Source organism: Gymnogyps californianus, unplaced genomic scaffold (assembly GCF_018139145.2).
Source record: "Gymnogyps californianus isolate 813 unplaced genomic scaffold, ASM1813914v2 HiC_scaffold_134, whole genome shotgun sequence".
Classification (NCBI taxonomy): Eukaryota; Metazoa; Chordata; class Aves; order Accipitriformes; family Cathartidae; genus Gymnogyps; species Gymnogyps californianus.
The window spans coordinates 60,945-133,033 of NW_026114015.1; the positions used below are offsets into that span (position 1 = coordinate 60,945).

General features: G+C 44.4%; 1 protein-coding gene across 1 annotated transcript; it reads right to left on the reverse strand.

Moving 5' to 3' along the window:
• Positions 1-29,845: 29,845 nt before the first annotated feature.
• On the reverse strand, positions 29,846-36,953 carry LOC127028013 (uncharacterized). Its single transcript, XM_050913844.1, has 2 exons — positions 36,813-36,953; positions 29,846-31,311 (listed from the first exon to the last, which is right to left on the reverse strand). The coding sequence occupies exon 2, from the start codon at positions 31,130-31,132 to the stop codon at positions 30,221-30,223; it is 912 nt and encodes a 303-aa protein (XP_050769801.1). The 5' UTR covers positions 31,133-31,311; positions 36,813-36,953; the 3' UTR covers positions 29,846-30,220.
• Positions 36,954-72,089: the final 35,136 nt, after the last annotated feature.

A 72,089-nucleotide genomic window follows, 5' to 3' on the forward strand; every position in this document is an offset into this window, starting at 1 on the left:
TTTCTTGTCATTGTCTCCATGTTTGCTTTGTCAGCTCCGTGTCTCTGTATATTTTGTTTCTGGTTTACCCCTTTTTCCCTTAGTTTCCCAACTGACAATGTCAGATAACCTTGCTGGAATAAACATTCTCATATTCCCACATGCCCTAATCAATTAGTGTGACTGACCAGAATTGGTTCTCATCACTGCCTCCCTTATCATTTGTCAGTCAGGTTTGTGTCCCTGTATGTTCTTGTTTATGGCTTCCTCCTTTTCTTATTATCCATTGTGGCAATGAAAAAAGTCCTTGAGCAGATACCCTTAAAGGAGCAGACACTCTCCTTCCACATACCCTTACAAAGAAAATATGGAACTAATCCAAGAAATCAGAAAAAATACATTCCATTTTAAAATCATTGGGCTAATTTTACATTGGCATGACTTCATAAATTTGGGTTGTTGTATGTTGAAGAATTAAAAGTCTCTAAATGCAAAAAAAAAAAAAAAAAAGCATTTTACCGATGTATGCTTTGTGTTGTTGTAATACATAAGCTGTCACATGTAAAGTAATCTTATCTTGTATGTATATAGAGGATTACAAAAGGACAACTGATCACTTCAGGATGTTCTGGAGGCCGGTATATCTGGTGCATCTTGAAGGAGAATACAAACAGACAGTAGTTAATCAACATTACTTAGATAACTTTGAAACAGACTCAGCAGTATTGTGGAGTTAAGTTACCCTTTAACGAACTGTCTCATTAGAATACTTAGAATCACACCCACGAACCTAGAAGCCCCTTACTCACAGAAGCCCCTTACTCACAGAAGCCCCTTCCTCTCTGAGCATGCGTGGTAGAAAAAGGAAACTCTGTACCTTTAAATGAAACCGAGGACTACCGGGACCAATAAGAATCTTGAAAGATTACATGTAAACAGTATTGTCCTGATAACGAATGGTCAAACAGTATAAAAATGTCCACCGTGTGTTAACCAGGGGTGCTAGCTTTGTGGAGTTACCACCTAGCACCCATCTCTGTGCAGACATGAAATAAACAAATATCTCGACTCTGTGTGTTAATCAGCTTTTTTGCACACCGGGTGAAAGAATCCTGATTTTTGGGACAACATTTTGGCGACCCAGATGGGACAGCCATAAGGCCTTGCCCGGATCGTCTTGCCGTCCCCGACAGCGGACCAGACTGGACCGAGCTCCAGCGTGCACCGACCTATTGATCGGGGACTCCTCCGGATTCCCTCTGAAGTCGGGGAGACAAGCGACTCAAAGGTGCAACGCCGACCAGAGATATTTGTGTCAGGGTGAAAGGGGAATGAATCCTTGGATTGGTGAGTATAAAATTTAATTACAAATTCAATGACTCCCATGGAAGGTTAAAGGGTAAAGTCGCACCTAGATGCTCAGCAAAGGGTGCCGTAATTGACCAGGGGGGTCAGAGCCGAGTGCGCATCAAGTCGCCGGTGGGGCGTATCAAGTCGCACATAGACGCTTGGCAAAGGGTGCCATAATTGACCAGGGGGGTCAGAGCCGAGTGTGCATAAAGTTGCCAGGGGGGCGCATAAAGTCGCACGTAGACGTTCAGCAAGGGTTGCCTTAATTGACCAGTGGGGTCAGAACTGAGTGCGCATACTGACCAAGGGGGGTCAGAGGGGTAATTACTGACCAAGGGAGTCAAAGCTGGCAAATAGGTAATTCAGTTAAAATGGGATCAAGCCAATCCATGATTCCTCCCTGTAGCCCTTTGGGGTGTATTTTGAAAAATTGGAATAAGTTTGGGGGAAATCTGATGACTAAAGATAAAATGAAAAGATACTGTAATCAATGGTGGCTGAATTATAAAATTGGGTGACGATGAGGTCTGGCCAGAAAATGGATCGGTAAACTATAATGCTATATGACAATTGATGTCGTTTTGCCGTTGGATGGGGAAATGGGACGAAGTACCTTATGTTGATGCCTTTATGACTTTGTACAGAAAATCTGATATGCGGGGAAAAATGCAAGCTAAAGACTGACCTAGTGATGTATACAGCTTCTGAGAAAAAAAAAGGAGAGTGCTTGTTGCATAGGCTGTGATGATAGAAAGACTGCAGGGGGAGAAGAGCAGGAGGATGTGCAACTGTTAGTCCCGACAGCCCCACCTCTATACAAAAGTAGTGCTGGACAATCGCCAATCGATCCTAATTTACAGTCGGGCAATGAGAATTTTAGCCCCATTTCCAGTCAGACTAGAGGGCACGCTCAACCAGTTGTACAGGCTCCCTGAGACAGGCGGTGGGAGCGTAAGGACTGCTGGTTTTTGTACATGTTCCGTTCACTACCTCCGACCTGTTAAATTGGAAACAATCTGTTGGATCCTATAAGGGAAACCCTGAGGGAGTACATCAACTATTAGAAGCTATAATGTTAACACATAATCCCAACTGGGGAGATATACAGGCTCTGCTAAATACGTTCTTTATGGCAGAGGAAAACAGAACAGTGATCGAAAGGGCCAGGGAAGAAGGGGGAAGGAGAAACAGGCAAGAAGATTCTGAGGAGTTCCTACCTACTAAAAGGGACCCAGAATGGAATCCTAATAGGGGGGGAAACGAGGGCTCAACTCAAGCAGTATCAGCAGCTGATACTATATGGGGTTCAGCATGGAGTGCCTAAACCAAAGAATGTGTCTAAGCTTTATGAGGTAAGGCAGGGTCCAGAGGAAAATCCATCAGCCTTTTACGAAAGGCTATGTGAGGTAGCTAGAAAATGGACGGACTTGAATCCGGATGATGAGGCAAATCAGAGGATGTTCAATATATGTTGTTTATTGGGTAGTCGACTCAGGATATAAGGAGAGAGTTGCAGAAAGTTGATGGAGCTGGGGGAATGTCAATCTCACAATTGATAGAGATAGCATATAAGGTTTATAACAATCGAGATGAGAGGGAAAGAAAAGAAAAACAGAACAGAATGAAGCTGCAAGCATCTTTGCTGGCAGCGGCAATAAATGGAAATGATGTTGAAGGGAAGGGTAGAGGAAGAGGTAAAGGAAGAGGAGGATGCGGTGGAATAATGCAGGGAAGAGGTCCGCAAAACTGAACCCCTTTAGGGCTAAATCAGTGTGCGATCTGTAAACAGGAGGGACACTGGAAGAATGAATGCCTGAAACGAAAGGGGCCAAAGGAACGGGATCATGCAGAAAATGCTAATCTTATTATGTTAGAAGATTCAGACAATGAATGAAGGGGACCAGGGGAGAACATTAAAATCTCCCCAGCTGATCCCCTGGTTCCAGTTAAGCTGGGGAACAAGACCATAGATTTTTTTTTTTTAATTGACAGTGGGGCTACTCATTCAGTAGTCACCAGTTGTAAAGGACCTCTAAGTAAAGTAACTATACCTATTTGTCGTGGTTTAACCCCAGTCAGCAACTAAGCACCACGCAGCCGCTTCCCTCTTCCCCCTCCCAGTGGGGTGAGGAGGAGGAAAGGAAGAAAAAAGTAAAACTCGTGGGTTGAGATAAGAACAGTTTAATAACTAAAGTAAAATATAATACTAACAATAGTAATAATGAAATATAATAATACTAATACTACTACTACTAATAGCAATGAAAAGGAATATAGCAAAAAAAAGGGGGGGGGAAGGAAAAAAAAACCCAGTGACGCACAAGGCAATTGCTCACCACCCGCTGACTGATGCCAGAGCCGCGATCCGTGCCTCCTGGCCAACTCCCCCCTGTTTATATACTGGGCATGACGTTCCATGGTATGGAATACCCCTTTGGCTAGTTCAGGTCAGCTGCCCTGGCCATGCTCCCTCCCAGCTTCTTGCACACCTGCTTGCTGGCAGAGCATGGGAAACTGAAAAGTCCTTGGCTTAAGATAAGCGCTACTTAGCAACAACTAAAACATCAGAGTGTTATCAACAGTATTCTCACACTAAATCCAAAACACAGCACTGTACCAGCTACTAAGAGGAGAGTTAACTCTGTCCCAGCCGAAACCAGGACACTGTTGTTGGGGCAACAGGAAAAAGAACATTAAGGCCATTTTTACAACCAATGGAATGCACAACTGGGGGAGCTAAATCAATTCATGAGTTTCTATACATGCCAGAATGCCCCCTACCTTTGTTGGGATGAGATTTACTATGCAAACTAAATGCACAAGTAACCTTTTCTAAGAATGCTGTACAGCTCCATACAGCTCCATACAGCTTGAAACTGCCTGGAGAGCTCAGATCTGCTTGCTGACAGAGGAAACACCGGAAGAAATTGAAGAGAATATTCCAGATGCTGTATTAAATGTGGTAATTCCCCTGGTATCGGCTTCAAAAAACCCAGGTAAAGCAAAAAAGTGAGTCTGATTAAAGTAGAACTAAAAGAGGGGGCCAAACCAGTAAGGGTGCATCAACATCCTATTAGGCTGGAAGCTCACGAGGGCCTCGAAGCCCTAATAAATACCTCTATTCAATATGGACTGCTCAGAGAATGTCAATCTGAATACAATACACTGATTTTACTGGTGAGAAAGCCTCACTCCAGGATTACCGATTAGTGCAGGACTTGAGAGCTATAAATCAGATAACCAAAGCCATACATCCTACGGTGTCTAACCCTTATACTTTGTTAGCGTCTGTACCTGAAAACAATGCCTATTTTACAGTGTTGGACCTAAAAGACGCCTTCTTCTGCATTCCAGTGGATGAACAGAGTCAAACACTCTTTGCTTTTGAATGGGAGAATCCGACTACTGGAAGGAAAGGACAACTGTGTTGGACTGTTCTTCCCCAGGGATTTAAAAATAGTCCCACTTTGTTCGGTGAAGTATTGGCCAAAGAATTAGAACAATGGCGAACTAATAATGATAATGTTACTCTCTTACAGTATGTGGATGACATCTTAATTGGAGCAGATATGGAAGAGACTTGTACTGAAGCTACAGTAAGTCTGCTAAACTTTCTGGGACTGGCTAGATACAGGGTCTCAAAGAAGAAGGCCCAAATTGCGAAGGAGGAAGTCCGGTATCTTGGTTTTAATATATCAAAAGGACAACGAGCGTTGGGGGAAGAAAGGAAGGAGGCTATATGCCAAATAGCAGTACCAAAACCAAAAAAAGCAGTTAAGGGGGTTTCTGGGAATGGCTGGATTCTGATATATATGGATCCCCAATTTTGGACTTATAGCCAAACCCTTATATGCAGCCACAAAGGGCCCGGGGGAGTTGTTAGAATGGACTCCAGAGTGTCGGAGTAGTTTTGATGAAATTAAAAGAAAATTGATGGAAGCCCCAGCCTTGGGCCTCCCTGATCTGACAAAACCTTTTTAGTTATATGTGCATGAGAGACAGCAAGTGGCCTCTGGGGTCATGACTCAGATGCTTGGAAGCTGGAAAAGGCCAGTAGCCTATTTTTCGAAACAATTGGATGAAGTGAGTAAAGGATGTCTGGCTTGTCTTCGAGCTGTAGCCGCCACTGCTCTGTTAATCCAGGAAGCCCAGAAGCTCACCTTGGGACAACCAATAACAGTATTAGTCCCGCATGCAGTGGTGGCTATTTTAAACTAAAAAGGACACCATTGGATTTCTCCAAACAGACTGGCCAAATACCAAGCTGTGCTAATAGATCATGAAGATGTCACTCTAAGTGTAGTATCAACTCTAAACCCTGCCACCTTGTTGCCGATAGCAGAACAAGAACCTTTACAACATGATTGTCTGGCAACTATTGAACAGGTCTATGCCAGCAGGCCCGATCTGAGAGACGAGCCACTAAAAAATGCGGATTTGGAACTATTTACAGATGGCAGCAGCTTTACACAGAATGGAGAAAGAAAAGCTGGATATGCAGTGGTTACCTTATGGGAAGAAATAGAGGCCAAACCTTTACCCCCGAATACCTCGGCACAGAAAGCTGAAATAGTTGCTCTTACAAGAGCACTTAAAATTGGAAAAGATTGAAAGATCAATATATATACAGACTCCAGGTACGCCTTTGGAGTTGCACACGCTCATGGAGCTATTTGGAAGGAACGTGGGCTATTGAATTCCCAGGGAAGCAGTATTAAATATGGACAAGAGATTCTAAATTTGCTTCAGGCTGTACTAGAACCAAAGGAGGTGGCAATAATCCACTGCAGAGCCCATCAAAAGGGACAGGGAGAAATAACTCAAGGTAACAGGTTGGCTGACCAGGCTGCAAAAAGAGCTGCTTTGTATGAACCGATAATAGGAGCCCTCATACCTAATAGGAAACCTGATATGAAACCTCCACAATATTCAGAAAAAGAAAATCAGTTGGCAGAAAAATTGAAGTGTACGAAAAGTGAAGAAGGATGGTGGGTAACCCCGAATCAGCAAGTTCTCACCACAGCCAAAATGATGGAAGCTCTCCTCAAGAAACTACATGAAGAAACTCACATGGGAGCCGATGCTATGATAAGCAGCGTTAAGAGATACGCTGTAGGGCCAAAAATGCAGACAAATGCAGATATAATAGTAAAGAGATGAAACTTGTGTAAATAATCCCAAAACACAAAGAAAGCCGCCAGCAGGTGATGTAAAAAGAGGAATAACCCCTGGGGAATACTGGCAAATAGATTTCTCTGAATTACCAAAATGCGGACAGTATAAGTATCTACTTGTTCTACTGGATACGTTTTCTGGATGGCCTGAGGCTTTCCCTTGTCGCAACAATGGGGCTAGGGAAGTAATTAGGATATTATTAAAAGAAATAATCCCCAGATTTGGAGTACCTGAGGGTGTATCCTCAGACAAAGGACCTCACTTTATTTCAGAAATAATCCAGGGGGTATCTAAATTCCTCGGGATGAAGTGGGATCTGCATACCCCTTGGAGACCACAGTCCAGTGGGAAGGTAGAAAGGATAAATCAGACTCTTAAAAGACAAATCTCTAAATTATGTCAAGAAACCCAACTGAAATGGGTAGATATTCTACCAATTGCCTTGATGAGAATTAGGATTACTCCTCGAGTGAGGGAAAGGATAAGCCCCTTTGAAATATTGTATGGAAAACCATATCCTGTCACTGAGGTGGGTAGCCGGAGTGATCAGATACACATTAAAGGTGAAGAAATTTTGAAAGATTATTTGCTATCTCTCTCGCGGGTATTATCCTCTTTACACAGATATCTCAACCAGTGGGCTCTGCTTCCTTTGGACTCTCCGGTACATAACTTTAAGCCCGGAGATCTGGTTTACATCCGGACCTGGAAAGATGAACCACTAAAAGAAGAATGGAAGGGACCTTACCTCATGCTCTTGACCACATACACCGCAGTAAAAGTAGAAGGGATCAGCTCCTGGATCCACTATACGAGGGTGAAGGGAGCTCCCCCAGAGGAATCGTGGACATCTATATCAATGGGAGCACTAAAGCTAAGACTTTCTAAAAACTCTACAGGCTAATGAACTATCTATAGTTATAATATTGATCACAGTAACACTGATGATTGTTTCACTAATAGAGTTGCAGGAAAGGACCATTGAATACAACGCTCACATGCAAAACGGATTAATAACGACTATGGATCATCTGACAAAAATTAACCTGAAATTACTAGCGTTGGTGCTCTTGGGTACCTGTGCGAACACGTCACGATGGCCATGGACGCAAGTGCATTTCAGATACACTGGTAGTATGGGGCAGAAATCAAAGATAAACGGGTTAAACTTATCCACGGTATTTATACACGGTAATGAAATGTTTTTGGAAAACGAGTGGGGTTGGGACCAGGAGGGAACCACTCATAGGACCCCCCAACTTAGGGCAAAACAAGGGAAAGAGATTAAGGTAGGATGCCAAATGACTAACGGAACGAGTTATAAAAAAGCCTCTCAAATTACTGTAAGAGATATCTATAATGGCCCAAGTCGAATGAGAGTGACATGTTCAAATCAGAACCAAGAGAGAGAATGTTGGTACAATTTCACCTTGACCCAACCAATGTTTGTAATATGTCGGTGGGCCGATAAAAGGGCAGGAAAAAACCAAACTGCATTGTCATTTAAGTTTAAGTTAGAAATTACAACTACAAAAAAGACCCCCACCCCCACAAGACAAGAAGGTCCGTTGGCTAATTCAGAAAAAGAAATAACTCTAACCCCCCAGATAACTAGAGTTGGACCATATGTCATTAAAAGGGTTGGACAACAACGACTCTTGTTTAATCCATCATGGTCCCTCAAACGGGTAGAACTTTCAAAGCAGATTAATATCTCTGCAGTTAAACCAGCCTGTTCACCATTCATAAGTACGTCCTATACAGGATGGTTAGCATGGTTACATGGGCAGTCTCTTACCCTTCCAAATCGAGTAAAAAGAAATGTTAACTGGTATCCTAGGGATAGGATTGGGAGTCTTAAACAGCATAGATGCTGAAGTACTTGCAAACAAACTTAGTACAGCCACACATGATCTAAAAATATTAGAACATCCTTTGCGATCCTCCCTGTCAGCTTTAGGAACTCATCAATGGCTGTTATCTGATATATTGCCTCAGCGGGAAAGGGTTAATGAAAAGGACCACCAATTAATCATAGATGCACTTGGTATAGCCCCAAATAATATTTCTCTAGCTCTTAGTTGTATCCAGGCTCAACTGTGGGTGCAATATACAATAGCAGCAATTGTAAGAGAAGGTGAAGATGGCACCTTACCTACTGAAATTCAGGAAATAATCTGGGAAAAGGCAACTGCATTTGAAAGAGAATTCCAATCATGGTGGTATCTGGGCAATTTCACTCACAATCCTATCCATAACAAAGCCACGGCCTTTGTCGTAACCATACAGAATGCATCAGTAAAAACCATCTACCCGATCATCGCGTTAGGATTAAATCACAACAGGACTGTACTCTATCCATTAGAGCACAGAGTATGGGCCCAACGAGACAATAACAGATGGCAGACTGCTGAAGTTGATGCATGTGTGGTACGGGGACAACAGGGATTTATTTGCGAAAGTAATACCATCAAACCTCAAGACATTTGTCTTGACACTGGGCAAAATGTTTGTCACTTTGAGATACATCCGAAAGAAATCCCTGGAACTGTGCTTATATATATAATGGGAAAGGATGTGTGTGTATAAGAACTCTATGTAATTTTATAGTTGTAGATAATATTACAGTCGGGATAAATAATCACTCAAATACTTGCATTTGTAACTTTACTAACATTATAGGATGTGATTTCAACTATTCAGCTCCGGTTACGACTTATCAGCTGTTACAATCCAATTATACTTTAGTTAAAGATCTATTGCTTATTCCCATTGGGATGAATCTCACGCTGGTGAAAAAATTTTTACAACATAATGATCTACACCGGTTGCTGGAACGTGCCCGAGAAGAGGGACAAAGGACTTTAATCACCGTTCACCATGACACAGAAGAGATACATCATGTTTTGGACCGGGTGAAGAAAGATGGAGAACATAGGTGGTGGGAAGCCCTCCTCGGATGGTCACCCAAGGCAACAGGCATTCTTAATCTCATGCTACACCCTGTTGTGATCTTGTTATCACTAACATGTTTATGTTTACTGCTTATAATCATACTATATTTTAAGGTTTGGCTCATGATGAAGCAAATTGCTCTAATGCAATCGCCCAGGGTATGCACGCTCACAACAGAGGGAGATAAATCCCTCAAACTTGAAAACTTCCCTATAAAGGACAGGGAAAAATTCCAATAAGACATATGTCAATGGGAAGGAACCTATGAGCAGTTTTGGAAAATTTTGAAATCTCCCAGAGACTGAAGTTTTAGAATGAAAATATCTAAGTGAGACTTATTTTAAATACAAACTATTTATCTAAGTCTCAAAGGGGGGATTTGTTGGAGATATGCAAGGGGGGAAAAAAAAAACCAACAAAGGATGCTACTTAGTTAACAAGGCGCGACCTTGAGAAGAGAAACAAGATGACACCATGTCAGCCGCATAAAGAAATACTAAGATAAGCACAGGGGCAACCAAAGAGCTACTTGAACTGCGAGTGAACTATCCTAATTAACATACTAGAAAACCCGCCCTCAGGCAGGGAGAGCCCCCTACCAACAGAAGCCCCTTCCTCACAGAACATGCGCAGTAAAAAAGCAGGACGCTGCGACTTTAAGTGGAGATGAGACTTGCGAGAACCAATAGGAACGAGGGTAACTAAGCGAAACTGTAAAAATACTGATAACTGTTGCTCGAAAGGTATAAAATGCTTTACCGTGTGTTAACCAGGGGTGCTAGCTTTGTGGAGTTACCACCTAGCACCCATCTCTGCGCAGACATGAAATAAACAAATATCTCGGCTCTGTGTGTTAATCGGCATTTTTTGCACACCGGGTGAAAGAATCCTGATTTTTGGGACAACAATGTTGTCCCAAAATTGGGGTTCTTTTACCCAGTGTGTAATAATCCAATCTCACACACAGAGCCGAGATATTTATTTCATGTTTGCGCAAAGATGGGTGCTAGGTGGCAATTCCACAAAGCTAGCACACCCGGTTAACACACGGTGGACATTTTTATACTGTTTGACCATTCGTTATCAGGACAATACTGTTTATATGTAATCTTTTGTCGTGGTTTAACCCCAGTCAGCAACTAAGCACCACGCAGCCGCTTCCCCCTCCCCCTCCCAGTGGGGTGAGGAGGAGGAAAGCAAAGGAAAAAAAAAAAGTAAAACTCGTGGGTTGAGATAAGAACAGTTTAATAACTAAAGTAAAATATAATACTAACAATAGTAATAATGAAATATAATAATAATAGTAATGAAAAGGAATGCAACAAAAGAAGGGGGGGGAAAGGAAAAAAAAACCAGTGATGCACAATGCAATTGCTCACCACCCGCTGACCAATGCCCAGTTAGTTCCCAAACCGCGATCCGCGCCTCCCGGCCAGCTTCCCCCTGTTTATATACTGGGCATGACGTTCCATGGTATGGAATACCCCTTTGGCTAGTTCAGGTCAGCTGCCCCGGCTCTGCTCCCTCCCAGCTCCTTGCACACCTGCTTGCTGGCAGAGCATGGGAAACTGAAAAGTCCTTGGCTTAAGATAAGCGCTACTTAGCAACAACTAAAACATCAGAGTGTTATCAACACTATTCTCACACTAAATCCAAAACACAGCACTGTACCAGCTACTAAAAAGAAAGTTAACTCTGTCCCAGCCGAAACCAGGACATCTTTCAAGATTCTTATTGGTCCCGGTAGTCCTCGGTTTCATTTAAAGGTACAGAGTTTCCTTTTTCTACCACGCATGCTCAGAGAGGAAGGGGCTTCTGTGAGTAAGGGGCTTCTGTGAGTAAGGGGCTTCTAGGTTCGTGGGTGTGATTCTAAGTATTCTAATGAGACAGTTCGTTAAAGGGTAACTTAACTCCACAATACTGCTGAGTCTGTTTCAAAGTTATCTAAGTAATGTTGATTAACTACTGTCTGTTTGTATTCTCCTTCAAGATGCACCAGATATACCGGCCTCCAGAACATCCTGAAGTGATCAGTTGTCCTTTTGTAATCCTCTATATACATACAAGATAAGATTACTTTACATGTGACAGCTTACGCATTACATTTTCCCCCCTTTGAGACTTATAGAGGAGAGACTTTTTATGTTTTTCCTCTGTCGGTCTCACACAATCCTTTCATATATTTGCCTTCCCAGTAAAAAACAACATTTCCTAATACATTGGGCAACTACATAAATACACATGAAAGTTAGCAATCCTATGATTACTGTGATAATCAATTTTTTAACCCACAGACTTAAGTCTGGAAACCAGGAAGTTAGCCATCTCCAGGTTTCTTTGAACCCCAGGGAGGTGTTATCCTTTTGAATCTCATGTAATATTCTCGTTTGTTTCCAAATTTCTTTTTAATTCGTTTGTAATTCTTTTTTTTTGATCAACATAGACACAACAACTGGTGTTTAGGACTGTATACACCCCTCCTTTGGAAGTTAACAGCATATCTAATGCCATCCTATCCTGTAAAGTAATTTCTGCTAACTGGTTAACTTCTTCCTGTAAAGCAGATATTGCATCCATTGTTTCATTCCCTATCTTTTCAATGACTGCTGAAATATTTACTATTGCTTTTTCTAATTCACTAACTCCTAACCAAGGTAAAAACCATCTGGCAAATGAATGAAATGCCGTTGGTCTGTCTATTAAAGGATTACGGCCTCGCTTATGTCTTTGTAAATAAGTTCGCACCCAGCCTGAATCGATTCGATCAACCACTGTTATATTCGGGACCACTGCTCCCAGGGTACAAATCCCTGATCATCTTTTGGGGAGAACCTTTTTTTCCCTCTTTCCGCAAATCCAGAACCATCCTTGACCTTCTGGGATTGGCCAAGAGGAAACTTCTCCTTTTACAACAGGGGCTAATACATCGATAGTACGGTTACACCGAGTATAGTTTCCTACAAGCATACTTTTCAATTTACAATCTATTTTATTGGTCCCTTTTGGTGGATTACACCGCTGTATACAAGTACAATATTTTTCTTGTGTGTCTGGGAGATCAATTTCCCATTCTTGTTCTTCCAATTCTCTACTGACACTAAAGGTAGTATTTTTCCATAGATTTGCCCAGCTTATATTAGCAGGTATAGGAACTCCAATTAACAGTATTCCTTTTTTTGTATGCTCTGGGAAGTGTGTACAGATCCAACAATTTGATTTATTTGCAATTTGGACCGTTTTCGTAATAATTATTCTTTTCCCATGGGTTTTCCAATTCCGCGGGAAGTACCTTAGCGCTGTTTAGTTTTATCCACAGACAACAGAGGAGCATCACCTCCTTTAGTTCCTCCATTTCTTATCCTAAAAAGGTCAACGAATCTGCACAGATAAATAAAAAAGGAATATGCTCGCTACAAATATAATGCAATACAGGAGTATGAAACCCTGTGTACAATCTATTTCGATGTACGATTTCCCAGAGTCCCAAGTACAGTTCATTAAGATCTAGAAATTTTCAGTTTCAAAGGTCCCGTTTCTGCAGAAGTCCATTCCTTTTCCTTCAGTGGGGCCTTTTTTACACACGTATAATGAATCCACGAGTCGATACTCTTCACCTTCATGGCAGTATAGGTAGTGAGTAGGAATAAATAAGGTCCTTTCCACTTTTCTTTTAACAGCTCGTCTTTCCAAGTGTGAAGATACAGTTCATCGCCAGGAGGAAATTCATGTACAGGTGTATCTAAAGGCAAAGGAGCTCGTAGATTAAGGTACCTATGCAAGGAGGATAAGGTTTGCGATAGTGACAGCAAGTGATCAACCAACATTCCTTCCCCTTTTACATGCATTTGATCTCCTTTCCCTGTCATTGAGTTCACCGGGTATGGTCTCCCATACAATATTTCAAAAGGACTTACACCTTCCCCTGCCCTAGGGGTAATTCTAATTCTCATTAGTGCTATCGGTAACACGTCGACCCATTTCATCTGAGTTTCCTGGCAAAGTTTTGCAAGTTGTCTCTTCAAAGTTTGATTCATTCTTTCTATTTTCCCACTAGATTGGGGTCTCCATGGAGTATGTCGGTCCCATTGTATCTGTAGGAACCTAGCTATTCCTTGTACTACCTCAGTGATAAAATGAGGCCCGTTATCGGATGATATTCTTTCTGGGACACCGAACCTAGGAATAATTTCTTTAAGCAAAATCTTAACTACTTCCCTAGATTTATTGGTATGACACGGGAAAGCTTCAGGCCATCCGGAAAAGGTATCTACTAAAACCAAAAGGTACTTAAATTGGTTACTCTTTGGTAACTCTGTGAAGTCTATTTGCCAATATTCTCCTGGGGTCCGACCTCGTCTCACTTCCCCCAGCGGAGGTTTCCTTCTAATTTTTTGATTGTTTCAGCAACAGTACTGGCATTGCCGAACGATCACATCAGCTAATTTCTGCATCCCTGGCCCTGTTGCATATCTTTTAACGCTAGCAACTAGAGCATCCGCCCCCATATGGGACTCATTATGTGTTTTCCTTAGGATTTCTCTCACCATTGGAGCGGTGATCAGTACCTGGTTGTCTTTAGTTACCCACCAACCTTCTTGGGACTTAGTACACTGTAGCTGGTTAGCCAAGCGGTCATCCTCTTCAGAATATCTTGGGAGTTTCAACTGAACCTCTTTTAATGGTACCAGTGCCCCAACTACCAATTTCTTTTTGGCTGCTCTCTTTGCCGCTTCGTCTGCCCTTCGATTACCTTTAATTACTTCAGTTGACCCCTTTTGATGAGCTTTACAGTGAATGATGGCAACTTCTTTTGGTTGCAACACGGCTTGTAATAGTTTCAGAATCTCTGATCCATATTTAATGGGAGTTCCTTGGGAAGATAATAGCCCATGTTCTTTCCAAATGGCTCCATGAGCATGAACTACTCCGAACGCATATTTAGAGTCCGTATATATATTTACTCTTTTCCCTTCTGGCAGCTGTAAGGCACAGGTCAGTGCTACAATTTCAGCCTTTTGGGTGGAAGTATTGGGCGGCAACATTTGGGCCTCGATTTCATCCCATGGAGTTACCACTGCGTAACCAGCCCTTCGCTCCCCGTTTATCATAAAACTGCTCCCATCTGTGTAAAGTTCGAGTTCGGGGTTAGTTAAAGGTTCATCTTTCAGATCGGGTTGGCTGGAATACACTTGTTCTATAACATGTAAACAATCATGTTCTAGTATTCCTTCTTCATTTGCTGATAATAGGGTAGCTGGGTTTAAAGTTGTGGTCACTTTGAGGGTAACATCATCTTGTTTGATTAATGTCACCTGATACTGGGCTAATCTGCTAGGAGAGATCCAATGATGTCCCTTTTGTTCAAGCACAGCCATCACTGCGTGTGGTACCAATACTGTGGCTGGCTGCCCTAAAGTCAGCTTTCGGGCTTCTTTCACCAGCAACACTACTGCTGTTATTGCCCTCAGGCACGCAAGCCATCCTTTGCTTACTTCATCTAGCTGTTTAGAGAAGTATGCCACTGGTCTTTTCCAATTTCACAAAGTTTGGATCAGAACTCCTAGTGCCACTTGTTTTCTCTCATGCATGTACAAAGCAAAGGGTTTGCTCAGATTGGGCAAACCTAAAGCTGGAGCTCTCATCAATTCCTCCTTTATAGCATCAAATCCTGTGCAGCATTCTGGGGTCCATTCCAGGATTTCCCCAGGTCCTTTAATGGCCGCATGTAACGGTTTAGCAAGTAAACTGAAATTTGGTATCCAAAGTCTACACCAGCCGGCCATTCCTAAGAACCCTCGTAGTTCTCTTTCGGATTTCGGTGGAGCTATCCAACAAATAGCTTCTTTTCTTTCCATCCCCAGTTTTCTAGTCCCTTGAGATATCTCAAATCCCAGGTACGTTACTGCAGTTTGCACTAATTGTGCTTTCTTCTTTGATACTCGGTATCCAGATAATCCTAAAAATTCAGTAAATCTATAGTCGAGGAATTTCATCCTTCTTCAGTCTCTGCCCCAAGTAAAATGTCATCTACATATTGAAGCAAAGTAATGGAAGGGTTCTTACCTTGCCATTTTTCCAACTCTTTAGCACGTACATTACCAAATAAGGTTGGACTATTCTTGAATCCTTGTGGTAACACTGTCCAGCAAAGTTGTGTTTTCCTCCCGGTAGTAGGGTTTTCCCACTCGAAAGCAAATATCTTCTGACTTTCTCTTTCCACAGGGATGCAGAAGAAAGCGTCTTTTAAATCCAATACTGTAAAATACATACAAGTCTCAGGTATCGTAGATAATAAAGTATATGGGTTAGGTACTACCGGATGCACGTCAGCCATAATTTTACTAACCTCTCTTAAATCCTGCACCAACCGATACTCCTGAGTTCGAGGTTTTCTAACTGGTAAAATTGGAGTATTATACTCTGGCATTCTTGTAGCAGTCCATACTGTACAAAAGAATTAATTAATGGTTCTAGGCCCTTTTTGGCTTCGAATTTCAAAGGGTATTGTTTTTTCCTTACCAGCTGGACTCCTGGTTTTAGTTCAACCCTTACCAGGGTAACATTTTTCGCTCATCCAGGTTTATTCAAATCCCATACCGCTGGTATTACTGCATCTAAAATTTCTTCAGGAATAGACAACTTGTTTTCAACTCAACCATCCGCCTTAGTTAGTACGTATTGATGTCTTTTAGTTTTCCCAATTTCCTCCAGTTCTCGTAGTCGTATTGATTCGTCAGACAAAAAACACAGCTGGGCCTTCCATGCTGTCTCTTTGTTGTCCCAAAAATCAGGATTCTTTCACCCGGTGTGCAAAAAATGCCGATTAACACACAGAGCCGAGATATTTGTTTATTTCATGTCTGCACAGAGATGGGTGCTAGGTGGTAACTCCACAAAGCTAGCACCCCTGGTTAACACACGGTAAAGCATTTTATACCTTTCGAGCAACAGTTATCAGTATTTTTACAGTTTCGCTTAGTTACCCTCGTTCCTATTGGTTCTCGCAAGTCTCATCTCCACTTAAAGTCGCAGCGTCCTGCTTTTTTACTGCGCATGTTCTGTGAGGAAGGGGCTTCTGTTGGTAGGGGGCTCTCCCTGCCTGAGGGCGGGTTTTCTAGTATGTTAATTAGGATAGTTCACTCACAGTTCAAGTAGCTCTTTGGTTGCCCCTGTGCTTATCTTAGTATTTCTTTATGCGGCTGACATGGTGTCATCTTGTTTCTCTTCTCAAGGTCGCGCCTTGTTAACTAAGTAGCATCCTTTGTTGGTTTTTTTTTTTCCCCCCTTGCATATCTCCAACAAATCCCCCTTTGAGACTTAGATAAATAGTTTGTATTTAAAATAAGTCTCACTTAGATATTTTCATTCTAAAACTTCAGTCTCTGGGAGATTTCAAAATTTTCCAAAACTGCTCATAGGTTCCTTCCCATTGACATATGTCTTATTGGAATTTTTCCCTGTCCTTTATAGGGAAGTTTTCAAGTTTGAGGGATTTATCTCCCTCTGTTGTGAGCGTGCATACCCTGGGCGATTGCATTAGAGCAATTTGCTTCATCATGAGCCAAACCTTAAAATATAGTATGATTATAAGCAGTAAACATAAACATGTTAGTGATAACAAGATCACAACAGGGTGTAGCATGAGATTAAGAATGCCTGTTGCCTTGGGTGACCATCCGAGGAGGGCTTCCCACCACCTATGTTCTCCATCTTTCTTCACCCGGTCCAAAACATGATGTATCTCTTCTGTGTCATGGTGAACGGTGATTAAAGTCCTTTGTCCCTCTTCTCGGGCACGTTCCAGCAACCGGTGTAGATCATTATGTTGTAAAAATTTTTTCACCAGCGTGAGATTCATCCCAATGGGAATAAGCAATAGATCTTTAACTAAAGTATAATTGGATTGTAACAGCTGATAAGTCGTAACCGGAGCTGAATAGTTGAAATCACATCCTATAATGTTAGTAAAGTTACAAATGCAAGTATTTGAGTGATTATTTATCCCGACTGTAATATTATCTACAACTATAAAATTACATAGAGTTCTTATACACACACATCCTTTCCCATTATATATATAAGCACAGTTCCAGGGATTTCTTTCGGATGTATCTCAAAGTGACAAACATTTTGCCCAGTGTCAAGACAAATGTCTTGAGGTTTGATGGTATTACTTTCGCAAATAAATCCCTGTTGTCCCCGTACCACACATGCATCAACTTCAGCAGTCTGCCATCTGTTATTGTCTCGTTGGGCCCATACTCTGTGCTCTAATGGATAGAGTACAGTCCTGTTGTGATTTAATCCTAACGCGATGATCGGGTAGATGGTTTTTACTGATGCATTCTGTATGGTTACGACAAAGGCCGTGGCTTTGTTATGGATAGGATTGTGAGTGAAATTGCCCAGATACCACCATGATTGGAATTCTCTTTCAAATGCAGTTGCCTTTTCCCAGATTATTTCCTGAATTTCAGTAGGTAAGGTGCCATCTTCACCTTCTCTTACAATTGCTGCTATTGTATATTGCACCCACAGTTGAGCCTGGATACAACTAAGAGCTAGAGAAATATTATTTGGGGCTATACCAAGTGCATCTATGATTAATTGGTGGTCCTTTTCATTAACCCTTTCCCGCTGAGGCAATATATCAGATAACAGCCATTGATGAGTTCCTAAAGCTGACAGGGAGGATCGCAAAGGATGTTCTAATATTTTTAGATCATGTGTGGCTGTACTAAGTTTGTTTGCAAGTACTTCAGCATCTATGCTGTTTAAGACTCCCAATCCTATCCCTAGGATACCAGTTAACATTTCTTTTTACTCGATTTGGAAGGGTAAGAGACTGCCCATGTAACCATGCTAACCATCCTGTATAGGACGTACTTATGAATGGTGAACAGGCTGGTTTAACTGCAGAGATATTAATCTGCTTTGAAAGTTCTACCCGTTTGAGGGACCATGATGGATTAAACAAGAGTCGTTGTTGTCCAACCCTTTTAATGACATATGGTCCAACTCTAGTTATCTGGGGGGTTAGAGTTATTTCTTTTTCTGAATTAGCCAACGGACCTTCTTGTCTTGTGGGGGTGGGGGTCTTTTTTGTAGTTGTAATTTCTAACTTAAACTTAAATGACAATGCAGTTTGGTTTTTTCCTGCCCTTTTATCGGCCCACCGACATATTACAAACATTGGTTGGGTCAAGGTGAAATTGTACCAACATTCTCTCTCTTGGTTCTGATTTGAACATGTCACTCTCATTCGACTTGGGCCATTATAGATATCTCTTACAGTAATTTGAGAGGCTTTTTTATAACTCGTTCCGTTAGTCATTTGGCATCCTACCTTAATCTCTTTCCCTTGTTTTGCCCTAAGTTGGGGGGTCCTATGAGTGGTTCCCTCCTGGTCCCAACCCCACTCGTTTTCCAAAAACATTTCATTACCGTGTATAAATACCGTGGATAAGTTTAACCCGTTTATCTTTGATTTCTGCCCATACTACCAGTGTATCTGAAATGCACTTGCGTCCATGGCCATCGTGACGTGTTCGCACAGGTACCCAAGAGCACCAACGCTAGTAATTTCAGGTTAATTTTTGTCAGATGATCCATAGTCGTTATTAATCCGTTTTGCATGTGAGCGTTGTATTCAATGGTCCTTTCCTGCAACTCTATTAGTGAAACAATCATCAGTGTTACTGTGATCAATATTATAACTATAGATAGTTCATTAGCCTGTAGAGTTTTTAGAAAGTCTTAGCTTTAGTGCTCCCATTGATATAGATGTCCACGATTCCTCTGGGGGAGCTCCCTTCACCCTCGTATAGTGGATCCAGGAGCTGATCCCTTCTACTTTTACTGCGGTGTATGTGGTCAAGAGCATGAGGTAAGGTCCCTTCCATTCTTCTTTTAGTGGTTCATCTTTCCAGGTCCGGATGTAAACCAGATCTCCGGGCTTAAAGTTATGTACCGGAGAGTCCAAAGGAAGCAGAGCCCACTGGTTGAGATATCTGTGTAAAGAGGATAATACCCGCGAGAGAGATAGCAAATAATCTTTCAAAATTTCTTCACCTTTAATGTGTATCTGATCACTCCGGCTACCCACCTCAGTGACAGGATATGGTTTTCCATACAATATTTCAAAGGGGCTTATCCTTTCCCTCACTCGAGGAGTAATCCTAATTCTCATCAAGGCAATTGGTAGAATATCTACCCATTTCAGTTGGGTTTCTTGACATAATTTAGAGATTTGTCTTTTAAGAGTCTGATTTATCCTTTCTACCTTCCCACTGGACTGTGGTCTCCAAGGGGTATGCAGATCCCACTTCATCCTGAGGAATTTAGATACCCCCTGGATTATTTCTGAAATAAAGTGAGGTCCTTTGTCTGAGGATACACCCTCAGGTACTCCAAATCTGGGGATTATTTCTTTTAATAATATCCTAATTACTTCCCTAGCCCCATTGTTGCGACAAGGGAAAGCCTCAGGCCATCCAGAAAACGTATCCAGTAGAACAAGTAGATACTTATACTGTCCGCATTTTGGTAATTCAGAGAAATCTATTTGCCAGTATTCCCCAGGGGTTATTCCTCTTTTTACATCACCTGCTGGCGGCTTTCTTTGTGTTTTGGGATTATTTACACAAGTTTCATCTCTTTACTATTATATCTGCATTTGTCTGCATTTTTGGCCCTACAGAGTATCTCTTAACGCTGCTTATCATAGCATCGGCTCCCATGTGAGTTTCTTCATGTAGTTTCTTGAGGAGAGCTTCCATCATTTTGGCTGTGGTGAGAACTTGCTGATTCGGGGTTACCCACCATCCTTCTTCACTTTTCGTACACTTCAATTTTTCTGCCAACTGATTTTCTTTTTCTGAATATTGTGGAGGTTTCATATCAGGTTTCCTATTAGGTATGAGGGCTCCTATTATCGGTTCATACAAAGCAGCTCTTTTTGCAGCCTGGTCAGCCAACCTGTTACCTTGAGTTATTTCTCCCTGTCCCTTTTGATGGGCTCTGCAGTGGATTATTGCCACCTCCTTTGGTTCTAGTACAGCCTGAAGCAAATTTAGAATCTCTTGTCCATATTTAATACTGCTTCCCTGGGAATTCAATAGCCCACGTTCCTTCCAAATAGCTCCATGAGCGTGTGCAACTCCAAAGGCGTACCTGGAGTCTGTATATATATTGATCTTTCAATCTTTTCCAATTTTAAGTGCTCTTGTAAGAGCAACTATTTCAGCTTTCTGTGCCGAGGTATTCGGGGGTAAAGGTTTGGCCTCTATTTCTTCCCATAAGGTAACCACTGCATATCCAGCTTTTCTTTCTCCATTCTGTGTAAAGCTGCTGCCATCTGTAAATAGTTCCAAATCCGCATTTTTTAGTGGCTCGTCTCTCAGATCGGGCCTGCTGGCATAGACCTGTTCAATAGTTGCCAGACAATCATGTTGTAAAGGTTCTTGTTCTGCTATCGGCAACAAGGTGGCAGGGTTTAGAGTTGATACTACACTTAGAGTGACATCTTCATGATCTATTAGCACAGCTTGGTATTTGGCCAGTCTGTTTGGAGAAATCCAATGGTGTCCTTTTTAGTTTAAAATAGCCACCACTGCATGCGGGACTAATACTGTTATTGGTTGTCCCAAGGTGAGCTTCTGGGCTTCCTGGATTAACAGAGCAGTGGCGGCTACAGCTCGAAGACAAGCCAGACATCCTTTACTCACTTCATCCAATTGTTTCGAAAAATAGGCTACTGGCCTTTTCCAGCTTCCAAGCATCTGAGTCATGACCCCAGAGGCCACTTGCTGTCTCTCATGCACATATAACTAAAAAGGTTTTGTCAGATCAGGGAGGCCCAAGGCTGGGGCTTCCATCAATTTTCTTTTAATTTCATCAAAACTACTCCGACACTCTGGAGTCCATTCTAACAACTCCCCCGGGCCCTTTGTGGCTGCATATAAGGGTTTGGCTATAAGTCCAAAATTGGGGATCCATATATATCAGAATCCAGCCATTCCCAGAAACCCCCTTAACTGCTTTTTTGGTTTTGGTACTGCTATTTGGCATATAGCCTCCTTCCTTTCTTCCCCCAACGCTCGTTGTCCTTTTGATATATTAAAACCAAGATACCGGACTTCCTCCTTCGCAATTTGGGCCTTCTTCTTTGAGACCCTGTATCTAGCCAGTCCCAGAAAGTTTAGCAGACTTACTGTAGCTTCAGTACAAGTCTCTTCCATATCTGCTCCAATTAAGATGTCATCCACATACTGTAAGAGAGTAACATTATCATTATTAGTTCGCCATTGTTCTAATTCTTTGGCCAATACTTCACCGAACAAAGTGGGACTATTTTTAAATCCCTGGGGAAGAACAGTCCAACACAGTTGTCCTTTCCTTCCAGTAGTCGGATTCTCCCATTCAAAAGCAAAGAGTGTTTGACTCTGTTCATCCACTGGAATGCAGAAGAAGGCGTCTTTTAGGTCCAACACTGTAAAATAGGCATTGTTTTCAGGTACAGACGCTAACAAAGTATAAGGGTTAGACACCGTAGGATGTATGGCTTTGGTTATCTGATTTATAGCTCTCAAGTCCTGCACTAATCGGTAATCCTGGGAGTGAGGCTTTCTCACCAGTAAAATCAGTGTATTGTATTCAGATTGACATTCTCTGAGCAGTCCATATTGAATAGAGGTATTTATTAGGGCTTCGAGGCCCTCGTGAGCTTCCAGCCTAATAGGATGTTGATGCACCCTTACTGGTTTGGCCCCCTCTTTTAGTTCTACTTTAATCAGACTCACTTTTTTGCTTTACCTGGGTTTTTTGAAGCCGATACCAGGGGAATTACCACATTTAATACAGCATCTGGAATATTCTCTTCAATTTCTTCCGGTGTTTCCTCTGTCAGCAAGCAGATCTGAGCTCTCCAGGCAGTTTCAAGCTGTATGGAGCTGTATGGAGCTGTACAGCATTCTTAGAAAAGGTTACTTGTGCATTTAGTTTGCATAGTAAATCTCATCCCAACAAAGGTAGGGGGCATTCTGGCATGTATAGAAACTCATGAATTGATTTAGCTCCCCCAGTTGTGCATTCCATTGGTTGTAAAAATGGCCTTAATGTTCTTTTTCCTGTTGCCCCAACAACAGTGTCCTGGTTTCGGCTGGGACAGAGTTAACTCTCCTCTTAGTAGCTGGTACAGTGCTGTGTTTTGGATTTAGTGTGAGAATACTGTTGATAACACTCTGATGTTTTAGTTGTTGCTAAGTAGCGCTTATCTTAAGCCAAGGACTTTTCAGTTTCCCATGCTCTGCCAGCAAGCAGGTGTGCAAGAAGCTGGGAGGGAGCATGGCCAGGGCAGCTGACCTGAACTAGCCAAAGGGGTATTCCATACCATGGAACGTCATGCCCAGTATATAAACAGGGGGGAGTTGGCCAGGAGGCACGGATCGCGGCTCTGGCATCAGTCAGCGGGTGGTGAGCAATTGCCTTGTGCGTCACTGGGTTTTTTTTTTCCTTCCCCCCCCTTTTTTTTGCTATATTCCTTTTCATTGCTATTAGTAGTAGTAGTATTAGTATTATTATATTTCATTATTACTATTGTTAGTATTATATTTTACTTTAGTTATTAAACTGTTCTTATCTCAACCCACGAGTTTTACTTTTTTCTTCCTTTCCTCCTCCTCACCCCACTGGGAGGGGGAAGAGGGAAGCGGCTGCGTGGTGCTTAGTTGCTGACTGGGGTTAAACCACGACAAATAGGTATAGTTACTTTACTTAGAGGTCCTTTACAACTGGTGACTACTGAATGAGTAGCCCCACTGTCAATTAAAAAAAAAAATCTATGGTCTTGTTCCCCAGCTTAACTGGAACCAGGGGATCAGCTGGGGAGATTTTAATGTTCTCCCCTGGTCCCCTTCATTCATTGTCTGAATCTTCTAACATAATAAGATTAGCATTTTCTGCATGATCCCGTTCCTTTGGCCCCTTTCGTTTCAGGCATTCATTCTTCCAGTGTCCCTCCTGTTTACAGATCGCACACTGATTTAGCCCTAAAGGGGTTCAGTTTTGCGGACCTCTTCCCTGCATTATTCCACCGCATCCTCCTCTTCCTTTACCTCTTCCTCTACCCTTCCCTTCAACATCATTTCCATTTATTGCCGCTGCCAGCAAAGATGCTTGCAGCTTCATTCTGTTCTGTTTTTCTTTTCTTTCCCTCTCATCTCGATTGTTATAAACCTTATATGCTATCTCTATCAATTGTGAGATTGACATTCCCCCAGCTCCATCAACTTTCTGCAACTCTCTCCTTATATCCTGAGTCGACTACCCAATAAACAACATATATTGAACATCCTCTGATTTGCCTCATCATCCGGATTCAAGTCCGTCCATTTTCTAGCTACCTCACATAGCCTTTCGTAAAAGGCTGATGGATTTTCCTCTGGACCCTGCCTTACCTCATAAAGCTTAGACACATTCTTTGGTTTAGGCACTCCATGCTGAACCCCATATAGTATCAGCTGCTGATACTGCTTGAGTTGAGCCCTCGTTTCCCCCCCTATTAGGATTCCATTCTGGGTCCCTTTTAGTAGGTAGGAACTCCTCAGAATCTTCTTGCCTGTTTCTCCTTCCCCCTTCTTCCCTGGCCCTTTCGATCACTGTTCTGTTTTCCTCTGCCATAAAGAACGTATTTAGCAGAGCCTGTATATCTCCCCAGTTGGGATTATGTGTTAACATTATAGCTTCTAATAGTTGATGTACTCCCTCAGGGTTTCCCTTATAGGATCCAACAGATTGTTTCCAATTTAACAGGTCGGAGGTAGTGAACGGAACATGTACAAAAACCAGCAGTCCTTACGCTCCCACCGCCTGTCTCAGGGGAGCCTGTACAACTGGTTGAGCGTGCCCTCTAGTCTGACTGGAAATGGGGCTAAAATTCTCATTGCCCGACTGTAAATTAGGATCGATTGGCGATTGTCCAGCACTACTTTTGTATAGAGGTGGGGCTGTCGGGACTAACAGTTGCACATCCTCCTGCTCTTCTCCCCCTGCAGTCTTTCTATCATCACAGCCTATGCAACAAGCACTCTCCTTTTTTTTTCTCAGAAGCTGTATACATCACTAGGTCAGTCTTTAGCTTGCATTTTTCCCCGCATATCAGATTTTCTGTACAAAGTCATAAAGGCATCAACATAAGGTACTTCGTCCCATTTCCCCATCCAACGGCAAAACGACATCAATTGTCATATAGCATTATAGTTTACCGATCCATTTTCTGGCCAGACCTCATCGTCACCCAATTTTATAATTCAGCCACCATTGATTACAGTATCTTTTCATTTTATCTTTAGTCATCAGATTTCCCCCAAACTTATTCCAATTTTTCAAAATACACCCCAAAGGGCTACAGGGAGGAATCATGGATTGGCTTGATCCCATTTTAACTGAATTACCTATTTGCCAGCTTTGACTCCCTTGGTCAGTAATTACCCCTCTGACCCCCCTTGGTCAGTATGCGCACTCAGTTCTGACCCCCCTGGTCAATTAAGGCAACCCTTGCTGAACGTCTACGTGCGACTTTATGCGCCCCCTGGCAACTTTATGCACACTCGGCTCTGACCCCCCTGGTCAATTATGGCACCCTTTGCCAAGCGTCTATGTGCGACTTGATACGCCCCACCGGCGACTTGATGCGCACTCGGCTCTGACCCCCCTGGTCAATTACGGCACCCTTTGCTGAGCATCTAGGTGCGACTTTACCCTTTAACCTTCCATGGGAGTCATTGAATTTGTAATTAAATTTTATACTCACCAATCCAAGGATTCATTCCCCTTTCACCCTGACACAAATATCTCTGGTCGGCGTTGCACCTTTGAGTCGCTTGTCTCCCCGACTTCAGAGGGAATCCGGAGGAGTCCCCGATCAATAGGTCGGTGCACGCTGGAGCTCGGTCCAGTCTGGTCCGCTGTCGGGGACGGCAAGACGATCCGGGCAAGGCCTTATGGCTGTCCCATCTGGGTCGCCAAAATGTTGTCCCAAAAATCAGGATTCTTTCACCCGGTGTGCAAAAAAGCTGATTAACACACAGAGTCGAGATATTTGTTTATTTCATGTCTGCACAGAGATGGGTGCTAGGTGGTAACTCCACAAAGCTAGCACCCCTGGTTAACACACGGTAAAGCATTTTATACCTTTCGAGCAACAGTTATCAGTATTTTTACAGTTTCGCTTAGTTACCCTCGTTCCTATTGGTTCTCGCAAGTCTCATCTCCACTTAAAGTCGCAGCGTCCTGCTTTTTTACTGCGCATGTTCTGTGAGGAAGGGGCTTCTGTTGGTAGGGGGCTCTCCCTGCCTGAGGGTGGGTTTTCTAGTATGTTAATTAGGATAGTTCACTCACAGTTCAAGTAGCTCTTTGGTTGCCCCTGTGCTTATCTTGCTATTTCTTTACCCACTGACTTATGGTGTCATCTTGTTTCTCTTCTCAAGGTCACGCCTCGTTAACTAAGTAGCATCCTTTGTTGTTGGTTTTTTTTTATTTCTTCCCTTCGCATATCTCCAACAACATTGTTACTCAGCAGAATAGCTGGAGAATGGAGCTACTCCTTCCTTTGGATCAGGAAATAGTACAAAAATTGAGTGACTAAGCCAGAAGGGCCCCAAAATCTCTTCAAGTCTTTAAGGATAAAATATTGTATTGGGTCTGGCTGGGATGGAGTTAACTTTCCCCATAGCAGCCCTCATAGTGCTATGCTTTGTATTTGTAGCTAGAAAGGTGCTGATAACACACGAATGTTTTGGCTACTGCTGAGCAGTGCTCCCACAGCATCAAGGCTGTCTCTCCAATCCCCCCACCCCCAAAGGCCAGTAGGGTAGGGGTGGGCAAGAGGTTGGGAGGGGACAGAGCCAGGACAGCTGACCCAAACTGACCAAAGGGATATTCCATACCATATGATGTCTGCTCAGCAATAAAAGCTAGGAGAAGGAGGAGGAAGGAGGGGCATTCGTTATTAAGGTATTTGTCTTCCGGAGTAACTGCTACATGTACTGAGGCCCTAATTCCCAGGAAGTGGCTGGACATCGCCTGCTGATAGGAAGCAGAGAATAAATTTTTTTTGTTTGTTTTCTTTTGCTTTCATGTGCAGCTTTTGCTTTTCTTTATTAAACTGCCTTTTTCTTGACCCACAAGGTTTTTTTCATCTTACTTTCTCCCCTCTGTCCAGTTGAGGAGGGGGAGTGATAGAGCAGCTTTGGTGGGCACCTGGCGGCCAGCCAAGGTCAACCTACCACAGTATTTTTTGGCGCCCAACGTGGGGCATGAGACAACAGCAGTTTTGAATTAAGCGTGCTATAGCTATAGTAGGTATTAAGTGGCAAGCTTCTGTGCAGGTCGCGGAGTTTGCTGGCTGCACTGCTTATCTCTTTATTTTACTGAGCTTGGGAACATGTTAATACAAACAATGGCTCTGTGCTTTGCCCTGGCATTGATGGCCTTGCTGTGCTGGGAGAGCTATCTTGTGGAGAGAGTGAGGGAATACATCTCCCTCTTCCTGTCTGGGATTGATGAGGGTGGTTTTATTACACAGGCTCCCGAGGTCCTTGTTCACCCTTATGTGAGCTGTTTAATACTACTAATTAACACTGTTGGCATATTGTCAGGTTTGTGGAATCTGGTGTCGACAACTTTTGGGTGAGGTGATACTAAAATGTGCCCTGAGGCAGCCGGTCCCTGGGTGGCAGGGTGTGTAAAAGGATTTGGGCAGGTGCCTAGGGCGGTTATCACCTCCCATAGCCTGGGAGCCTCTGGAGATGACTCCTGTCAGGTGTGAGGGCAAGATATCTGTTCAAGGAAGATCTTGTGAACTCCCCAGGAAAGTGGACTACTGTGGACGAAGGCATCCAGTACCTGAGAGAATTAGCGGTGCTGGAAGTCATCTACAGTGACCTAGATAATGACGAGGTCTCCAAAGATCTAGATGATGTCCTGTGCATATGGGCCATGTGGAGGAAGGTGATTCAAAATGCCCCAGCGTCATATTCTAACAGCTAGGCAACAATGTATTGCCCGGATATGGATACACCAACTATGGAGAGAGCATCTTCCTGGCTCCAAAACTTTGAAGAAAATCTCTGTACCTCCTCATCCCTACGGAACAGCACCTTGGCTGTCAGGGGCGCCCTAAGGAGTCAGTCCCCTCCTGCCCCAGTCAGAGGGAAAGGGAGCCCCAGGTGCATGTCGAGTGGTGCACTCTGGTTCTTCCTGCGTGACCAGGGGAGGGACATGAGGAAGTGGGATGGTGAATCCACCTTTAAGCTGGAAGCCCGTGTATGCGAACTGAGAGGGAAGACAGCTGTTAAGAAGGGGCCACCCAAGAAGTCTGTCAGCATAGTTGCTGTAGAGACACAAGGCAATCGGCGATCTCCCAGACATAGAACTGAAATCACTTCCCTTGATTATGGTGAGGGGACTTCTGGTCTGGCACTGCAAGGGTCAGAATACTCTGACCAGGAACAGGAATAGAGGGTCCCTGCCTTCGGCCAGGAGGAGGAAAGGGATGACCGGTGTCATGGTTTAACCCCAGCCAGCAACTAAGCACCACGCAGCTGCTTCCCCCTCTCCCCTCCCAGTGGGGTGGGGAGGAGGAAAGGAAAAAAAAAAAAAGTAAAACTCATGGGTTGAGATAAGAACAGTTTAATAACTAAAGTAAAAATAAAAATACACTACTAAGAATAATAATAATTGTAATGAAAAAGAATACAACAAAAAAAAAAGAAATAAGAAACCAGTGATGCACAATGCAATTGCTCACCATCCGCTGACCGATGCCTGAGCAGCGACCCGCCCCTCCCAGCCAACTCCCCCCTGTTTATATACTGGGCATGACATTCCATGGTATGGAATACCCCTTTGGCTAGTTCGGGTCAGCTGCCCCGGCTCTGCTCCCTCCCAGCTTCTTGCACACCTGCTTGCTGGCAGAGCATGGGAAACTGAAAAGTCCTTGGCTTAAGATAAGCGCTACTTAGCAACAACTAAAACATCAGAGTGTTATCAACAGTATTCTCACACTAAATCCAAAACACAGCACTGTACCAGCTACTAAGAAGACAATTAACTCTGTCCCAGCCGAAACCAGGACAACTGGGTATACTGGACTGTGTGGATTCGATGGCCTGGCACATCAGACCCACAGAAGTATAAGGCTTTGGTAGACACTGGTGCACAGTGTATGCTGGTGCCATCAGCCAATTCCCTCAGGATCCCATTGTGTGACCCAATTCTTTCTGGGGTACTGTGTCGTCACAGAACTTGCCTTTCAAGGCCCAGGATTGTGTTTTGGGCAGTGGCATAGTTTACAGGGTATGTTTCAAGCCACTCAGTAGTCACTTCCACTATAGTTAGCATGCAGTGCTTGCCTTGGCAGGTTCATGGCAGTGGTGCAATATTGTCGATCTGCTAGGCCTTGCCATATCAATATCCCAGCAATCACCCTCTATTCCAGGAACACTCTAGTCAAGGGCTCGTTTGATTGTGGTACACGTTTCACTTTCATGGGTGACCTGCGTGATGGCCTCCATAGTCAGGTACACCGCTCAATCAAGAGCCCATCAGTATGTTGCATCTCTCCCTAGATATCCTGATGGGCCCTCTGAGCTATGAGTAGCTCACCCTTGCATTCCCAGCCCAGGTCCACCTGAGCCACTTCAATTCTGGCAGCCAGGTCTACCTCCTCATTGTTTCAATGTTCTTTGGTGGCATAGCTCTTGGGCATGTGAGCATCTACATGACCTACCTTTACAACAAGGTTCTCTACACAGCAGTGATGTCTTGCCACAATGCAGCAGCCCAGATGATAGGTTTACCTTTGTGCTGCCAGTTAGTCTGTTTCTGTTGCTGTAGCCACCCCCATAGGGCATTAGCCACCATCCATGAGTCAGTATAGAGATAGAGTACTGGCCACTTTCTCATTCACCAATATCTAGGGCCAGTTGGATGGCTTTCACTTCTGCAAACTGGCTTGATTCACCTTTTCCTTTGGGAGTTTCTGTAACTTGTTGTGTGAGAATCTATACAGCAGCTTTCCAGTTCCGATGGTTTCCCACAATATGACAGGGCCCATCAGTAAAAACAGAATGCAGCTACTCATTTTCTGGTAATTTATACAGCAAGGCCTCTTTGTCATGAGTCACCTCCTTGGGCGATGCTCCGAAATCTCTGCCTTCTGGCCAGTCCATGATCTCTTCCAGGATTCCTGGGTGGTTGGGGTTCCCCATTCAAGCCCGTTGCATGATCAATGCTACCCGCTTACTCCATGTAGCACTGGTTGCATGATGTGTAGAGGGGACCCTTCCATTGAACATCAATTGCAGCACCTGCAACTGTGGTGCTAAGAGGAGCTGTGCTTCTGTACTGACTACTTTTGAAGCAGCTCGAACCCCCTCATATGCTGCTAGTATCTCTGTAGGGATGGTTCACGGACTCTGGTGCGGGTAAAACCAAAGGGCTTTATTGTTTACAAATTTGTGCTTATATAGATTCATTAGCTGTCCACGCGCTCAGGCTTGTTCCATGATTAGTTAATACTTTCTGTTCACACGCCGCGGCTAAGCTTCTGATTGGTGCTGTCGAGCAAGACACACGTCTTCTGGCTTCGGTCTCATATCTGTGTTCCAAGTTATTTCAGTCTTCAGCTTCTTTTCTGCACACCTGCTTTATCACTTATTTACTCCCTCATTCTATGTCTTTCAAGGCTATGTCTAATTGTTCAAGGCCGCTCGCAACACTCCCTGCGAATTCCCACAATTCCCCCTTTTTGTTTTTCTACCCAAAATGCAGTGTTTATCATCCTCTGCAGGGCCCTTTGCAGACAGGATAGCAAACACGGAATAACGAGCAGGAGGCCACAAATAGCACATAATAAAATTAGCCCAATCTTTATCAAACCTTTAAGCCAATCATTAATTCCCCAGTTACTAAAAAGATTTTCTATCCAACCCCATCCATCATCAACTTGTAGCTTTTTAACTCCCTCTTTCAATTGTTGAATGCTACGGTGAATAGATTCCGAGTGATCCGAGAGATTCATACAACACATACCGTCAAGCTCTTTACACTCATGCTCCCGTGCTAAAAGCAAAAAACCAATTGCTGCACGATTTTGCAAGGTTGCATGTCTTACTGAATCAACATCTAAAAGCAAACTACTCAAGGCTTGAGAAGTAGCATTAGTCTGCTTGGCTAGCCAACATCCCAACTTATTTAGTGTGGCTAAGGCCTGCGAGGCTGCCACCCCTGGCGCAGCTATAGAAGCCATAATTATCTTTTCACTGTTCCAAAATTCCACATCATCCCTGCACTCTGCCTTAAAGGCGTGGGTCGATTGCTTGGAGCGCTGGTGATTAACAATTATTGATGTATTTGGGGTTAGCAAAGTGAGCCTCCCCAAACTGCAAGGCCCTCCTTTTATAAGAGATGGTATTCCTCCCCATGCGCGATCGCCACAGATAAAAAAGACCCCTGAGGGAAGCGCCAGAGGCGCGTTGCTAGATTTGGAAATATTCGGGCTAGTATAGTTGCACCAGGCTGTATTATTTCTATATATGGACAGAGACGAGTTGATATTTTGTGCTGTTGTTCGATTGCACCCTGCATAATTAAAATACAAACAGCTGTCCATTTTAACTGAACCCAGGAGTCCAAGTTCTTGCGGCTCCTGTGGTAATTGGGGTAAATGAGCACTCCATCCGTCCCAGTTGTCGACACAGGCGTTGAAACTGGAGCACAAATGCTGGGACTGGGTAGTGTTGGGCCAGGTATCCGCCAGGACTCCGACAAGACATGTTGAAAAAGGGTTCCCTGGAGATACAATAGACAGGCAAATAAAATCTTGTCCTGTTAGATTCGCTAACGTGACCCACACATTCGTCTTTGGTTGTGGTGGCACCCATATTGCTTGTATACACCCAGTCAAACTTAAAAAGGTCGTTATCCTCTCCATTTTATATACCAGTCTGTATAACAACAAAAATAACGGACTGAATAGATCTCACGTATACTATTAATTCTCTTACAATGAATACACAACGGTGCTAAAGTATGATTCAGATAAATGTGCTGATTACCATTAAAATAAATCAAATACTTTCTACAAAATATACAATGTGCAGTAATATATCCACAGCAGTGCTTACAGACTAGACATATAGACACCTGCGACCTAGCGAGGCCTGTTACACAACTCCTTACTGTCTCAAGCAAGTCATTTCCCATCAAAACAGTTTGCGCTGTCACTCAAAATGTCTTCTGATGTCTCGGCAGGCCCTTCAGGGTCTTTTGCGGTTGTCTGTTGTTTGCCTGGTACCTGCAGCTTTGTGAGCGCTGGCCATACACACCGAGCTGGAACCCAGCGGGGTCCGTGATCTGTCAAAACACAAGCATACCCTCTCCCCCATGTTATTAATGTGAATGGACCTTCCCATTTACCATTTAGTAGGGATTTCACCATGACAGGTACATTTTTATCTCGTAATGTTTGCTGTGATACCTCCCCTAAAGAGTGAAAATGGTAGAGCATCACCGGTGTCTCAGTATGAGGGGTAAAGGACAGATGATTCAACACATATATTGCTTTTGCTAAGCGTGTCTGCGGGGAGTCTCCAACAGTTCCCCCTTTTTGTTTTAACAACATGGTTTTGAGCACACGGTGTGTGCGCTCAATGATGGCTTGCCCAGTAGGAGAGTGTGGGATACCAGTGAGGTGTTGCACTCCCCAGCGCTGAAAAAACCTTTGAGTGGGCTGGCTGATGTAGCCAGGACCATTATCCGTTTTTATCTGTCGGGGGATGCCTAGAACTGCGAAGGCACCCTGAAAGTGGGTTTGGATGTGGCAGCTGGTTTCTCCAGTGGTGGCAGAAGCCCATATCGCATGGGAAAAAGTGTCCACGGAGACATGGACATACTTTAAATGACCAAATTCGGTAACATGTGTGACATCTGTCTGCCATAGTTGTAGCGCCTGTAAACCCCGCAGATTAATAGCAGGCGGGGGACCACTGGCAAATTGTTGACAATCTGGACATGCCTGTACAATTGTACGGGCATCGGAAAGGGTCAAATGGAACTGCTTGCGCAGGACCCATGCACTTTGGTGAAAAAAAAAATGCGACATACGTGCCTGCTGAAACATATCGGGTACGGGAGCAGCCCATACCGGCATTGTCAGTTGGTCTGCTCTTTCATTACCTTCAGCCAAGAACCCTGGGAGATGCGTGTGGCTGCGGATATGGACAATATGATATGGTTCTGTCCTGTGATTAATATAATACAATAATAGTTTAAACATTTCAAACAATTTTTTATTCGAGATATGTTTAATGTAGGCGCGCTCAATGTGTTGAACCACTCCTACCACATACTGTGAATCTGATACAATATTAAGAGGCTCAGGCCACCTTTTGAAGGCTTGTATGACTGCATGCAATTCCACGATTTGTGGCGAACCCTGCACATAATATACTTCTTGCTGCCACTGGCCATTCTGTCTCCAAACTAACGCAGCCTTTCCTGTCTTCCCTGATCCGTCTGTAAAAACTGTAACACCATGCACTGGTTGATGTTTGATAAGTGGCCTATCCACTATACCAACTTCCTGTAGGAGGGAAAATAGCTTGTGAGGCGGCAAATGCACTACAAGTTCGCCTGGATATCCTTCCAGAGCTATCTGTAACGACACATTATGCTGTAAGCACCAGTCTAAATATTCCTGTGTCAAGGGTATGCTGATGATTGCGGGCTCACTACCTGCTAATTCACATATTCGCGTCCTACCCCGTTGTATTAACAGAGCGATCAACTCAGTTCTGCTGGTGATGGTTTTCTTAAGCTGGTAAGGTAGGAAAACCCACTCCAGAATGACTAAAGGGTCTGCAAGGGTGGTAACCCATTGTCCAACGAGGGCGACAGGTTGTTGAGGTTGGTTACAGAGATACAAGCAGATGTCATGTTGTTCAACTAGACGGTGACTTTGTCTCCTTGTGAGCAAAACGTTAATGTTGTCAATCGCCTTTCTGGCCTCAGGCGTTAACTGCCAAGGAGAAGTAATCAGTGAGTCGCCTCGCAATAAATCAAACAATGGCGCTAGCATTTGATTATCGATCCCTATGACTGTTCGTATCCAGTTAATATTTCTTAACAATTTCTGCAAGTCATTAAGTGTCGAAATATTTGTTTGAAATTGCACTGCCTGTGGCTGGATGGTGCACTCCGTAATTTTCCACCCTAAATACTTCCACGGTGCTACTTGTTGCACCTTTTCTTCTGCTATCTGTAAACCATATTTGTTCAAGCTGTTGATGACTTCCTGTATTGTCGAGGTTAAGTTTTCGGTGGGCTTTCCTGCTAATAAAATATCATCCATATAATGATAGCACACTAACTGCGGGTACTGCTGTCGAATTGGCGTCAGTGCAGTGGCAACATATTGCTGGCAAATGGTGGGTGAATTTTTCATTCCCTGTGGCAGTACTGTCCAATGATATCTTTGCATAGGTTCCTCACAGTTCTCCGTGGGTACTGAAAAGGCAAATCTAGATGTATCTTCCGCTGCTAAGGGTATGGTAAAAAAACAATCCTTTAAATCGATGATAATAATATTCCAATTCGCGGGGATCATTGCGGGAGACGGCATACCCGGTTGCAGTGAACCCATATCTTCGATTACTGCATTGATTCGTCGTAGATCATGTAGCAAATGCCACTTCCCATTTTTCTTTTTAATGACAAACACTGGGGTATTCCATGGGCTAGTTGTCAGAACAATATGTCCTTGTGCCAATTGTTCTGCTACCAACTTTCGTAGTGCTGCGGCCTTCTCTTTGACGAGAGGCCATTGGTCCACCCACACAGGCTTCTCAGTCAGCCACGTGAGGCGGAGTGTTGGCCGCTCTCCAATGGCCTCTGTGGAAAAGGCGATGTAGCTGTGGTAAGTGCCACCAACAGAGCCGACAAAACGTCTCGCCCTAATAGATTGATCGGTGTGAAGGCTACATATGGGCGGATATTGGCACACTGTCCATCAGTTGTCCGTACCTGTATCAGGTTGACGCTTTGTTGTGACGTAGAAAGACCGCCGATACCAACAAGACCACCATGTATTGTTGTAGTGGGCCAACTGGGAGGCCAAAAATGATGTGATATAACAGTAACATCAGCTCCAGTATCCACAAGGGCAGAAAGTGTAACTTCGGAGGGTTTGGCTTGCGCTTGTATAAGGGTAACTTTGATGGTTGGACGTTCGTTAGTAATCTGTAAAGTCCAATAGAGTTTGGGCGGTCCAGTTGATCCAAATCCGGAGGTTCCTCGCTCAGCGTTGGACGCCCTAGGTACACAGGCTTTGAATGGGACCAGCTGGGCTATCCGGCTTCCAGGTGGTATGGTCACCGGTGCGGAGGGTGTCCAAGCTAGTGCATGTATTTGTCCATCATAATCGGCATCAATAACACCATGCAATATAAACAGGCCTTGTAGGGTGGTGCTGGATCGCCCTACTAGAAGAGCACTCAGACTGCCGCCTAGCGGGCCTATGACATTCAATGGAATTTTAGCAACCTTCTGGTCTAACAGCACAGTCTCCGTTACTGTGGTGACATCCACTCCGGCACTTCCTGAGGTACTGGCGCAGAGGTCGTCCATGCGGACGAGGGATTGCAGCTCGGTTGAGGCGCATTTCCCGGTGTTGTGGGTGGTGGTATTTGTGTCGGAGCGCGCCCCCGTGGCACGCTGCGCCGCCTGTTTCCCGACTTGGAGGACCACGGTAACAGGTTCCTACCTTTATCAAATCTGGATCGGCACTGATTCACATAGTGCCGGCCTTTATGGCAACGCGGACAGGGGTGCAGCGCTAGTGCATTGATGCCTCGCTCAGGTTTCATTGGACACTGTTGTCTAAAGTGGCTGCTCGCTCTGCAACGAAAACACTTGCTATTTGTAACATTCACTGCCGCTGCAAAGGCCCCAGCAAGGGCTTCAGTTTGGTGCGAGATAGAGCCAACTCTATTGCAGACCTCGATCATCTGTATGATACCGGCCCCTTGTGATAGGGTTTGTAATACTCGTTTACAGTCTACATTAGTGTTTTCAACCGCTAGCTTAAGTAATAGGGCTTCTTTTGCCTCGGCATTATCAATCTACTTATCGAGAGCGTCTCTCAAGTGATCAATAAATTGCATGTAAGGCTCGTTCGTTTGTTGCATAATACGGGTAAATGATTTTTCTGTTTTCCCTGTCTCTGGCACTTTAACCATGGCTTGATAAGCTAATCGGGCAGTCAAACGCAAAATCGCGGGGTCAAGTCGTGCCTGTAATCGCGGATCGTCTAGCGGCGGCCGCCCTAGCAGCTGGGGTAAGCCTGCTCCATGTAATGGATCATTCGGCTGCTTTTCTAAATTCGCAAGTGCTTCCTGGGCACACAGATCCTGCCACTGTTGTGCAAATAACAGTTTCTGAGTTGTTGGCGTTAAAATCATGGCGGCTAATTGGCATATATCATAAGGAGTAAGCAATTGTCCTGTAAAAACTTTTTCTAACAGACTCTGAGAAAAGGGGGCAGAAAGTCCATAGGTCACAATGGTTTTTCGCAACTCCTTGATTAAGTCCCACTGGAACGGTTGCCTCTCATTTGGTCCTTGATCCCGTACCAGGACAGGAAAGGACCAACTCACTGCCTCAAGGTCTCCTGTCTTAATCGCCTCCTCCCTTAGCTTTGCCCACCGATCTTTAGGATCAAAGTCCATGCCGTCCGATGTCGTTTCTTTCGGCAGGGCAGGAGGGATGGCTACAGATGCTGGTGTAAAACTGGGCAATTGTCCAGATGCATCCACAAGCTTACACTGCTCACCCTCCAGAGATACTGAGGCAGCCTGTAAATCTTGGGATTTAGGTCTGACAGTGGAAGCAGTTTTTTCTCCCCCTACGCTCGCTGTCGTTTCTTCGGGGGGGGTCTGGGGAGCTATAGCACTCGTGGCGGCAGCGGCAGCTTTTTTATCTGCCTTAATCTGCTGTAAATTATCTGTCACTACACGCCAAGTGGTCATAATTTGAGCTGCCGTAAGGTCACCTCGTGAGGCTGCTTCCCAGATTAGCATGCCGGCTTTCTCCCAATTATCTACATCAAATACTTCATGCAACTGTGTGGGAGCTCCGTGCGTTTTAAGCCACACTAACAACATTTTCATAGTCTGTTCCTCACATTTGATTCCCCGCTTAGCTAACAATTGCAATAACAGCCGCAAAATGGACGCTTCTTCTACAGACATATGCGCCCCCATTTTAAAAAAAAATAAAATGCTCCAGTTGCTCACCTTTATTTGGTGATTGAGACCCGGGTCGTTCAGCTCCTCCGCTGATGAATTCGTCCAACTGGAGTCCCTACCGACGTACGTTCCACGCTGTAGTTTCGTGCCCCACGTTGGGCGCCATTTGTAGGGATGGTTCACGGACTCTGGTGCGGGTAAAACCAAAGGGCTTTATTGTTTACAAGTTTGTGCTTATATAGATTCATTAGCTGTCCACGTGCTCAGGCTTGTTCCATGATTAGTTAATACTTTCTGTTCACGCGCCGCGGCTAAGCTTCTGATTGGTGCTGTCGAGCAAGACACACGTCTTCTGGCTTCGGTCTCATATCTGTGTTCCAAGTTATTTCAGTCTTCAGCTTCTTTTCTGCGCACCTGCTTTATCACTTATTTACTCCCTTATTCTATGTCTTTCAAGGCTATGTCTAATTGTTCAAGGCCGCTCGCAACACTCCCTGCGAATTCCCACATATCTCCTTTTCAGTTGGGGTGTAGCAGACTTCAGATGCTCTATATCCCCAGCTCTAAAACCCTAGAGGTTAACCTTAAGTCTGTCCAGGTGCTTTCTGCCAGAGGCTCAAGGTAGGGCCATGCTCCTTGGCTGCAGTGTAGATTGTTTCTCACATCTTGTCCTGTCCAGACTGGCCCAAGGGCTACTGCATGAACTATTGCCTGTTTGATCTGTTCAAAGGCTTGTTGCTGTTCAGGGCCCTAGAAACAGTTCTTCCAGGTCACTTGATAGAGAGCTCTCACATACTGACTGTAGCCCAGAATAGGGTCACTTTCAGGTCACTCATCACACTGAGGTGGATTGGAAACTGGCTGAACGTCCACACCCAGAGGGTGGTAATCAGTGGCACGAAGTCTACTTGGAGGCCAATAACTAGGGGTGTACCCCAGGGGGTCAATACTGGGTCCAATCCTGTTTTAACATCTTCATTAATGATCTGGATGATGGGGCAGAGTGTACCCTCAGCAAGTTTTCTGATGACACCAAACTGAGGAGTGGCTGATATGCCAGAGGGTCGTGCTGCCATCTAGAGGGACCTCGGCAGGCTAGAGAAATGGGCTGACAGGAACCTCATGAAGTTCAACAAGGAGAAGTGCAAAGTCCTGCACCTGGGGAGGAACAACCCCAGGCACCAGTATATGCTGGGGGCTGTCCAGCTGGAAAGCAGCTTGTCAGAAAAGGCCCTGGGGGTCCTGGTGGACACCAGGTTGAACATGAGCCAGCAATGTGCCCTTGCAGCAAAGAAGGCTAATGGTATCCTGGGCTGCATTAGGAGGAGTGTTGCCAGCAGGTCGAGGGAGGTGACCCTTCCCCTCTATTCAGCACTGGTGAGGCCACACCTGGAGTCCTGTGTCCAGTTCTGGGCTCCCCAGCATAAGCAAGACATGGATGTACTGGAGGGAGTCCAGCACAGGGCCACTAAGGTGATGAAGGGACTGGAGCATCTCTCCTATGAGGAAAGGCTGAGAGAGCTGGGACTGTTCAGCCTAGTGAAGAGAAGGCTCAAGGGATCTATAAATATCTGAAGGGAGAATATGAAGAAGATGGAGCCAGGCTCTTGTCAGTGGTGCCGAGTGTCCGGACAAGAGGCAATGGGCACAAACTGAAACATAGGAGGTTCTGTCTGAACATCAGGAATCACTTTTTCACTGTGAGGGTAACTGAGCACTGGAACAGGTTGCCCAGAGAAGTTGTGGAGTCTCCCTCCTTGGAGATATTCAAAAGCCATCTGGACACAGTCCTGGGCAGCCTGCTCTAGGTGTCCGTGCTTGAGCAGGAGGGGTATGACCAGATGACCTCCAGAGGTCACTTTGAACCTCAACCATTCTATGATTCTGATTCTATGATTCCGATTCTATGATTCCCCACATAGCCTGTGTTTCTCTTTTTGTTCACTGGTGGGAACATGGCTGTTATCTTATTGATCACATCCATTGAGATGTGATGACACCCATCTTGCCATTTTATTCCTAAAAAATGGGATCTCTTGTACAGGTCCTTTGACCTCGCTTTGTTTTATGGCAAAACTAGATTTCAGAAGGTTCTGGATTATTCTTTTCCATTCCTCTAACACTTCCTTCACTGTGTTGCCCCACACAATGATGTTGTTGATGTATTGAAGGTGTTCAGGGGTGTCACCCTGTTTCAGTGCAATCTGGATCAGTCTCTGAGAGATGGTAGGACTGTGCTTCCACCCCGGGGCAGTTGATTCCAGGTGCATTGCAAAGCAAACTCGGGCCTGCACTCTGCTGCCAAAGGAATTTTGAAAAAAGCAACAGCAGCCCCTGCCAACCTCCACACCCCCCCCGCCCCCAGTTGTATTGCTGAGAACGATGTCATATGGTATGGAATATCCCTTTGGTCAGTTGGGGTCAGCTGTCCCAGCTGCGTCCCCTCCCAGCTTCTTGTGCACCCCCAGCCTACTCGCTGGCAGGGCAGTCTGAGGAGCAGAAAAGGCCTTGACTCTGTGTAAGCACTGCTCAGCAATAATGAAAACATCCCTGTATTATCAACACTATTTTCAGCACAAATCCAAAACATAGCCCCATACAAGCTACTACTCTATCCCAGCCAAAACCAGTACATTCTCCACCCCTTATTCCATACCATTTATGTCATGCTCAGGTCCCACACTATCACAATACATCCTCATTAATCACCACCCCCCTTCCCATCCTTTGATATATAGGCACTCATCCTTTGATATATAAAGGGATATATCATTCCCTTAGTCTATGGACCACTCCCTTGTAAAATGTCTGTAAAATGTCCATAAATGTCCATAAAATGTCCACTGAGTTCATTTAGTTCATGACTTTGGGCTCCTTCTGTTATGGTGGTCACTCAGGATAGGAGAGGTGGTGTGTTGCATGGAGTTATTGGGCACCAAAGCCAGCTCAGATCGGGTTGCTGCTGCACTTGCACTGCTTCTTTTGCAGCTTGTCCATCATTGTTTCAAGTGGTTTCTGCTGTAGTACTTCCTATAACATGCAACTCAAATCATGGGTTATAACAATTTAAAGGTATATCCATTACAATCTCTGACCCTAGTCCCTTTGGACCAGACCATAGGTTTTAACATTGCAATGAATTCCTCCTCTTGCTTCTAGCCTGGCTAGCGACAAGGGGTTCCTGCTATAATAACTTTGACATATGGCAGCCACAGCAGTGGTGACATACAGCATCATGTAACACTGCCATCATACAACTCAAATCACGGGTTATTTTCACCCAGGATTAAATCACCTTGAGGTACACAGTAGACTTCCCCATCCTTCGCATTACCGACCAAGTGCATCCAGGTCCTTGAGTAAAAACAATCCCTCAAATGGGTTTGCCTTTTCCCGAGGAAGGAATAACCCAGACTATTTTTCCCAACCAGTTCCTTATGTGTACTACAGGGACCTTATCTCCTTCCACAGTGCGCAGGGGTTTTGATTGGGCAGGGCCAGGAAGACTGGCAGATCCTCTAGTGTTAACTAGTCAAGTGGCTTCTGCTAAATGTGTATCCCAATGCTTATATGTCCCAGCACCCATCACTTCCAGTAGAGTCTTTAACAGTCCATTGTATCATTCAATCTTTCTGGAGGCTGGTGCATGATAGGGGATGTGATACACCCACTCAATGCCGTGCTCTTTGGCCCAGGTGTCTATGAGATTGTTCCGGAAATGAGTCCCGTTGTCTGACTCAGTTCTTTCTGGGGTGCCATGTCACCATAAAACTTGCTTTTCAAGGTCCAAGATAGTATTCCGGGCAGTGGCATGGGTCACAGGGTATGTTTCCAACCCTCCAGTAGTCGCTTCCACCATTGTAAGCACACGGTGCTTGCTGTGGCGGGTTTGTGGGAGTGTGATATAATCGATCTGCCAGGCTTCCCCATATTGATATTTCAGCCATCGTCCTCTATACCAAAAAGACTTTAGCCGCTTGGCTTGCTTAATTGCAGCGCATGTTTCACATTCATGGATGACCTGTGCGATAGTGTCCATGGTCAGGTCCACCCCTCGATTGCGAGCCCATCTATATGTTGCATCCCTTCCCTGATGGCCTGAGGTGTCATGGGCCCATTGAGCTATAAATAGCTCACCCTTATGTTCCCAGTCCAGATCCACCTGAGCCTCTTCAATTCTAGCAGCCTGGTTCACCTGCTCATTGTTTCAATGTTCTTCAGTGGCCCGACTCTTGGGTACGTGGGCATCTACATGATGTACTTTCACAACCAGGTTCTCTAGCCGGGCAGCAATATCTTGCCACAATGGGGCAGCCCAGATGGGTTTACCTCTGCGTTGCCAGTTACTGTGCTTCCATTGCTGCAACCACCCCCACAGAGCATTTGCCACCATCCATGAGTCAGTATAGAGATAAAGTATTGGCCACTTTTCTCGTTCAGCAATGTCTAAAGCCATCTGGATGGCTTTCACCTCTGCAAACTGACTCGATTCACCTTTTCCTTCAGCAGTTTCTGTGACTTGTCATGTAGGACTCCACACAGCAGCTTTCCACCTTCGATGTTTTCCCACAATATGACAGGATCCATCAGTGAACAGGGCATGTTGCTTTTCATTTTCTGGCAATTTATTATACAGAGGGGCCTCTTCAGCACAAGTCACCTCCTCTGGCAGCACTCCAAAGTTTTGGCCTTCTGGCCAGTTCGTGATCACTTCCAGGATTCCTGCGCAGTTGAGGTTTCCAGCTAATCATTACTTATTGTCAGTGGCAGTGCTAGCCCAGCCAACCCTTCATTCTTCCACCAGATCTCAGAGAGTGAGGACCATCTTACTCTTCCTGAGGACTAGCCTCAGCCTGGGCAAGGCACTTGGCCATTCTCACTAGTGATTCTGTAGGCTGGGTGGAACCAGGTCTGGCTGAACTAAATTTTCATTATCTCGGACTCATTTTGCATGTCTTTTGTTATATCTGACCTAGAAACGCAAGTGGTTTTGAAATACAAAAGAAATGCTGAAACAAGCATTTTATTAACCTCTGCTAAACTCTGCTTAATCAGCTCTGATTAAACTCTGATTAAACAGCTGCTTAATCTTCTCTGTACTCAAGGCAGCTATACCAAAAGCCCACCAGTACCCTTTTAGGTCCTTGAAGTACCCTCTCCTGAGGTAGTCTATGCCAAGGATACATGGAGCCTCCAAACCAGTCACAATAGGATGCTTTTGCCACTCATTCCCAGTTAGGCTTACCTCAGCCTCTAACACAGACAACTGTTGGCATCTCCCTGTCACTCCAGAAATACAGATGGATTCTGCCCCTTTGTAATCTGATGGTATTAGAATACACTGTGCACCAGTGTCCACCAGAGCTTTATACTCTTGTGGGGCTGATGTGCCAGGCCATCGAACCCACACAGTCCAAGAAACCTGGTTGTCTCTTTGTTATGCCTGGCTGGAGGCAGGGCCCCTCTATTCCTGGTCAGAGTACTCATTACTTGATTTTTGTAACTGCAAACCAGAAGTCCTTTCATCAGGGTCAAAAGTAAGATCAGCCCTTCTACTCTGCCCAACAGACACTGGAGCAGTAATTTTCCTGGATGGATGCCTTTTGGCTGTTGTTTTTTCTTGGAATTCCTGTACCTGAGCTTCTGGTCTCCAGGTAGGTTCACCATCCCACTTCCTCAAGTCCTCCCCCTGGTCACGCAGGAAGAACCACAGGGTTGCACGTGGTGTGTGCCACTGGTACCCTCTCCCTTGAACAGAAAAAGGCTGACTCTTAATAGTTGAGACCTTGGTTGGTGTGGGTGAGGAAGACCTATCCTTCTCAGATTGCTTGGACAATTTTTGGGTCAGTTTCTCCACAGCCGAGATGCAGGCCCATAGGGAGGAAGTGAGATTATCTTCGTATTCTTGGAGTTGTCTGGCCAATCCATCCATAGTTGGTGCCTCCGTGTCTGTCCAGCTCATTATCGCCAGGGTGTTGGCATATGATGTTGGTGCATTTCATATAAACTTTCGCCACATGGACCGCGTGCACTGGATTTCATCCAGGTCTTTGGATACCTGGTCGTCATGCAGGTTGCTATAGAACACCTCCACCATGGCTAATTCCCTCAGATACTGGATACCTCCCTCAATGGTGGTCCACTTGCTTCAGGGATTTTGCAAGATCTTCCTTGAAGGGATACCTGTCCTTCACACTTGACAGGAGTTGCCGACAAAGACTGAGGAGTGCTGCCCCTTTTTTCCAATCCCTTTGTCAATGGCCTTATCCCTAGCAAGGGATCCCAGCTGCCAGGCTTCCTTACCCTCTAAAAACAAAGTCTTTAACATGTACAGCAAAAAAGGGAGCATGGCACAAGTCAGATGATAAACTAATGTCGAGAACAGATAAGTCAATATCGTGACCAGCAACTGTTAACAGATATAAATTAATTCTAATACGCTTTGGTCAAATCTGTTATTATCTCAAACCCTTTGTGCCCCACGTTGGGCACCAAAAAGAACTGTCATGGTTTAACCCTGACTGGCAACTAAGCACTACACAGCTGCTCGCTCACTCCCCTCAGTGGGATGGGGGGGAGAATTGGAAGGGTAAAAGTGAAAAAACTTGTGGGTTGCGACAAAGACAGTGTAATAATTTAAAAAAAAAATGTAAAAAAACCCAACAACAAAGAGAGGAAAATAAAACCCAAGAAAAACAAGTGATGCAAAAGAAAAGAATTGCTCACCACCAACCGATCGATGCCCAGCCAGTCCTTGAGCAATGGCAGCCCCTGCCAACCTCCACACCCCCGTTTTATTGCTGAGCATGGCATCATATGGTATGGAATATCCCTTTGGTCAGTTGGGGTCAGCTGTCTCAGCTGTGTCCCCTCCCAACATCTTGTGCACCTCCAGCCTACTTGCTGGTGGGGCAGTCTGAGGAGCAGAAAAGGCCTTGACTCTGAGTAAGCACTGCTCAGCAATAACTAAAACATCAGTGTGTTATCAACACTGTTTTCAGCAGAAATCCAAAACAGCCCCATACAAGCTAGTACTCTATCCCAGCCAATCCCAGTACACAATATCAATTCATAGAATGGTTTGAGTTGGAAGGGACCTTTAAAGATCATCTAGTTCCAACCCTCCTGCCATAGGCAGGGATACCTTCCACTAGAGCAGGTTGCTCAAAGCCCCATCCAACCTGGCCTTGAACACTTCCAATGATGGGGCATCCACAACTTGTCTGGGCAACCTGTTCCAGTGCCTCACCACTCTCATCATAAAAAAATTTCTTCCTTATGTCCAATCTAAACCTACCCTCTTTCAGTTTAAAACCATTACCCCTTGTTCTGTCACTACAGGCCTTGGTAAAAAGTCTCTCTCTGTCTTTCTTATAAGTCCCCTTTGAGTATTGAAAGGCTGCAATAAAGTCTCCCCAGAGCCTTCTCTTCTCCAGGCTGAACAACCCCAACTCTCTCAGCCTTTCTTCAGAGGAGAGGTGCTCCAGCCCTCTGATCATCTTCATGGCCCTCCTCTGGACCCGCTCAAGCATGTCCATGTCTTTCTTATGCTGGGGGCCTCAGAGCTGAACACAGTACTCCAGGTGGGGTCTCCCGAGAGTGGAGTAGAGGGACAGAATCACCTCCCTCGACCTGCTAGCCACACTTCTTTTGATGCAGCCCAGGATGCGATTGGCTTTCTGGGCTGCGAGTGCACATTGCCGGCTCATGTCCAGTTTTTCATCCACCAGTACCCCCAAGTCCTTCTCCTCAGGGCTGCTCTCAGTCCACTCATTGCCCAGCCTGTATCCATGTTTGGGATTGCCCTGACCCAGGTGCAGGACTGTCGTGGTTTAACCCCAGCCAGCAGCTAAGCACCACGCAGCCGCTCGCTCACTGCCCCCCCACCCCTGGGATGGGGGAGAGAATCAGGAAAAAAACTCGTGAGTTGAGATAAAGACAGTTTAATAGGACAGAAAGGAATGAAAAACAATGATAATGATAATAATAATAATATGACAATAGCAATACTAAAAGAATTAAACTATACAAAGCAAGTGGTGCACAATGCAATTGCTCACCACTCGTTGACCGATGCCCAGTTAGTTCCCGAGCCGCGATCCGCGCCGCTCGGCCAACTCCCCCCTGTTTATATACTGGGCATGACGTTCCATGGTATGGAATACCCCTTTGGCTAGTTCAAGTCAGCTGCCCCGGCTCTGCTGCCTCCCAGCTTCTTGCACACCTGCTTGCTGGCAGAGCATGGGAAACTGGAAAGTCCTTGGCTGAAGATAAGTGCTACTTAGCAACAACTAAAACATCGGAGTGTTATCAACATCATTCTCACACTAAATCCAAAACCCAGCACTGTACCAGCTACTAAAAAGAAAATTAACTCTGTCCCAGCTGAAACCAGGACAAGGACCTTGCACTTGTTGATCTTCATGAGGTTCACACGGGCCCACCTCTCAAGCCTGTCAAGGTCCCTCTGGATGGCATCCCTTCCCTCTTGAGTATCAATTGTAGCATACCTCTTGGCTGCCTTTGACTCCAGTCATGGAACTCTAGCATGCCTGGTACGACAGCACTCAGGGGTTGCATGACTTCATTCAGTTAATGATAGTCCACTGTTAGCCTCCACCCTCCTTCAGACTTTCCCACTGGCAATGTGGGACTAGTAAAGGGTGAGAGAGTCTTGCTGATCATTCCTTGGCTCTCAGCTCATGGATGGGAACCAGGGAGTCTCGATTGGTGCGCTATTGCCGCCGGTAGCAATTGGAACCTGCTGTTCTTCAATGTGCAGCAAGCCTGCAACAGAAGGATCCTCTGATTGATCGGACAGCAGACAGCTGTTTAATCTCTATATCCATGGTGGCTACACCAAAGGCCCACCGATACCCCTTTGGGTCCTTGAAATACCCTCTCCTGAGGTAGTCTATGCCAAGGATGCACAGAGCCTCCAGGCTGGTCACAATAGGGTGCTTCTGCCACTTGTCCCCTGTTAGGCTCACCTCAGCCTCCAACACAGACAACTGTTGGCATCCCCCTGTCACTCTAGAAATCCAGATGCATTCTGCTCCCTTGTATCCTGATGGCATTAGGGTGCACTGTGCACCAGTGTCCACCGTGCACCAGTGTCCACCGTGCACCAGTGTCCACCAGAGCCTTATACTCCTGTGGGGCCAATGTACCAGGCCATCAAATCCATATAGTCCAGTAAACCTGTTTGTCCCTTTCTTCTGTCTGATCGGAGTCAGGGCCCCTCTATTCCTGGTCAGAGCATTCATTACCTGGCTCCTGGAATTGCAAACCAGAAGGCCCTTCATGTGGATCAGAAGTAGGATCAGCCCTTCTACTCTTTCTGGTGAATTTATCAACACCAACCGGAGCAGTAATCTTCCCTTTTGGACCCTTTTTGGCCTCTATTTTTCCTCACAATCCATCTACATGGGCTTCTAAGTTCGAGGTAGGTGCACCGTCCCATTTCCTCTTGCCCTCCCTGTGGATCCACAGATAGAACCACAGAGTAGCATGCAGCATGAGTTCACAGTTCCCTTTCCCTCTAGCAGAGAAATGTTGACTCCATACAGCACTCTTGATGATAGCTGAGATGCTGGCCTGTAGAGGTGAGGAGGATGACATATTCTTTTTGAGTTGCTGGACCTGTTGGGACAGTTTCTCCATAGCTGAGAGACAGGCCTGTAAGGTCAGGGAGGAAGAGAGATTCTCTTTGAATTGCCAGAGCTCGCAGGCCAGTCTGTCTACAGCTGGTGCTTTGATGTCTGTCCAGTCTATTATCACTAGGTCGCTGGCGTACGACGTCGATGTGTTCTTTACAAAATTCTGCCACATGGACCGCATGCACTGGATGTCATCTGGATCTTTGGAGGCCTGCTTGTTGTCCAGATTGCTGTAGACCATCTCCATCACTGCTAATTCCCTCAGATCCTGGACACCTTCCTCAGCGGTAGTCCACTTGCCTTGTTTTTTTTTTTTTACAAGATCTTCCTTGAGGGGATACCTTGCCTTTGACCGCACTCAACAGGAGCCACCTACAGAGGCTGTGGATTGTTGTCCCCTTCCAATCCCTTTGTTGATTCCCCGGTCCCTAGCGAGGGATGCCAACTGCCAGGCTCTTTTACACTCTAACTCTTGACTCTGGGCCCTGGTATCCCAGCCTTGGAGCAACCAGCTGAGCAGCTCTCTCCTGCTTTTATGGCTGCTCTGCTGCAGAACAGGCTGCCTCTTCTGATTCTTCCTCCTGCTCCCTCCTAGGAGGAGCTTCTTCCTCCCTTACTAACCCGGTCAACTTCTGCTTCCATTGTTTCTTCTTGACTACAGGAGCGACTGTTATAATCCACTTGCTTCAGGGATTTTGCAAGATCTTCCTTGAAGGGATACCTGTCCTTCACACTTGACAGGAGTCGCTGCCAAAGGTTGAGGACTCCTGCCCTTTTTCCAATCCCTTTGTCAATGGCCTTATCCCTAGCAAGGGATCCCAGCTGCCAGGCTTCCTTATCCTCTAATTCCTGACTATTGGCCCCAGTATCCCAGCATCAGAGTAACCAGCTGATAATTAGCTCGCCTGGTTGATGGATAAAATCTTTTTGCATATCTCGCAGCTCACTTAGGGATAGGGATCGGGTGGTTTTGTTGTCCCAAAAATCAGGATTCTTTCACCCGGTGTGCAAAAAAGCCGATTAACACACAGAGTCGAGATATTTGTTTATTTCATGTCTGCACAGAGATGGGTGCTAGGTGGTAACTCCACAAAGCTAGCACCCCTGGTTAACACACGGTAAAGCATTTTATACCTTTCGAGCAACAGTTATCAGTATTTTTACAGTTTCGCTTAGTTACCCTCGTTCCTATTGGTTCTCGCAAGTCTCATCTCCACTTAAAGTTGCAGCGTCCTGCTTTTTTACTGCGCATGTTCTGTGAGGAAGGGGCTTCTGTTGGTAGGGGGCTCTCCCTGCCTGAGGGTGGGTTTTCTAGTATGTTAATTAGGATAGTTCACTCACAGTTCAAGTAGCTCTTTGGTTGCCCCTGTGCTTATCTTGCTATTTCTTTACCCACTGACTTATGGTGTCATCTTGTTTCTCTTCTCAAGGTTACGCCTCGTTAACTAAATAGCATCCTTTGTTTTTGTTTCTCGCATATCTCCAACAATTCCCCCCTTTGAGACTTAGATAAATAGTTCTTATTTAAAATAAGTCTCACTTAGATATTTTCATTCTAAAACTTCAGTCTCTGGGAGATTTCAAAATTTTCCAAAACTGCTCATAGGTTCCTTCCCATTGACATATGTCTCGCTGGAATTCTTCCCTGTCCTTTATAGGGAAGTTTTCAAGTTTGAGGGATTTATCTCCCTCTGTCATGAGCGTGCATACCCTGGGTGATTGCATTAGAGCAATTTGCTTCATCATGTGCCAAACCTTAAAATACAGTGTGATTATAAGCAGTAAACATGTTAGTGATAACAAGATCACAACAGGGTGTAGCATGAGATTAAGAATGCCTGTTGTCTTGGGTGACCATCCAAGGAAGGCTTCCCACCACCTATGTTCTCCATCTTTCTTCACCCGGTCCAAAACATGATGTATCTCTTCTGTGTCATGGTGAACGGTGATTAAAGTCCTTTGTCCCTCTTCTCGGGCACATTCCAGCAACCGGTATAGATCATTATGTTGTAAAAATTTTTTCACCAGCGTGAGATCCATCCCAATGGGAATAAGCAATTGTCCTGGTTTCAGCTAGGACAGAGTTAATTTTCTTCCTAGTAGCTGGTATAGTGCTGTGTTTTGGATTTAGTAGGAAAATAATGTTGATAACACACTGATGTTTTTAGTTGTTGCTAAGTAGTGTTTATACTAAAAGTCAAGGATTTTTCAGCTTCTCCTGCCCAGCCAGCAAGAAGGCTGGAAGGGCACAAGAAGCTGGGAGGGGACACAGCCAGGACAGCTGACCCAAACTGGCCAAAGAGCTATTCCATACCATATGACATCATGCCCAGTATATAAACTGGGGGAGCTGGCTGGGAGGGGGGATCGCGGCTCGGGAACTAACTGGGCATTGGTCAACAAGTGGTGAGCAATTGCATTGTGCACCACTTGCTTTGTATAGTTTAATTCTTTTAGTATTACTATTGTCATATTATTATTATCATTATCATTGTTTTTCATTCCTTTCTGTCCTATTAAACTGTCTTTATCTCAACTCACGAGGGTTTTTTTTCCTGATTCTCTCCCCCATCCCAGGGGTGGGGGGGCAGTGAGCGAGCGGCTGCGTGGTGCTTAGCTGCCGGCTGGGGTTAAACCACGACAGTCCTTTTTGGCGCCCAACGTGGGGCACCACGGGTTGAGATAACGACAAATCTGACTGGAATGTGTTAGAACAAATTTGTTATAAACATACATTATATTAGTTCAATAGTTGCTGGTCACAATGTTGATGTATTCGCTCTCAAAGTTGGTGCGCTTGTTCTTAAAGGTGCGTTATGTAATACCTTACTTGCAGTATATGCTCCCTGTTGTGCTGTTTATCACCCGTGGGAACTGGGCCAGAGTTATCATGTTGTTGTACTTTGTAACAGTGGCTTATGATACGATAGAATTGCTGGTCGTGGAACTAATCTGGTATTTGTACTCAGCATTGCCGTCACCTCCGTACTTCGGGAGCCGTCTATCAGAAACTATTAATAATTACACCTTGTACCTTTTCTCCTCGGAGAGCCAAGCCACGGGGGAGACACATTTCTTTACCTTCCCCTTCTCCTCCAGGCAAATTACAGTAGCTCTTGAGAATTTTGAATATCCTTGGGATGTTCAAACCAGCATGTTCCTATTGCTATGTCTCCTGAATGTGTTCCAGGTCTTGTTTAAGGTTAAACAACTATTTAAGAATACCTTTTGGAAATCTGCCCCGAGGCTTAATAGCCATGGGTGGCATGGCACGTGGGAGAAAATGGGCAGGTATCTAGAGAACTTCTCACCTCCAATGGTTTGGAACTTCACTCCCGAACAACTACAGGACCCTGATAAAGTGATAGACTATCTGAAAGGAAAATGCTGTGGCGATTCCAAAGAGGCACAACTTATCGCACTGTGCTGGGCCCTGGCTAGTATCTACCAAACACTGCTCGATACTGTGCAGCACCCTCAGGGGGAAGGGAGGGAAAACAGACCGACAGATACTGCGGCTACTCCAACCCCTGCAACAGACACAGCGGCTACTGCAACCCCAGCGACAGGCAAGGCGGCTACTCCAGCCCCCACAACAGACACTGCGGCTACTCCAACCTCTGCAACAGGCACTGCGGCTACTCCGACCCCTGCGACAGGCGCTGCGGCTACTCCGACCCCTGCGACAGGCGCAGCGGCTACTCCAACCCCTGCGACAGGCACTGCGGCTGTACCAGAGAACCAACCTGTGCCAGTATCAGTCGCCCCTGTACAGAAGAAGAAATATACAAAAAAATCAGCTCGTGTAGCGAAGGATGAAGATGAACCAGGGCCATCACGAGAACAGGAGGAAGAGGCAGAACCAGAGGTAATCACCCGATCTCTATCCCTGAGTGAGCTGCGGGATATGCGAAAAGATTTCAGCCGTCGTCCAGGTGAGCACATTATCACCTGGCTGCTCCGATGCTGGGACAATGGGGCTAGTAGCCTGGAATTAGAGGGTAGGGAAGCCAAGCAGCTGGGATCACTTGCTAGGGAAGGTGGCATTGATAAGGCGAGTGGAAAAGGGACACAAGCCCTCAGCCTCTGGAGGCGACTCCTGTCTAGTGTGAAGGAAAGGTACCCCTTCAAGGAAGATGTTATATGTCAACCAGGCAAGTGGACTACCATGGAAAGAGGTATTCAGTACCTGAGGGAATTAGCTGTCCTAGAGATGATTTATTATGACCCGGACAGTTCACAATTACCCAGAGATCCAGATGAAGTTCAATGCACACGACCCATGTGGCGAACGTTTGTACGGAGCGCACCATCATCGTATGCCAACCCATTGGCAGTACTAACTTGGAAAGACGAAGAGGCACCGACAGTGGATGAAATGGCTCGCCAACTCCGGCAATATGAAGAAAATCTCTCTTCCTCCCTACGAGCCTGTGTCTCGGCTGTGGAAAAACTGTCCGAAAAGTCCGAAAAACTGATCGAACTGATCGAAAAGTCCTACTCCCCACCTGTACAGACCAATATCTCAGCTATTAGGAGTGAGCATTCCTCTGATCAAGAGAGAGAATATAGAAGGTACACACCACGGGGTACCCTGTGGTTTTACCTGCGTGACCACGGAGAGGACATGAGGAAGTGGGATAGAAAACCTACCTCGGTCCTAGATGCACGGGTACGTGAATTGAAAGGAAAAACAACCAGAAAAGGGGAGAAAATAATCCAAATCCTTCTGAAAGCCGGTTTTGCCATAAAACAAAGTAAGGTGAAGGGACCCGCACAGGAGATTCAGTTTTTAGGAATAAAATGGCAAGACGGACGTCGTCACATCCCAATGGAAGTGATCACAGACTGGCCAGAAGGCAAAGATTTTGGAATATCACCGCCAGAGGAGGAGGTAACGCGTGCTGAAGAGGCCCCATTGTATAATAAACTGCCAGAAAATGAGAGGCAATATGCCCTGTTCACTGATGGGTCCTGTCGCATTGTAGGAAAGCATCGGCGGTGGAAGGCGGCTGTATGGAGTCCTATATGACAAGTTGCAGAAACTGCAGAAGGAGAAGGTGAATCGAGTCAGTTTGCAGAGGTGAAAGCCATCCAGCTGGCTTTAGACATTGCTGAACGAGGAAAATGGCCAATACTTTATCTCTATACTGACTCATGGATGGTGGCAAATGCTCTGTGGGGGTGGTTGCAGCAATGGAAGCAGAGTAACTGGCAACGCAGAGGTAAACCCATCTGGGCTGCCCCACTGTGGCAAGATATTGCTGCCCGGCTAGAGAACCTGGTTGTGAAAGTACATCATGTAGATGCCCACGTACCCAAGAGCCGGGCCACTGAAGAACATCAAAACAATCAACAGGTAGACAAGGCTGCTAGGATTGAAGTAGCTCAGGTGGATCTGGACTGGCAACATAAAGGTGAATTTTTTTTAGCTCGGTGGGCCCATGACACCTCAGGCCATCAGGGAAGAGACGCAACATATAGATGGGCTCGTGATCGAGGGGTGGATTTGACCATGGACACTATCGCACAGGTTATCCATGAATGTGAAACATGCACTGCAATTAAGCAAGCCAAGCGGTTAAAGCCTCTTTGGTATGGAGGACCATGGCTGAAATACAAATATGGAGAGGCCTGGCAGATTGACTATATCACACTCCCACAAACCCGCCAAGGCAAGTGCTATGTGCTTACAATGGTGGAAGCAACCACCGGATGGCTGGAAACATATCCCGTGCCCCATGCCACCGCCCGGAACACTATCCTGGGCCTTGAGAAGCAAATCTTATGGCGACACGGTACCCCAGAAAGAATTGAGTCAGACAACGGGACTCATTTCCGGAACAATCTCATAGACACCTGGGCCAAAGAGCATGGCATTGAGTGGGTGTATCACATCCCCTATCATGCACCAGCCTCCGGGAAAATCGAGCGATACAATGGGTTGTTAAAGACTACATTGAAAGCAATGGGTGGTGGGACCTTCAAACATTGGGATACACATCTAGCAAAGGCCACCTGGTTAGTCAACACTAGAGGATCTGCCAATCGGGCTGGCCCTGCCCAATCAGAACTTTTACGTACTGTAGAAGGGGATAAAGTCCCTGTAGTGCACATAAAAAATATGCTAGGGAAGACAGCCTGGGTTACTCCTGCCTCAGGCAAAGGAAAACCCATTCGTGGGATTGCTTTTGCTCAAGGACCTGGGTGCACTTGGTGGGTGATGCGGAAGGATGGGGAAGTCCGATGTGTGCCTCAAGGGGATTTGATTTTAGGTGAGAATAGCCAGTGAATTAAATTGTGTTATGTTAATTGCTATATAACCCTGCCACTGTATGTCATCACTACTATAGTTGTTATATGCTATATCAATAGTATTACAGTAAGAATTATCTAGATTAATAAAGAATAAACTTTGATAAAACCAAGTGCAGTAGTGATGGAATCAGGACTGACTGCAGCATGCAACAATCCAACACCACACACCATCCTCCTGCTGCGCCCAATGTCACCTGCCCACTGTACTGCACCAAAGCCGGATCCTGCTCTGCTGGCTGAGCGGACTTCGCACCATCCCTCCTGCCCAGACAGACTGTTATGACAGATGGAGCCCAAAGTCATGGACTGAATGAACTCAACGAACATTTTAAATGGACATTTTAAAGGCTTATACATTAAGGGAATGATATCTGTGTGTATATGTATTAAAAGGCAGCAAAAGTGGTGGTGATTAATTGAAAATGCATTGAAAAGTGTGGGACCTGGACATGATGCAGATGGTATAGAATAAGGGGTGGATACTGTCCTGGTTTCAGCTAGGACAGTTAATTTTCTTCCTAGTAGCTGGTATAGTGCTGTGTTTTGGATTTAGTAGGAAAAGAATGTTGATAACACACCGATGTTTTTAGTTGTTGCTAAGTAGTGTTTATACTAAGTCAAGGATTTTTCAGCTTCTCGTGCCCAGCCAGCAAGAAGGCTGGAGGGGCACAAGAAGCTGGGAGGGGACACCATCAGGACAGCTGACCCAAACTGGCCAAAGAGCTATTCCATACCATATGACATCATGCCCAGTATATAAACTGGGGGGAGCTGGCTGGGAGGGGTGCATCGCGGCTCGGGAAGTAACTGGGCATCGGTCAACGAGAGGTGAGCAATTGCATTGTGCACCACTTGCTTTGTATAGTTTAATTCTTTTAGTATTACTATTGTCATATTATTATTATCATTATCATTGTTTTTCATTCCTTTCTGTCCTATTAAACTGTCTTTATCTCAACTCACGAGGTTTTTTTTTCCTGATTCTCTCCCCCATCCCAGGGGTGGGGGGGGCAGTGAGCGAGCGGCTGCGTGGTGCTTAGCTGCCGGCTGGGGTTAAACCACGACAACTCTATTATTTACAGTCCAGTTTTAAGCCACACTAGAGAAGGATGTTTCTTTCTGAGTATGGCAAATAGTTGCATTGCATAAAAACTCTGATAAAAACTAAATGTATGGGCTGGAAACCAAGATTCATGGGATTTATATAAACTCATGTAAGAAAATTTCACATAGCACTTATACATCAATAGTTCTTCTGAGGGTTTCTTTATAAGGTTTTTTTTCAGCAGAGCATTAATTTTTAACTGCCAAAATATTTTTATCATTTTGAGAATCAGTGGGAATTAGATATTCTTAAGTATTTGTGCAGATAGGAAAAATTGCTGTAAGTCTGAGTTTTGAGTCTATACAGTAAAGCAGGTGCACAGCTTTCATAAAGTGATCCAATATCACTACTGAACTCAGGAATATCTTGAGAGACTGGATAAATGAAAACACTCCAAGTTCAAACTTCTTACTTCTGAATTTTTCTTTCATGTTCTTATAAAATATTATATACACAAGTAAAATATTCATTTGTCTTCTTTCATTTGGGAAAATATCCACTAGGGAAAATATCCACTAAGAAAAATTGCGAAAACCAAAATTGAAACAATGAAAGTCTAGCTCATTTATTAATGTTTTGAAAGGATGACTGCATTGAATTTTTAGTTAGTATTTATTATCTGTACTTCTGCATAACTTCCATCCCATTCGGTTCATGAAGAACTTCTCACATAAAAAATGTGGGTTTGGGGGGAGGGGTTGATTTATTTTTTCTTGTTTGTTTTGGGACTTTTTAGTAAACAACTCTTTGTGGTAATGCTGTGGTAAAGGATGCAATATTCAGTTCTGAGATCTGAAATAGATCACTTACTAGAACTTATCCTGATAAGTGACTTCACCTTATTCAAGCCTTCAGTCTAAGGACTGAATATAACCCGTCTCAAGTTCAGGGTTAAGGAGGCCTTATTTTCAGTCTGATCGTGAATGTGTAGACACTTAGCAGTGATCTGTGACTGCTTATCTTCACAGAGCTTTGAGATGCCACACGATGTTGTTGCTTCAGAAGATAAAAGAGTATTCATTTGAGATGTTCATGACAGAACAGTGTGGAAGTTTGCATCCACAGAAAGTATGTTCTTTTTGCTCTTAATGTCACAACTTCACATTTTCTAGCTTCAGATAAGTACCACTTATCTGATACCACTGTTAAAGAAACTGATGGCTTAATGATAATAATTTTAGAATACTAGGAGTTCTGCCTGAAGAAGCTATGTGTTACATCTCAGCTTTCTTTAAAAGACCATTCTTTAGCATTACTGTGTGCTCTGTTAAAGGAGAATCCTGAGCACATAAACTGGTTTCTCGCAGAAGGAGGAATCAAAATGCATTTGCTTCATGGTAGATCTTTCCCTTATCATGTCATTAGTACATGTTTAAACAAAAGCATTACTCTATAGCATTTTAGTTCTTTTAACGTATCATTTTCTGAAAAGTCCACTGCTTCCTTAGAGGTTGTCATATAGGAAATTCTCAGAGGCTGAAATAGAGAAACAAGTCAACTTTTAATTAATCTTCATTTCGTTGGGAGCATTTATTATTGGAAAATGAATCCATGTCCTGGTTTCGGCTAGGACAGAGTTAATTTTCTTCCTAGTAGCTGGTATAGTGCTGTGTTTTGGATTTAGTAGGAAAAGAATGTTGATAACACACCGATGTTTTTAGTTGTTGCTAAGTAGTGTTTATACTAAGTCAAGGATTTTTCAGCTTCTCGTGCCCAGCCAGCAAGAAGGCTGGAGGGGCACAAGAAGCTGGGAGGGGACACCATCAGGACAGCTGACCCAAACTGGCCAAAGAGCTATTCCATACCATATGACATCATGCCCAGTATATAAACTGGGGGGAGCTGGCTGGGAGGGGTGCATCGCGGCTCGGGAAGTAACTGGGCATCGGTCAACGAGAGGTGAGCAATTGCATTGTGCACCACTTGCTTTGTATAGTTTAATTCTTTTAGTATTACTATTGTCATATTATTATTATCATTATCATTGTTTTTCATTCCTTTCTGTCCTATTAAACTGTCTTTATCTCAACTCACGAGGTTTTTTTTTCCTGATTCTCTCCCCCATCCCAGGGGTGGGGGGGGCAGTGAGCGAGCGGCTGCGTGGTGCTTAGCTGCCGGCTGGGGTTAAACCACGACAACTCTATTATTTACAGTCCAGTTTTAAGCCACACTAGAGAAGGATGTTTCTTTCTGAGTATGGCAAATAGTTGCATTGCATAAAAACTCTGATAAAAACTAAATGTATGGGCTGGAAACCAAGATTCATGGGATTTATATAAACTCATGTAAGAAAATTTCACATAGCACTTATACATCAATAGTTCTTCTGAGGGTTTCTTTATAAGGTTTTTTTTCAGCAGAGCATTAATTTTTAACTGCCAAAATATTTTTATCATTTTGAGAATCAGTGGGAATTAGATATTCTTAAGTATTTGTGCAGATAGGAAAAATTGCTGTAAGTCTGAGTTTTGAGTCTATACAGTAAAGCAGGTGCACAGCTTTCATAAAGTGATCCAATATCACTACTGAACTCAGGAATATCTTGAGAGACTGGATAAATGAAAACACTCCAAGTTCAAACTTCTTACTTCTGAATTTTTCTTTCATGTTCTTATAAAATATTATATACACAAGTAAAATATTCATTTGTCTTCTTTCATTTGGGAAAATATCCACTAGGGAAAATATCCACTAAGAAAAATTGCGAAAACCAAAATTGAAACAATGAAAGTCTAGCTCATTTATTAATGTTTTGAAAGGATGACTGCATTGAATTTTTAGTTAGTATTTATTATCTGTACTTCTGCATAACTTCCATCCCATTCGGTTCATGAAGAACTTCTCACATAAAAAATGTGGGTTTGGGGGGAGGGGTTGATTTATTTTTTCTTGTTTGTTTTGGGACTTTTTAGTAAACAACTCTTTGTGGTAATGCTGTGGTAAAGGATGCAATATTCAGTTCTGAGATCTGAAATAGATCACTTACTAGAACTTATCCTGATAAGTGACTTCACCTTATTCAAGCCTTCAGTCTAAGGACTGAATATAACCCGTCTCAAGTTCAGGGTTAAGGAGGCCTTATTTTCAGTCTGATCGTGAATGTGTAGACACTTAGCAGTGATCTGTGACTGCTTATCTTCACAGAGCTTTGAGATGCCACACGATGTTGTTGCTTCAGAAGATAAAAGAGTATTCATTTGAGATGTTCATGACAGAACAGTGTGGAAGTTTGCATCCACAGAAAGTATGTTCTTTTTGCTCTTAATGTCACAACTTCACATTTTCTAGCTTCAGATAAGTACCACTTATCTGATACCACTGTTAAAGAAACTGATGGCTTAATGATAATAATTTTAGAATACTAGGAGTTCTGCCTGAAGAAGCTATGTGTTACATCTCAGCTTTCTTTAAAAGACCATTCTTTAGCATTACTGTGTGCTCTGTTAAAGGAGAATCCTGAGCACATAAACTGGTTTCTCGCAGAAGGAGGAATCAAAATGCATTTGCTTCATGGTAGATCTTTCCCTTATCATGTCATTAGTACATGTTTAAACAAAAGCATTACTCTATAGCATTTTAGTTCTTTTAACGTATCATTTTCTGAAAAGTCCACTGCTTCCTTAGAGGTTGTCATATAGGAAATTCTCAGAGGCTGAAATAGAGAAACAAGTCAACTTTTAATTAATCTTCATTTCGTTGGGAGCATTTATTATTGGAAAATGAATCCATGTCCTGGTTTCGGCTAGGACAGAGTTAATTTTCTTCCTAGTAGCTGGTATAGTGCTGTGTTTTGGATTTTGTAGGAAAAGAATGTTGATAACACACCGATGTTTTTAGTTGTTGCTAAGTAGTGTTTATACTAAGTCAAGGATTTTTCAGCTTCTCGTGCCCAGCCAGCAAGAAGGCTGGAGGGGCACAAGAAGCTGGGAGGGGACACCATCAGGACAGCTGACCCAAACTGGCCAAAGAGCTATTCCATACCATATGACATCATGCCCAGTATATAAACTGGGGGGAGTTAACTGGGAGGGGGATCGCGGCTCGGGAACTAACTGGGCATCGGTCAACGAGTGGTGAGCAATTGCATTGTGCACCACTTACTTTGTATAGTTTAATTCTTTTAGTATTACTATTGTCATATTATTATTATCATTATCATTGTTTTTCATTCCTTTCTGTCCTATTAAACTGTCTTTATCTCAACTCACGAGTTTTTTTTCCTGATTCTCTCCCCCATCCCAGGGGTGGGGGGGCAGTGAGCAAGCGGCTGCGTGGTGCTTAGCTGTCGGCTGGGGTTAAACCACGACAGTCCATTATAATTTGAAGTCTTATTTCCATCAATTCAAAACACTTCCCAGTTTTAATCTAGTAACCCCCAAGACAAGCATTTTGACTTCAGGGAGAGGAACCTGATTAGTCAGACATCAATTTAATAGGATTCAGAGAGGGATTAGGCTTTTTATAGGAATAACAATATAATCCACTGTTACGTTACATAGGATAAAAAATGTATGAGAGATATAAAGCCTCAAGCTTCAGAGTGTTAGTAAATCAGTAACAGTTTGCTGTTATAAATGAACTTCTGACTAAGCCAGTTTTTCCATATTTGTCTGTTTATAATTAATTGATTTTTCTTTGAGGCATCTGCTATCAGCTGCTGTTAATAACAGGGAACTGGACCAGATAAACTATAAGTGTGACTGGATATGGCTGTTTCTGCATATAGTAACCTGAACAGCAATACTTCTGGGCTTTTATACAAAGAAAAAATGAGAATGCAAAAATAATGGATTCATTCACCACTTACAGGTTAGATGAGAAGTCCTTGTATATTATTTTCTTTTTTAGCTTATATTGCAGTAGCTAAGTAGTTCTGATTCATCTAGCCTTTAATCCATCATGATTCTGATTATAATTAACACTGTTATTTTTATGGGATTCCCTGAACCTTTACACATGCCCATGAAACCTCTCTATGGCATAAGAATTAATTATTGCAAACATCCTTCATGAATCGAGCTCTTTTTTTTTCCCCATGGTATTCTGAGCTATTGAATGGTTTATATTGACTCTCCTTGGTGAAATTCAGATGCCAACAGGACTGTTTACTGTAGGATTGTACTGTACATTTGAGAAAGCTAACAGAAAAATGTCACTGCATGTCTTTCTGAAATGTCGGTTGTCCTGAAGAACAATGTTGTTTTACATAAATGGAACATCAGTCGAAAGAGCTGGTATTGAGGTACAGGAAGTAAAAGATTAGTATAATTCTTAATGGACATGAAGGAACCAGTATTTTCACTTAGACTATGACTGCTTGTGCCAAGAACCGTTGGAGGGAAAAACGCTAACTAGTTTGACTGTTTTATTTGTCACCATCTTTTCATACAGTTTCTACAGATAAAATGAACTGGCATAGGAAGCAATAGAAATCAGTTTGTTACAGTGGTCTCAATACAGACCCCTGAGGGACACCACTCATCACTGATCTCCATCCGGACATTGAGCTGTTGACCACTACTCTCTGGACGCGACCATCCAACCAATTCCTCATCCACCGAATAGTCCATCCATCAAATCCATCTCTCTCCAATTAAGAGAGAAGGATGTTGTGGGGGACCATGTCAAAGGCCTTACAGAAGTCCAGATAGATGACATCTGTAGCTCTTCTCTTGTCCACTGATGTAGTCACTCCATCATAGAAGGCCACTAGGTTGGTCAGGCAAGACTTGCCCTTGGTGAAGTGATGCTGGCTGTCTCGAATCACCTCCGTGTCCTCCATGTGCCTTAGCATAGCTTCTAGGAGGGTCTGTTCCATGATCTGCACAGGCACAGAGGTGAGGCTGACAGGTCAGTAGATCCCAGGGTCCTCCTTTCTACCCTTTTTATAAATGGGTGCAATGTTTCCCTTTTTCCAGTCTCCAGGGACTTCACCTGACTGCCATGACTTTTCAAATATCATGGAGAGTGGCCTGGCAAGTACAGCAGCCAATTCCCTCAGGACTCTGGGATGCATCTCGTCAGGTCCCATGGACTTGTGTATGTTCAGGTTCCTCAGGTGGTCTCGAACCTGATCTTCTCTTACAGTGGGAGGGACTTTGCTCCCCCAGTCCCTGCCTTGCGGTCCATCCACTCGAGAGGTGTGGGAAGAGAGGTTGCCAGTGAAGACTGAGGCAAAAAAGTTGTTGAGTACCTCAGCCTTCTCCTTGTCCGTTGTTACCAGTTTGTGAGTCATCTTCATCAGGGGGGTACGCTTTCTTTGACCTTCCTTTTCTGGCTGACATACCTGTAGAAGCCCTTCTTATTATTCTTTGCATCCCTTGCCAAGTTCAGCTCCAGCTGCGCCTTGGCCTTCTTGACCCCATCCCTGCACAACCGGGTAGTGTCCCTATACTCTTCCCAGGATACCTGTCCCTGCTTCCACTGCCTGTGCATTTCCTTCTTGCCCTTTAGTTTGACCAGCAGGTCTTGACTCATCCATGCTGGTCTCTTGCCTTCTTTTCCTGATTTCTTCCACCTGGGGATCGAGAGCTCTTGCGCTCTATGGAAAGCGTCCTCAAAGATCTGCCAGCTCTGTTCTGCTCCCTTGTCCCTGAGGGCAGTTTCCCAGGGGGTCCTATTGACTAACTCCTTGAACAGCTGGAAATTTGCTTTCCTAAAATTCAATGTCCTGACTTTACTCTTCTCCTGTCCCATATCCCTCAGGACTGCGAACTCCACCAGTGCATGATCACTGCAGCCCAGGCTGCGTCCAATCTTGACGTCACCGATTAGCTCACTTGTGTTGGTGACCAACAGGTCCAGTATCACATCCCCTCTGGTAGGGCTGTCCATTACCTGGCTTAAGAAGTTATCCTCAATGCACTCCAGGAGTCTCCTGGATTGCCTACAGCTCGCCGTGCTACTTTTCCAGCAGATGTCGGGGTGGTTGAAGTCCCCCAGCAGGACGAGAGCCTGTGAGCGCGATGCCTCCTGGAGCTGGAGTAAGAAGGCTTCGTCAATAGGCTCCCCTTGATCGGGCAGCCTGTAGTAGACACCAACCACAAGGTTCCCTTTGTTGCCTCGGTCTAATTCTTACCCATAAGCTTTCAACCTGCTTGTGGCTATTCTTCAGAGACAGCTCTTCACAATCTATCCATTTCTTGATGTAGAGGGCAACCCCTCTGCCCCTCCTTCCTCGCCTGTCCCTTCTGAACAGCCTGTAGCCATCGATAGCTGCACTCCAGTCATGGGATTCACTTAGAAAGGTAGAGTATTGCACAGAGTGCCTTGTGCATATAATATTTAAGTATATGAGAATGCTGGTAAAATCCTACATTGGGTCAGTCGCTGAGGGGAGCTGCTCCGGAGCTGACCCGATCCGCAGCGGAGTGGCAGATCTTGGTGCACAGGGGGGTTTCCTGAGGCAGGCGAATGCCAGGGCAGCGGAGAGACCCACCAGGAGCCAGCAGCTCTGTGAGAGACGCTGATGAGGCCTGGGCGTTGCCAGAGCAACCACGGCCACCCCCACACCTATAAAAAGCAGCCTAGGGAGCGCTAGCCACCAGAGCGTGGCGCGTCAGCCAGGGCATGGTGCGGCAGTTTGCGTGGAAGGGCACGCAGGAAGGGCGTAGTCACCTTACCAGCTCAAGAGGTGAGTTCAATTGGTGGTCATCACCCTCTCAGAAGGAGCTTAGCTATGGTATCTACCCGGCAGAAAGCTATGTCCTCTGCACTCGCCAGAATGGATGTGGCAACCCAGACAGAGCTCCCACAAAAACATGCAGCCATCCAGGTCTCAGGCTGCAGGGAGTGCCAGAGCCTTTCACTAGTAACGGATGGCAGTAGTGAGAACAGCTGTGTGAGGTGTGACCAAGTGGACAATCTGCTCAGCCTGGTGGCAGAGCTACGAGAGGAAGTAGAAAGGTTAAGGAGTTGGGGTTGTTCAGCCTGGAGAAGAGAAGGCTCCAGGGGAGACCTTATTGCGGCCTTTCAATACTTAAAGGGGTTTATAAGAAAGATGGGGACAAACTTTTTAGTAGGGCCTGTTGTGACAGGACAAGGGGTAACGGTTTTAAACTGAAAGAGGGTAGATTTAGACTAGATATAAGGAAGAAAACTTTTACGATGAGGGTGGTGAGACACTGGAACAGGTTGCTCAGAGAGGTGGTAGATGCCCCATCCCTGGAAACATTCAAGGTCAGATTGGATGGGGCTCTGAGCAACCTGATCTAGCGGAAGATGTCCCTGCTCATTGCAGGGGTGTTGGACTAGATGACCTTTAAAGGTCCCTTCCAACCCAAACTATTCTATGATTCTATGATCTCCAACTTTCATAAAACTATATATAAAGTAGAGAAACTATATAAGTAGAGAAGGAAGTTTGTATAGATGAGATTGAAAGGGGTAAGATAATAAATAATTCAGGAAGAGAGAAATATATCAAAAGGTCAGTGATCTGTAAATTTCTTCAGATATTCTGGAGGAACTGTTTTATAATGTCAGTCTACTTTATTCTACTCTATGTTTGCATTTGGCAATTTGGACCTTTTGATATATTTCTCTCTGTGTCTACATGCCTAAAGCAAGCCACAGAAGCTCTGAATTCAACCAGTTAAGAAAACCAGTTAAGAACAATTTAACATTTTATAAAGGCCTCTCAATAGCCGGATACTGTTTTTCTGAAAGGGAAATAAACATTTCCTCTTCCACATAAGAGATTTACGAGACAGAAGATTAGTGGTTTAAAATAATTACTTTTCATCTTCCTGAATAATTAATCTACCAAGACTTTTGTAAGGCCTTTGATATGGTCCCCCACGACATCCTTGCCACTAAATTGGTGAGTTATGGATTTGACTGATGGACTATTAGATGAATAAGGATTCGGCTAGATGGCCGCATCCAAAAAGTTAGAATGGCTCAATGTCCAAATGGAAACTAGTGATGAGTGGTGTCCCTCAAGGGTCCATACTGGAACCAATACTATTTAATATCTTCATCTACGACATAGACAGTGGGATTTGAATGAACCCTCAGCAAGTTTGCAGATGACACCAAGCTAAGTGGTGCAGTTGATATGCTTGAGGGAAGGGTTGCCGTCCAGGGTGACCTTGACAGGCTTGAGGAGCGGGCCCGTGTGAACCTCATGAGGTTCAACAAGGGCAAGGGCCTGCAGCTGAGTCAGGGCAATCCCCAATATCAGTACAGACTGGGGGATGAATAGATTGAGAGCAGCCCTGAGGAGAAGGACTTGGGGATACTGGTGGATGAAAAGCTGGACGTGAAGAAGAACAGGTTCGAGACCACCTGAGGAACCTGAACATACACAAGTCCATGGGACCTGACGAGATGCATCCCAGAGTCCTGAGGGAATTGGCTGCTGTACTTGCCAGGCCACTCTCCATGATATTTGAAAAGTCATGGCAGTCAGGTGAAGTCCCTGGAGACTGGAAAAAGGGAAACATTGCACCCATTTATAAAAAGGGTAGAAAGGAGGACCCTGGGATCTACTGACCTGTCAGCCTCACCTCTGTGCCTGTGCAGATCATGGAACAGACCCTCCTAGAAGCTATGCTAAGGCACATGGAGGACACGGAGGTGATTCGAGACAGCCAGCATCACTTCACCAAGGGCAAGTCTTGCCTGACCAACCTAGTGGCCTTCTATGATGGAGTGACTACATCAGTGGACAAGAGAAGAGCTACAGATGTCATCTATCTGGACTTCTGTAAGGCCTTTGACATGGTCCCCCACAACATCCTTCTCTCTTAATTGGAGAGAGATGGATTTGATGGATGGACTATTCGGTGGATGAGGAATTGGTTGGATGGTCGCGTCCAGAGAGTAGTGGTCAACAGCTCAATGTCCGGATGGAGATCAGTGATGAGTGGTGTCCCTCAGGGGTCTGTATTGAGACCACTGTAACAAACTGATTTCTATTGCTTCCTATGCCAGTTCATTTTATCTGTAGAAACTGTATGAAAAGATGGTGACAAATAAAACAGTCAAACTAGTTAGCGTTTTTCCCTCCAACGGTTCTTGGCACAAGCAGTCATAGTCTAAGTGAAAATACTGGTTCCTTCATGTCCATTAAGAATTATACTAATCTTTTACTTCCTGTACCTCAATACCAGCTCTTTCGACTGATGTTCCATTTATGTAAAACAACATTGTTCTTCAGGACAACCGACATTTCAGAAAGACATGCAGTGACATTTTTCTGTTAGCTTTCTCAAATGTACAGTACAATCCTACAGTAAACAGTCCTGTTGGCATCTGAATTTCACCAAGGAGAGTCAATATAAACCATTCAATAGCTCAGAATACCATGGGGAAAAAAAAAGAGCTCGATTCATGAAGGATGTTTGCAATAATTAATTCTTATGCCATAGAGAGGTTTCATGGGCATGTGTAAAGGTTCAGGGAATCCCATAAAAATAACAGTGTTAATTATAATCAGAATCATGATGGATTAAAGGCTAGATGAATCAGAACTACTTAGCTACTGCAATATAAGCTAAAAAAGAAAATAATATACAAGGACTTCTCATCTAACCTGTAAGTGGTGAATGAATCCATTATTTTTGCATTCTCATTTTTTCTTTGTATAAAAGCCCAGAAGTATTGCTGTTCAGGTTACTATATGCAGAAACAGCCATATCCAGTCACACTTATAGTTTATCTGGTCCAGTTCCCTGTTATTAACAGCAGCTGATAGCAGATGCCTCAAAGAAAAATCAATTAATTATAAACAGACAAATATGGAAAAACTGGCTTAGTCAGAAGTTCATTTATAACAGCAAACTGTTACTGATTTACTAACACTCTGAAGCTTGAGGCTTTATATCTCTCATACATTTTTTATCCTATGTAACGTAACAGTGGATTATATTGTTATTCCTATAAAAAGCCTAATCCCTCTCTGAATCCTATTAAATTGATGTCTGACTAATCAGGTTCCTCTCCCTGAAGTCAAAATGCTTGTCTTGGGGGTTACTAGATTAAAACTGGGAAGTGTTTTGAATTGATGGAAATAAGACTTCAAATTATAATGGACTGTCGTGGTTTAACCCCAGCCGACAGCTAAGCACCACGCAGCCGCTTGCTCACTGCCCCCCCACCCCTGGGATGGGGGAGAGAATCAGGAAAAAAAACTCGTGAGTTGAGATAAAGACAGTTTAATAGGACAGAAAGGAATGAAAAACAATGATAATGATAATAATAATATGACAATAGTAATACTAAAAGAATTAAACTATACAAAGTAAGTGGTGCACAATGCAATTGCTCACCACTCGTTGACCGATGCCCAGTTAGTTCCCGAGCCGCGATCCCCCCTCCCAGTTAACTCCCCCCAGTTTATATACTGGGCATGATGTCATATGGTATGGAATAGCTCTTTGGCCAGTTTGGGTCAGCTGTCCTGATGGTGTCCCCTCCCAGCTTCTTGTGCCCCTCCAGCCTTCTTGCTGGCTGGGCACGAGAAGCTGAAAAATCCTTGACTTAGTATAAACACTACTTAGCAACAACTAAAAACATCGGTGTGTTATCAACATTCTTTTCCTACTAAATCCAAAACACAGCACTATACCAGCTACTAGGAAGAAAATTAACTCTGTCCTAGCCGAAACCAGGACATGGATTCATTTTCCAATAATAAATGCTCCCAATGAAATGAAGATTAATTAAAAGTTGACTTGTTTCTCTATTTCAGCCTCTGAGAATTTCCTATATGACAACCTCTAAGGAAGCAGTGGACTTTTCAGAAAATGATACGTTAAAAGAACTAAAATGCTATAGAGTAATGCTTTTGTTTAAACATGTACTAATGACATGATAAGGGAAAGATCTACCATGAAGCAAATGCATTTTGATTCCTCCTTCTGCGAGAAACCAGTTTATGTGCTCAGGATTCTCCTTTAACAGAGCACACAGTAATGCTAAAGAATGGTCTTTTAAAGAAAGCTGAGATGTAACACATAGCTTCTTCAGGCAGAACTCCTAGTATTCTAAAATTATTATCATTAAGCCATCAGTTTCTTTAACAGTGGTATCAGATAAGTGGTACTTATCTGAAGCTAGAAAATGTGAAGTTGTGACATTAAGAGCAAAAAGAACATACTTTCTGTGGATGCAAACTTCCACACTGTTCTGTCATGAACATCTCAAATGAATACTCTTTTATCTTCTGAAGCAACAACATCGTGTGGCATCTCAAAGCTCTGTGAAGATAAGCAGTCACAGATCACTGCTAAGTGTCTACACATTCACGATCAGACTGAAAATAAGGCCTCCTTAACCCTGAACTTGAGACGGGTTATATTCAGTCCTTAGACTGAAGGCTTGAATAAGGTGAAGTCACTTATCAGGATAAGTTCTAGTAAGTGATCTATTTCAGATCTCAGAACTGAATATTGCATCCTTTACCACAGCATTACCACAAAGAGTTGTTTACTAAAAAGTCCCAAAACAAACAAGAAAAAATAAATCAACCCCTCCCCCCAAACCCACATTTTTTATGTGAGAAGTTCTTCATGAACCGAATGGGATGGAAGTTATGCAGAAGTACAGATAATAAATACTAACTAAAAATTCAATGCAGTCATCCTTTCAAAACATTAATAAATGAGCTAGACTTTCATTGTTTCAATTTTGGTTTTCGCAATTTTTCTTAGTGGATATTTTCCCTAGTGGATATTTTCCCAAATGAAAGAAGACAAATGAATATTTTACTTGTGTATATAATATTTTATAAGAACATGAAAGAAAAATTCAGAAGTAAGAAGTTTGAACTTGGAGTGTTTTCATTTATCCAGTCTCTCAAGATATTCCTGAGTTCAGTAGTGATATTGGATCACTTTATGAAAGCTGTGCACCTGCTTTACTGTATAGACTCAAAACTCAGACTTACAGCAATTTTTCCTATCTGCACAAATACTTAAGAATATCTAATTCCCACTGATTCTCAAAATGATAAAAATATTTTGGCAGTTAAAAATTAATGCTCTGCTGAAAAAAAACCTTATAAAGAAACCCTCAGAAGAACTATTGATGTATAAGTGCTATGTGAAATTTTCTTACATGAGTTTATATAAATCCCATGAATCTTGGTTTCCAGCCCATACATTTAGTTTTTATCAGAGTTTTTATGCAATGCAACTATTTGCCATACTCAGAAAGAAACATCCTTCTCTAGTGTGGCTTAAAACTGGACTGTAAATAATAGAGTTGTCGTGGTTTAACCCCAGCCGGCAGCTAAGCACCACGCAGCCGCTCGCTCACTGCCCCCCCCACCCCTGGGATGGGGGAGAGAATCAGGAAAAAAAAACCTCGTGAGTTGAGATAAAGACAGTTTAATAGGACAGAAAGGAATGAAAAACAATGATAATGATAATAATAATATGACAATAGTAATACTAAAAGAATTAAACTATACAAAGCAAGTGGTGCACAATGCAATTGCTCACCTCTCGTTGACCGATGCCCAGTTACTTCCCGAGCCGCGATGCACCCCTCCCAGCCAGCTCCCCCAGTTTATATACTGGGCATGATGTCATATGGTATGGAATAGCTCTTTGGCCAGTTTGGGTCAGCTGTCCTGATGGTGTCCCCTCCCAGCTTCTTGTGCCCCTCCAGCCTTCTTGCTGGCTGGGCACGAGAAGCTGAAAAATCCTTGACTTCTTAGTCTAAACACTACTTAGCAACAACTAAAAACATCAGTGTGTTATCAACATTATTTTCCTACTAGATCCAAAACACAGCACTATACCAGCTACTAGGAAGAAAATTAACTGTCCTAGCTGAAACCAGGACAGTATCCACCCCTTATTCTATACCATCTGCATCATGTCCAGGTCCCACACTTTTCAATGCATTTTCAATTAATCACCACCACTTTTGCTGCCTTTTAATACATATACACACAGATATCATTCCCTTAATGTATAAGCCTTTAAAATGTCCATTTAAAATGTTCGTTGAGTTCATTCAGTCCATGACTTTGGGCTCCATCTGTCATAACAGTCTGTCTGGGCAGGAGGGATGGTGCGAAGTCCGCTCAGCCAGCAGAGCAGGATCCGGCTTTGGTGCAGTACAGTGGGCAGGTGACATTGGGCGCAGCAGGAGGATGGTGTGTGGTGTTGGATTGTTGCATGCTGCAGTCAGTCCTGATTCCATCACTACTGCACTTGGTTTTATCAAAGTTTATTCTTTATTAATCTAGATAATTCTTACTGTAATACTATTGATATAGCATATAACAACTATAGTAGTGATGACATACAGTGGCAGGGTTATATAGCAATTAACATAACACAATTTAATTCACTGGCTATTCTCACCTAAAATCAAATCCCCTTGAGGCACACATCGGACTTCCCCATCCTTCCGCATCACCCACCAAGTGCACCCAGGTCCTTGAGCAAAAGCAATCCCACGAATGGGTTTTCCTTTGCCTGAGGCAGGAGTAACCCAGGCTGTCTTCCCTAGCATATTTTTTATGTGCACTACAGGGACTTTATCCCCTTCTACAGTACGTAAAAGTTCTGATTGGGCAGGGCCAGCCCGATTGGCAGATCCTCTAGTGTTGACTAACCAGGTGGCCTTTGCTAGATGTGTATCCCAATGTTTGAAGGTCCCACCACCCATTGCTTTCAATGTAGTCTTTAACAACCCATTGTATCGCTCGATTTTCCCGGAGGCTGGTGCATGATAGGGGATGTGATACACCCACTCAATGCCATGCTCTTTGGCCCAGGTGTCTATGAGATTGTTCCGGAAATGAGTCCCGTTGTCTGACTCAATTCTTTCTGGGGTACCGTGTCGCCATAAGATTTGCTTCTCAAGGCCCAGGATAGTGTTCCGGGCGGTGGCATGGGGCACGGGATATGTTTCCAGCCATCCGGTGGTTGCTTCCACCATTGTAAGCACATAGCACTTGCCTTGGCGGGTTTGTGGGAGTGTGATATAGTCAATCTGCCAGGCCTCTCCATATTTGTATTTCAGCCATGGTCCTCCATACCAAAGAGGCTTTAACCGCTTGGCTTGCTTAATTGCAGTGCATGTTTCACATTCATGGATAACCTGTGCGATAGTGTCCATGGTCAAATCCACCCCTCGATCACGAGCCCATCTATATGTTGCGTCTCTTCCCTGATGGCCTGAGGTGTCATGGGCCCACCGAGCTAAAAATAATTCACCCTTATGTTGCCAGTCCAGATCCACCTGAGCTACTTCAATCCTAGCAGCCTTGTCTACCTGTTGATTGTTTTGATGTTCTTCAGTGGCCCGGCTCTTGGGTACGTGGGCATCTACATGATGTACTTTCACAACCAGGTTCTCTAGCCGGGCAGCAATATCTTGCCACAGTGGGGCAGCCCAGATGGGTTTACCTCTGCGTTGCCAGTTACTCTGCTTCCATTGCTGCAACCACCCCCACAGAGCATTTGCCACCATCCATGAGTCAGTATAGAGATAAAGTATTGGCCATTTTTCTCATTCAGCAATGTCTAAAGCCAGCTGGATGGCTTTCACCTCTGCAAACTGACTCGATTCACCTTCTCCTTCTGCAGTTTCTGCAACTTGTCGCATAGGACTCCATACAGCCGCCTTCCACCGCCGATGCTTTCCTACAATGCGACAGGACCCATCAGTGAACAGGGCATATTGCCTCTCATTTTCTGGCAGTTTATTATACAATGGGGCCTCTTCAGCACGCGTTACCTCCTCCTCTGGCGGTGATATTCCAAAATCTTTGCCTTCTGGCCAGTCTGTGATCACTTCCATTGGGATGTGACGACGTCCGTCTTGCCATTTTATTCCTAAAAACTGAATCTCCTGTGCGGGTCCCTTCACCTTACTTTGTTTTATGGCAAAACCGGCTTTCAGAAGGATTTGGATTATTTTCTCCCCTTTTCTGGTTGTTTTTCCTTTCAATTCATGTACCCGTGCATCTAGGACCGAGGTAGGTTTTCTATCCCACTTCCTCATGTCCTCTCCGTGGTCACGCAGGTAAAACCACAGGGTACCCCGTGGTGTGTACCTTCTATATTCTCTCTCTTGATCAGAGGAATGCTCACTCCTAATAGCTGAGATATTGGTCTGTACAGGTGGGGAGTAGGACTTTTCGATCAGTTCGATCAGTTTTTTCGGACTTTTCGGACAGTTTTTCCACAGCCGAGACACAGGCTCGTAGGGATGAAGAGAGATTTTCTTCATATTGCCAGAGTTGGCGAGCCATTTCATCCACTGTCGGTGCCTCTTCGTCTTTCCAAGTTAGTACTGCCAATGGGTTGGCATACGATGATGGTGCGCTCCGTACAAACGTCCGCCACATGGGTCGTGTGCATTGAACTTCATCTGGATCTCTGGGTAATTGTGAACTGTCCGGGTCATAATAAATCATCTCTAGGACAGCTAATTCCCTCAGGTACTGAATACCTCTTTCCATGGTAGTCCACTTGCCTGGTTGACATATAACATCTTCCTTGAAGGGGTACCTTTCCTTCACACTTGACAGGAGTCGCCTCCAGAGGCTGAGGGCTTGTGTCCCTTTTCCAATCGCCTTATCAATGCCACCTTCCCTAGCAAGTGATCCCAGCTGCTTGGCTTCCCTACCCTCTAATTCCAGGCTACTAGCCCCATTGTCTCAGCATCGGAGCAGCCAGGTGATAATGTGCTCACCTGGACGACGGCTGAAATCTTTTCGCATATCCCGCAGCTCACTCAGGGATAGAGATCGGGTGATTACTTCTGGTTCTGCCTCTTCCTCCTGTTCTCGTGATGGCCCTGGTTCATCTTCATCCTTCGTTAAACGAACTGATTTTTTTGTATATTTCTTCTTCTGTACAGGGGCGACTGGTACTGGCACAGGTTGGTTCTCTGGTTCAGCCGCAGCGCCTGTCGCAGGGGTTGGAGTAGCCGCAGTGCCTGTCGCAGGGGTCGGAGTAGCCGCAGTGCCTGTTGCAGAGGTTGGAGTAGCCGCAGTGTCTGTTGTGGGGGTTGGAGTAGCCGCCTTGCCTGTCGCTGGGGTTGCAGTAGCCGCTGTGTCTGTTGCAGGGGTTGGAGTAGCCACAGTATCTGTCGGTCTGTTTTCCCTCCCTTCCCCCTGAGGGTGCTGCACAGTATCGAGCAGTGTTTGGTAGATACTAGCCAGGGCCCAGCACAGTGCGATAAGTTGTGCCTCTTTGGAATCGCCACAGCATTTTCCTTTCAGATAGTCTATCACTTTATCAGGGTCCTGTAGTTGTTCGGGAGTGAAGTTCCAAACCATTGGAGGTGAGAAGTTCTCTAGATACCTGCCCATATTCTCCCACATGCCATGCCACCCATGGCTATTAAGCCTCGGGGCAGATTTCCGAGGGGTATTCTTAAATAGTTGTTTAACCTTAAACAAGGCCTGGAACACATTCAGGAGACATAACAATAGGAACATGCTGGTTTGAACATCCCAAGGATATTCAAAATTCTCAAGAGCTACTGTAATTTGCCTGGAGGAGAAGGGGAAGGTGAAGAAATGTGTCTCCCCCGTGGCTTGGCTCTCCGAGGAGAAAAGGTACAAGGTGTAATTATTAATAGTTTCTGATAGACGGCTCCCGAAGTACGGAGGTGACGGCAATGCTGAGTACAAATACCAGATTAGTTCCACGACCAGCAATTCTATCGTATCATAAGCCACTGTTACAAAGTACAACAACATGATAACTCTGGCCCAGTTCCCACGGGTGATAAACAGCACAACAGGGAGCATATACTGCAAGTAAGGTATTACATAACGCACCTTTAAGAACAAGCGCACCAACTTTGAGAGCGAATACATCAACATTGTGACCAGCAACTATTGAACTAATATAATGTATGTTTATAACAAATTTGTTCTAACACATTCCAGTCAGATTTGTCGTTATCTCAACCCGTGGTGCCCCACGTTGGGCGCCAAAAAGGACTGTCGTGGTTTAACCCCAGCCGGCAGCTAAGCACCACGCAGCCGCTCGCTCACTGCCCCCCCACCCCTGGGATGGGGGAGAGAATCAGGAAAAAAAAACCTCGTGAGTTGAGATAAAGACAGTTTAATAGGACAGAAAGGAATGAAAAACAATGATAATGATAATAATAATATGACAATAGTAATACTAAAAAGAATTAAACTATACAAAGCAAGTGGTGCACAATGCAATTGCTCACCACTTGTTGACCAATGCCCAGTTAGTTCCCGAGCCGCGATCCCCCTCCCAGCCAGCTCCCCCAGTTTATATACTGGGCATG

Coding starts and splice junctions, on each gene's coding strand:
- LOC127028013 (XM_050913844.1), bottom strand. CDS start 31,132: ATGGACAGCTGTTTGTATTTTAATTATGCAGGGTGCAATCGAACAACA.